The 65,104-nt window shown below is 59.5% G+C and overlaps 7 protein-coding genes across 7 annotated transcripts in view; 4 read left to right on the top strand and 3 right to left on the bottom strand.

The window, feature by feature from the left end:
* Positions 1-11,674: 11,674 nt before the first annotated feature.
* LOC128057001 (epididymal-specific lipocalin-5-like) lies at positions 11,675-13,439 on the bottom strand. The gene is made up of 6 exons (XM_052649845.1): positions 13,344-13,439; positions 12,993-13,126; positions 12,658-12,737; positions 12,089-12,193; positions 11,779-11,880; positions 11,675-11,700 (listed from the first exon to the last, which is right to left on the bottom strand). Exons 1-6 carry the CDS (start codon positions 13,437-13,439, stop codon positions 11,675-11,677), a joined length of 543 nt encoding a protein of 180 aa, XP_052505805.1.
* Positions 13,440-14,915: 1,476 nt separating this feature from the next.
* LOC128056870 (epididymal-specific lipocalin-8-like) lies at positions 14,916-17,734 on the bottom strand. The gene is made up of 7 exons (XM_052649687.1): positions 17,651-17,734; positions 16,380-16,510; positions 15,949-16,019; positions 15,501-15,605; positions 15,334-15,423; positions 15,198-15,223; positions 14,916-14,936 (listed from the first exon to the last, which is right to left on the bottom strand). The coding sequence occupies exons 1-7, from the start codon at positions 17,732-17,734 to the stop codon at positions 14,916-14,918; spliced, it is 528 nt and encodes a 175-aa protein (XP_052505647.1).
* A 2,072-nt stretch (positions 17,735-19,806) lies between these two features.
* Positions 19,807-23,880, bottom strand: LOC128055765 (lipocalin-15-like). The gene is made up of 7 exons (XM_052648298.1): positions 23,785-23,880; positions 23,261-23,400; positions 22,950-23,020; positions 22,679-22,789; positions 21,915-22,016; positions 21,501-21,553; positions 19,807-19,992 (listed from the first exon to the last, which is right to left on the bottom strand). Exons 1-7 carry the CDS (start codon positions 23,878-23,880, stop codon positions 19,807-19,809), a joined length of 759 nt encoding a protein of 252 aa, XP_052504258.1.
* A 7,746-nt stretch (positions 23,881-31,626) lies between these two features.
* Positions 31,627-36,504, top strand: LCN6 (lipocalin 6). Its single transcript, XM_052648297.1, has 5 exons — positions 31,627-31,716; positions 31,873-32,012; positions 35,479-35,549; positions 36,041-36,151; positions 36,362-36,504. Exons 1-5 carry the CDS (start codon positions 31,627-31,629, stop codon positions 36,502-36,504), a joined length of 555 nt encoding a protein of 184 aa, XP_052504257.1.
* A 1,345-nt stretch (positions 36,505-37,849) lies between these two features.
* Positions 37,850-40,189, top strand: LCN10 (lipocalin 10). Its single transcript, XM_052648296.1, has 6 exons — positions 37,850-37,972; positions 38,569-38,708; positions 39,016-39,125; positions 39,420-39,527; positions 39,757-39,855; positions 39,996-40,189. The coding sequence occupies exons 1-6, from the start codon at positions 37,850-37,852 to the stop codon at positions 40,187-40,189; spliced, it is 774 nt and encodes a 257-aa protein (XP_052504256.1).
* Positions 40,190-54,922: 14,733 nt separating this feature from the next.
* On the top strand, positions 54,923-57,491 carry LOC128056757 (lipocalin-1-like). The gene is made up of 6 exons (XM_052649564.1): positions 54,923-55,006; positions 55,312-55,442; positions 55,844-55,914; positions 56,336-56,446; positions 57,179-57,277; positions 57,466-57,491. Exons 1-6 carry the CDS (start codon positions 54,923-54,925, stop codon positions 57,489-57,491), a joined length of 522 nt encoding a protein of 173 aa, XP_052505524.1.
* A 6,606-nt stretch (positions 57,492-64,097) lies between these two features.
* LOC128056758 (vomeronasal secretory protein 1-like) overlaps positions 64,098-65,104 on the top strand; it is a 2,247-nt gene continuing 1,240 nt past the window's right edge. Inside the window, exons 1-3 of the mRNA XM_052649565.1 lie at positions 64,098-64,187; positions 64,544-64,665; positions 64,985-65,055. Of these exons, the coding sequence (XP_052505525.1) occupies positions 64,098-64,187; positions 64,544-64,665; positions 64,985-65,055 (283 nt within the window). The remainder of the gene's footprint in view (positions 64,188-64,543; positions 64,666-64,984; positions 65,056-65,104) is intronic.

Here is a 65,104-nt window from a genome sequence, read left to right as displayed (position 1 = left end):
TCTGAGTGAATTCCGGGAGATGGTGATGGACAGGGAGGCCTGGCGTGCTGCGATTCATGGGGTCGCAAAGAGTCGGACACGACTGAGCGACTGAACTGAACTGAACTGATATATATAATACATATATACACACTGTTTTTTTCAATTTAAACTTTTAATTTTCTATTGGGGTATAGCCAGTTAACAGTGTTGCAGTGGTTTCAGGTGAACAGGGGGACTCAGCCCTACACATACATGTACCATGCTCCCCCCCAAACCCCGCCCCATCCTGGTGGCTGCATGATACGGAGAAGACTTCCCTGTGCTGCACAACAGGACCTTGTTGGTTATCGACGGCAGAGGACCTTAGTTGTGGGAGTGGGTACTCAGACACTCAGACTGCAGCATAGGCTGTGGAAACAGCTAGATTACTCTGCTTACATCTGACCACCAGATGGTCAACACCGAAATCAGACTGATTATATTCTTTGCAGCCAAAGATGGAGAAGCTCTATACAGTCAGCAAAAACAAGACCGGGAGCTGACTGTGGCTCAGAACTAGAACTCCTTATTGCCAAATTCAGACTGAAATTGAAGAAACTGGAGAAAACCACTAGACCATTCAGGTGTGGCCTAAATCAAATCCCTTATGATTATACAGTGGAAGTGAGGAATAGATTTAAGGGCCTAGATCTGACAGACAGAGTGCCTGATGAACTATGGACTGAGGTTCACGACATTGTACAGGAGACAGGGAGCAAGACCATCCCCAAGAAAAAGAAATGCAAAAAAGCAAAATGGCTGTCTGAGGAGGCCTTACAAATAGCTGTGTAAAGAAGAGAAGTGAAAAGCAAAGGAGAAAAGGAAAGATATACCCATTTGAATGCAGAGTTCCAAAGAATAGCAAGAAGAGATAAGAAAGCCTTCCTCAGCGATCAATGCAAAGATATAGAGGGAAACAATAGAATGGGAAAGACTAGAGATCTCTTCAAGAAAATTAGAGATACCAAGGGAACATTTCATGCAAAGATGGGCTCAATAAAGGACAGAAATGGTATGGACCTAACAGGAGCAGAAGATATTAAGAAGAGGTGGCAAGAATACACAGAAGAACTATACAAAAAAATCTTCATGACCCAGATAATCACAATGGTGCGATCACTCACCTAGAGCCAGACATCCTGGAATGTGAAGTCAAGTGGGCCTTAGAAAGCATCACTACAAACATAGCTAGTGGATGAGCTATTTCATATTCTGGGAGATGACGCTGTGAAAGTGCTGCACTCAATATGCCAGCAAATTTGGAAAACTCAGCAGTGGCCACAGGACTGGAAAAGGTCAGTTTTCATTCCAATCCCAAAGAAAGGCAATGCCAAAGAATGCTCAAACTACTGCACAATTGCACTCATCTCACACGCTAGTAAAGTAATGGTGAAAATTCTCCAAGCAAGGCCTCAGCAATACGTGAACCATGAACTTTCAGATATTCAAGCTGGTTTTAGAAAAGGCAGAGGAACCAGAGATGAAATTGCCAACATCTGCTGGATCATCGAAAAAGCACGAGAGTTCCAGAAAACATCTATTTCTGCTTTATTGACTATGCCAAAGCCTTTGACTGTGTGTATCACAATAAACTGTGGAAAATTCTGAAAGAGATGGGCATACCAGACCACCTGACCTGCCTCTTGAAAAAGCTATATGCAGGTCAGGAAGCATCAGTTAGAACTGGACATGGAACAACAGACTGGTTCCAAATAGGAAAAGGAGTACATCAAGGCTGTATATTGTCACCCTGCTTATTTAACTTCTATGCAGAGTACATCATGACAAACGCTGGACTGGAAGAAACACAAGCTGGAATCAAGATTGCTGGGAGAAATATCAATAACCTCAGATATGCAGATGACACCACCCTTATGGCAGAAAGTGAAGAGGAACTAAAGAGCCTCTTGATGAAAGTGAAAGAGGAGAGTGAAAAAGTTGGCTTAAAGCTCAACATTCAGAAAATGAAGATCATGGCATCCAGTCCTATCACTTCATGGGAAATAGATGGGGAAACAGTTTATTTTTTTGGGCTCCAAAATCACTGCAGATGGTGACTGCAGCCATGAAATTAAAAGACGCTTACTCCTTGGAAGGAAAGTTGTGACCAACGTAGACAGCATATTAAAAAGCAGAGACGTTACTTTGTCAAAAAAGGTCCGTCTAGTCAAGGCTGTGGTTTTTCCAGTGGTCATGTATGGATGTGAGTGTTGGTCTATAAAGAAAGCTGAGCACCGAAGAATTGATGCTTTTGAACTGTGGTGTTGGAGAAGACTCTTGAGAGTCCCTTGGACTGTAAGGAGATCCAACCAGTCCATCCTAAAGGAGATCAGTCCTGTGTATTCATTGGAAGGACTGATGTTGAAGCTGAAACTCCAGTACTTTGGCCACCTGATATGAAGAGCTGACTCATTTGAAAAGACCCTGATGCTGGGAAAGACTGAGAGCAGGAGGAGAAGGGGACGACAGAGGATGAGATGGCTGGATGGCATCACCGACTCAATGGACATGAGTTTGGGTGGACTCCGGGAGTTGGTGATGGACAGGGAGGCCTGGCGTGCTGTGGTTCATGGGGTCGCAAAGAGTCGACATGACTGAGTGACTGAACTGAACTCTGCTTAACGGCGTGAGAACCATATTTGAAACTGTTTTATATTTTCACAAACATTATAAAGTCTAAAGATGAAACTATAAAAAAGGCAGTTAAAGAACATCTGTGTAACACGAGATAGTGACCATTATTAAAACTGAATCTCTGTACAGTCCTGCAAAAAAAAAAAAAAAATGCCACCACACAGATCATGAAAAATAGAAACCTCACACTTCTTGTAAGTAAAAGACCCCAACGTCTACCAAAGATCTCTCTTGAGCCTCTGTCTTCAGACTTCCTGGAGAACTAAGGACTGTGGAGAGGAGAGGAGATGGACAGGTGCCCTCAGACTGAGCTGAAATAGGCCCAGAACTCCAGCAATGGACGCAGACCAGCTGCCAGGACAGGACCACAGGGTAGCTCGGGGCTCAACAGCGACTCAGAAAGGCATCACTTTTGGGAAGGAAGAGCGTTAGAAAGGGCAAGGGTGCCTTTCCACACTGGGTAGTGGAGTAAAATAAACATCTGTAAATGTAGGCTCTTTCAAGACAAAAGAGCCAAACTTTACACACACACCAGTACCCAAATGCCACCCATTAAAGAGAATCCGTTAAGGAGACGTTCTATACATTCAGCAAAAACAAGACTGGGAGCTGACTATGGCTCAGATCATCAATGCCTAATTGCAAAATTCAGACTTAAATTGAAGAAACTAGGGAAAACCACTATACCATTCAGGTATGACCTAAGTCAAATCCCTTACAGTGGAAATGACAAATAGATTCAAGGGATTAAATCTCATAGACAGAGTGTCTGAAGAACTATGGATGAAAGTTCATGACATTGTACAAGAGGCAGTGTCAAGACCATCCCCAAGAAAAACAAATGAAAAAAGGCAAAATGGTTGTCTGTTGAGGCCTTACAAATAGCTGGGAAAAGTAGAGAAGCTAAAGGCAAAGGAGAAAAGGAAAGATATAAGCATCTGAATGCAGAGTTCCTAAGAATAGCAAGGAGAGATACGAAGCCTTCCTCAGTGATCAATGCAAAGAAATAGAAGAAAACAATAGAATGGGAAAGACTAGAGATCTCTTCAAGAAAATTAGACATACCAAAGGAACACTTCATGCAAAGATGGGCTCAATAAAGGACAGAAATGGTATGGACCTAACAGAAGCAGAAGCTGTTAAGAAGAGGTGGCAAGAATACACAGAAAAACTGTACAAAAAGGATCTTCATGACCCGGATAATCACGATGGTGTAATCACTCACCTAGAGCCAGACATCCTGGAATGTGAAGTCAAGTGGGCCTTAGGAAACATCATTACGAACAAAGCTAGTGGAGGTGATGGAATTCCAGCTGAGCTGTTTCAAATCCTGAAAGATGATGCTGTGAAAGTCCTGCACTCAATATGCCAGCAAAGTTGGAAAACTTTCAGTGGCCACAGGAATGGAAAGGTCAGTTTTCATTCCAATCCCAAAGAAAGGCAAGGCCAAAGAATGTTCAAACTACTGCACAATTGCACTCATCTCGCACACAAGCAAAGTAATGCTCAAAATTATCCAAGCTAGCCTTCAACAGTATGTGAAGTGAGACTTTCAGATGTTCAAGCTGAATTTAGAAAAGGCAGAAGAACCAGAGATCAACTTGCCAACATCCACTGGATCACAGAAAAAGCAAGAGAATTCCAGAAAAGCATCTACTTCTGCTTTATTGACTACACCAAAGCCTTTGACTGTGTGGATCACGACAAACCGTGGAAAATTCTTCAAGAGATGAGGATACCAGACTGCCTTACCTGCTTCCTGAGAAATCTGTATGCAGGTCAAGAAGCAACAGTTAGAGTCGGATATGGAGCAACAGACTGGTTCCAAATTGGGAAAGGAGTACATCAAGGCTGTATATTGTCACCCTGCTTATTTAACTTATATGCAGAGTACATCATGAGAAATGCTGGGCTCAGTGAAGCAAAAACTGGAATTATGATTGCCAAGAGAAATGTCAATAACCGCAGATATGCAGATGACACCACCCTTATGGCAGAAAGTGAAGAGGAACTAAAGAGCCTCTTGATCAAAGTGAAAGAGGAAAGTGAAAAAGCTCGCTTAAAAATCAACATTCAAAAAATGAAGATCATGGCATCCAGTCCCATCACTTCATGGCAAATAGATGGGGAAACAATGGAAACAGTGAGAGACTTTATTTTCAGTTCAGTTCAGTCGCTCAGTCGTGTCCGACTCTTTGGGACCCCATGAATCGCAGCACGCCAGGCCTCCCTGTCCATCACCATCTCCCGGAGTTCACTCAGACTCACGTCCATCGAGTCCGTGATGCCATCCAGCCATCTCATCCTCGGTCGTCCCCTTCTCCTCCTGCCCTCAATCCCTCCCAGCATCAGAGTCTTTTCCAATGAGTCAACTTTTCACATGAGGTGGCCAAAGTACTGGAGCTTCAGCTTCAGCATCATTCCTTCCAAAGAAATCCCAGGGTTGATCTCCTTCAGAATGGACTGGTTGGATCTCCTTGCAGTCCAAGGGACCCTCAAGAGTCTTCTCCAACACCACAGTTCAAAAGCATCAATTCTTCGGCTCTCAGCCTTCTTCACAGTCCAACTCTCCTCACATCCATACGTGACCACTGGAAATACCATAGCCTTGACTTCATTTTGGGGGACTCCAAAATCACTGCAGATGTTGACTGCAGCCATGAAATTAAAAGATACTTGCTCCTTGGAAGAGAAACTATGACCAACTGAGACAGCATATTAAAAGCAGAGACATTACTTTGCCAAAAAAGGTCCATCTAGTCAAGCTATGGTTTTTCCAGTGGTCATGTATGGATGTGAGAGTTGAACCATAAAGAAAGCTGAGCATCGAAGAATTGATGATTTTGAACTGTAGTGTTGGAAAAGACTCTTGAGAGTCCCTTAGACAAGGAGATCAAAACCAGTCAATCCTAATGGGAATCAGTCCTGAATTTTCATTGGAAGGACCGATGCTAAAGTTGAAGCTCCTATACTTCGGCCACCTGATGTAAACACTGACTCACTGGAAAAGACCCTGATTCTGGGAAAGATTGAAAGCAGGAGGGGAAGAGGACAACAGAGGATGAGATTGTTGGATGGCATCACCGACTCGATGGACATGAGCGTGAGCAAGCTCTGGGAGTTGGTGATGGACAGGGAGGCCTGGCGTGCTGCAGTCCATGGGGTCACAAAGAGCCAGACACAGCTGAGCAACTGAACTAACTGAACTGAACTGAGAGCAGTCCTCCGCAAATGGATGCATGTGAATTAGGAATCTTGAAAGTCACCCAAACTGCCAACCCCATTCAGGAAATAAATAGACTTAAGGAGTCTTTATACTTTGTTCTTAGAGGAAGAAACCAAGAAAAGAATGCAAACATCTCTTCTAATGGAAATCCCGCCGCGGGGAGCGGAGGGCCTGTGGTAAGCAGTAACTATGCCATGAAACTCCAAACTGAACCAAAGGTGCCGAAGCATTGAAGGACGTTAGAAGAACATCTTGAAATTTATTTTTTTTTTAATTAACTAAGAGCAGAAATGAACAAAACCAGGGAAGAATTCAGTAAGAGCTAATTGTTCTCAGGAAAGAAATTGACTCTCAGACTCTACCGATGAAGTGAAAATTCTTCAGGGTCTCCAGGGTCTCTCAAATTACTTTCAAAGGTGAGAACAAGCTGGCATCAAACTTCCAAAGGCAAAATACGAGTCAAGTCAAACGGAAATACACTCGTAGCAGGAGAGATGCACACACCCTCTCGGTAAAGGTGGGCCTAAGGGCTCACTGTGGGTGAGGGTGACGCCAAAGTGCGGATCACTCAGTCGTGTCTGACTCTTTGCCAACCCCATTGGACCTGGGTCAAAACACCACAGTTCAAAATCATCAATCATCAATTGCAGGTGAAGAATCTAAGCTACTCCATTTTGTAAGGTTCCGGGAAAAGAGCCTTTGGAAATCCAAGAGGCTTTGGAAATCCCCTGACCTCACCCCACCACCTGCGAACCAATCAGAACCCTTGGCCAGCTCGGGGGAAATTCGAATCAAGCCCGGGAAATGAGAACCAATCAGAACTCAACACCTAACCCTTCACCAGAAGGTGACCAATCAGACCCGGAGACTCCCGTTGTTTGAATTTTTCGGGCGAGAATACCCTATATAAGCAATGTAACCCAGCGCTCAGGGCTCCTCCCTATAGCTGCTGCGTCGGTATCGGTGGGAGCCCCAGCTCGAGCTTGGTAATAAAAACTCTTGATTTTGCATCGGATATCGGCTCCCTGGTGGTCATTGGGAGATTTCGCGACTTGGGCATAACACAGGCAGATTTCTTACCATCTGAGCCACGAGGGAAGCCCCTGACGTGGATAAAGAAGTCCTAAAATGTCTAAGGCAGGTCATGAGGGTTTATGCATTAATTTTACAGGCTTCACCGGGGGCAGTAGTGGTAACGAACCCAGCTGCCAATGCAGGAGATGTAAGAGACGTGGGTTCAATCCCTGAGTGGGGAAGATCTCCTGAAGGAGGGCATGGCAACCCACTCAGTATTCTTCCCTGGAGAACCCCCTGGACAGATGAGCCTGGTGGGCTGCGGTCCACAGGGTCACAAAGAGTTGGACACGACTGAAGCAAATTCCCCAGATGCACATAGAATCGTACGTCTTGATAACAGAGAGGAAAGCACGCACCAAACTGACTGTCTAGCCACAAGGATAGCATCGGTGAGCTCCACAAAGTGGAAACGTTGCAAACTTAACTGACCAAATGACAATAAAACAAGGATTTAAAAAATTCCCTATTTTTAAAAATACTCTTGGATGAAAGAAAAATGCAAAGTGAAATCACAGAATTCATTTATAATAAATATTATTAAAATATCACATGAAACAGGGTCAGAGGAGATGTCGAAACCTTAAACACAGCATTAAACTAAAAGAATGAAAGCGATGTATTTCAGATTCCCAGTTCCAACAGCTGGCCGGGCGGTTCCCTGTGCTCCAGGGGTTGAGAATCCACCTTCCAACGCGGGGGGTGTGGCTTCCGTCCCTGGTCAGAGAACTAAGATCCCACCTGCAGGGGAGCAGCTTCCCAGGGGGCTCGGTGGTAAAGAACCGCCTGCCAGTGCAGGAGATGCCAGAGACACGGGTTTGATCCCTGGGTCAGGAAGATCTCCTGGAGGAGGGCAGGGCAACCCACTCCAGTATCCTTGCCTGGAGAATCCCATGGACAGAGGAGCCTGGCGGAGTACAGTCCACGGGGTCATGAAGAGCTGGACACGCCTGAGCACACAGACAGTGGAGCAACAAGCCCGCACGCCGCAGCCACTGAGCTGCGGAGCAAGGCAGCCGGTGCACCGCGAGGAAGAGCCCCACGCAGGGGGGTCAGCAGCCAGACACACACATAAGGAAGTGTTTTCAAAAAGGACAACAGGGGCTTCCCTGGTGGCTCAGCTGGTGAAGAATCCACCTGCAATGTGGGAGACCTGGGTTTGATCCCTGGGTTGGGAAGATCTCCCGGAGCAGGGAAAGGCCACCCACTCCAGTATTCCGGCCTGGGTCGCAAAGAGTCGGACAAGACCGAGCGACAAAGTATAATCAAAAATTAAAAGAGGACAACACTAGAAACCACAGGGCTTCACGGAGAAGGAAACAGCAAATACGGACTCGAGAACAGCGTTTGTAGCTAATGGATCCAGGCCCTCACCCAGGGCCGTGGCCAGCAGGACTGGGCATGCGCAGAAGGAGCGAGCCAGCGCACAGCCCCGGCAGAGGGAAGCGCGGGCCGCCGCCGCCTCGGGGCGGGAGCGGTGCGGGCGGAGGGCCACCCAGCCCACCCTCGGGTCCGCGCAGTGTGCCCGACCCCTGGATCGGCCCTCGGGGCGGCGAGGACCCCGCGCCTGGGAGCCCGAAAATTAAAAAAAAAAAGTCCTTATCCTTGAGATGAACAGAATTTTCCCGTTAATTTACAGGATTAATAACAGAATCATTAGTATTACTTTTTTTAAATAGTAGAATTAACTAACATAAATAAGAAAAAATGGAGAGACTATAAATGCACGAAGTAAGAAATGACAAAAGGGTGGGGAAATAACCTTTGGGACAAAAGGATAAAAAAGGTTTCATCAACAGAAAGTGCTTTCCTGGCTTGTAAGAAAACTTCAAAGTCTTCAACCCGATGGATTTACAGAATTCAGTTTGCCTGAATTTACCCTATTAGAAAGAAAGATGGCTTCCTCGCTGGCTCAGCAGTAAAGAATCTGCCTGCCCATGCAGGAGATGAGGGTTGGATCCCTGGGTTGGCAAGATCCGCTGGAGGAGGGCATGGCAATCAGCTCCAGTATTCTTACCTAGAGAATCCCCATGGACAGAGGAGCCTGGCGGGCTACAGTCCACGGGGTCACAGAGAGTCAGACACGACTAAGCAACTGAGCATGCGTGCACCCAGCAAGAAATACCTGTGACAGATATGACAGGTGATAATTTACAGATGAACTGAGAATGGACAGGTTGACAAGCAGCACAAGCCACTGACTGACAGAGAGGCCGTGAAAAAGGATTAGACTGACGGATGGTGGAAACGGTGCCCACGCGGGAGCAGAGGGATAGCTCAGGGTGTGCCGCCGGCTTCAGACCTTCCTCCTCCAAACCCAACCCTGGCTCTTCTCAGCATCACTGCTAACTGTACGCGTGTCAGTCGCTCAGTCACGTCCAACTCTTTGCGACCTCGTAGACTACAGCCGGCCAGGCTCCTCTATCCATGGGATTCTCCAGGCAAGAATACTGGAGTGGGTGGCCATTCTCTTCTCTGGGAGATCTTCCTGACCCAGGGACCGAACCTGGGTCTCCTGTATTGCAGCAGATTCTTTACTGTCTGAGCCACCAGGGAAGCACTGACTTATTAACTCCTTGTTTTTGACCACAGATTGCATTTTCCCGTTTCTCTGTCTGTGCAGTAACTTCTGTGCTGAATAGCACTGTGGACACATGGTGGGGGCCCTGGTCTCCGTCACCGCCCTCTGAACTGTCCCCGCCCCCTCTTCCCGTGCTGAAGCCCTCGTGCTGAAGCCCTCGTGCTGGACATGATGTATTTGGCCAATGCCTTTGGGGCCTTCCTGGGGGTGAAAGTGAAGTGGGGTTGCAAGGGTGGGACCCCAACCCAGTAGGGCTGAGCCCCTTAGAAGAGGGAAGGGCACCAGAGACCTGTCCCCACGTGTGCAGAGAAGAGGGTGTGATGGGAAAGCTGCCGTCCACAAGCCGTCATGGGGGCCCTCGCCAGACACCAGGCTCTCAGCACCCTGACCTCAGACTTCCAGCCTCCAGAGAAGAAACCCCTGTTGCTTCTGTACCACATTCAGCGGGTTCTGTGTCACAGCAGCTCAAGCAGACGTCCTAGAACCTTCTATCGGGAGGTCCAGCTGAGGCAGACGGCCCTGCTCCCCCGAGCTCTGGCCAGACAGATCTGGGGGAAAGGCCAGGTGCTCCCCAGGCACCTCGCACGTGTCGGAGTGCAGCCTCCAAACGTCCCCCTGCGCGTCTTTCTGGACCCGTTGTCTTGGGCAGGCCCTCCCCTTGAGGGTGGTCCTTACTCCTGGAGGCTTTCTGGGGGCCCACTGGGGTCAGCAGGATCTCTCTTCTCTGGCCGGATGGGCCCCACTAGCCCCTCAGCTGTGCTCAGAAGCCCTGTGACCCTGCTCTGCACGCGGGCAGGGGGCGGACGCCCACCCACATTCTCTGCCCTGCCCCAGCCGATAGAAGGAGGGTGTGGTCACTGTGGGGGTGCCCCCAGGCACTGAGGCGGACCGGGCTGATAGGGGATGGAGCCAGCAGAGGGCCGAGGTCGGGGCAGCTGTGGCCCGAGGGCCTTGGACCCAATGCCCACGGATTTGAGCTCAGGGCAGCAGGCAGCCAGGTGAAGATAGACAGGTGGCAGCTGTGGTCACCTTCCACTTGGGAGGAGCGCGGCTTGGGCCGGGCCGGGGCTGCCGCGGGCTCTCGGGTACCAGAGGAGAGACCAGGAGGGCCGGGGGCAGCCCGGCCTGCAGGCGTTGAGCAGCACGGGCCAGCAGAAGGGATAGGGAACAGCGGGAGCCGGCCTGCCCGCAGCCGTCTCGGCCACAGCGGGAGGAGCCCACCCAGGGGCGGGTGTCCCCCATAGTCACGGTGAACCCAGACCTCCTGAGGGTCAGGTCTGCTGCAATGTGGAGGGCAGTCACGGGACACACACCCCACCAGCCCGCCCACCACCCCTTGGTCCCCAGGAAAGACGGGACCATGGGTTCGGCTGTAGAGTTTATTTGGGCGGAGCAGCTGCAGGTGGCCCCCCAGGGCTGGTAGCCCAGGTAAGCCAGGTGGGCGGGGCTGCAAGCACCGCAGTGGGGGGCAGGGGCTCCCCTAGGTCAGATCCTGAGACACGGAAGGGCAGGGCCTCAGGATGCCGCCCTCATCCGAGGGCCCCAGCCAGGAGTCGGTGTCCTAGCTGAGTGGCCTGAGCCTCAGTTTCTCTACCTGTAAAGTGGGGTCACAGTCCCGTCTCTCAGAGCTGTTGAGACAGAGGGGGCCATCCAGCTGAAGGGTTAGCACAGTGGGGGACCTGGGAGCTCGATAGGCAGGACTCTGTTGGGTGGAAACCCAGACGAGGCCAACCTGCCCCCACCTCCAGGGCCCTCTCCTGGCGTCAGCACCCTGGCGGCCCCAGGAGCTAGAGTGAGCATGGACTCCTATCAGGCTGGGACTCAGCCTGGGCAGAGACTTGCCTCCTTCAGGAGCCTGGTGCACCTCCCGTGGGCCGGGGCAGCGTGTGGGGCTGCACGGGGGACAGGCGCCCGGCCCCCTCTCAGCCCAGGCTTTGCAGCCACAGGAGGGGCTGGCCCAGGACAGGAGATGCTCACAGCATCCATGCCCGGGTAGGCCCTGACCCTTGGGAAGCCCCGGCTCCACCTGTCCAGGAGTCAGCCCCCCCATCCCTGGGACCCCAGACTCCTCTTCCAGCTGTGACGGGGAGGCCTGGGGACCCAGCCCCAGCCTCGGGGCAGGGAAAGGGACTCACCATCTAGGACAGCAGGTTCACACAGGTCACTGTGGAGAAGAGACGGTGGGGAAGTGGGGAGACAGTTCCCAGGAAGGAGGCCCCCAGACCCCCAGCCCGCCACTCACAGTCCTTGGTGAGCAGCTGCACGTCTGAGACCGACAGCCCCTGCTCCACGGCCTTCTCCACGAACTTTTCTGTGGCTTTCTCATTGTGTTCCAAGGTCCGGCCTGGGAGGAAGGGGGCACGGCTGGCTGGGGCCCCCCCCCGGGACGCCCTCCCTGCCCAGCCAGTCCCCGCTCCGCCCCGCCCACCGTAGGGCCCGCCCACCCAGGCCCCGCCCACCCAGGCCCCGCCCGTCTGCGCCCTAGGCTCCTCCTGCCCCCGCCCCGCGGGGCCGGGCCGGGCGGGGCTGGAGCGGGAGGCTGCCCCGCTCACTGTAGAGCTTCAGCACGCGGCTGGGCTTCTCGCCTCCGTGCAGGACGATGCTCATGACGGCGTAGGTCTTGTAGTCCGTGGCCACCACGATGACCTCTTTGCCTCCTTGGGACAAAACCAAACCCGGGACTCCCAGGCTGTGGGGAGGGGGAGGCGCCTCCCATGGGCCATACCCCCACCTCGAAAAGTACACACACAGGTGCTGCACACACGTGGGGCTGCAGCAGGCCTTCTGGACTCCCCGGGGGAGCTTCCTGAAAAGGGTGGGCAGGGAGTCCCACCGGCCAGCACAGAGGCCACCTGGTCAGTCTCATCAGAGTTTGCAGAGAGGAGGTGCAGGAGTTCACTTCCATGCAGGCTGGGCAGTGAGCTCAGGCTGAGGGCTCTGGGCCACCACATCCCCACGGGAAGACCCTCAGGGCCAGGGTGGCTGAGCAAGGGCCACGTGCGGTGGGACCAAGCGTCCCCACCGGCTCCCAGCCGCGCAGAGGGCGGGGCTGAGGACTCCAGGCTGAGTGGGGCGTTGGGGCAGGGAGTGAGGAAGAGGCAATTTGGGGCGCATTCCTCACCAGAGTCTAAAGGGAGCTTGAACTTCCCGGGGGCGTCCCCCTTCACTGCCTGGTTCTTCTCCTTCATGCACAGGTTCATGCTGGAGAGGGCAGACGCGTTCAGCCCATGCTCGCCCACCGCCACCGCGCCTTGCTCTGGACCACCAGGGAGCCCCCAACCAACGGGTCCCGGCCCAGCTCCACATCCAGGCACCAGCCACCTCAGGAAGCCGCCTTGGAGGACGGAAGCCCTGCGCCTCCGCCCTGGCCTGGGAGCCCGGGCACCCTCCTCCCCCAGCCCCAGCCTCATCCCGCCAGGGGGGCCGCGTGACACCCTTAAGGCCAGCGCCACTCACTGGTCAGATACGGAGGTCAGGGCAAGGTGGGGCCCGTCCTGCTCCACTATCACAGCCCCCACCTTCCGCCCTGGGGACGAGCTCTGGTTCTCCAGGTTGGAGGCCAAGGCAATCTCGTACCACATACCTGAAAACTGCGGGGACAGCAAGCTGGAGGGGGATTGCCTTGGGGGGGGTGCCCGCCACTGGGATCAGGGCCTCCCCCAGCCCAGCAGGACAGTGGTCTGGGGAATTCCCGGGCCCCGCATGCCTGGAGCTGACAGAGGCTCTAGAGGGAGCGTCCCCAGGGGCCTCCAGGCTCCCTCCGGCTGGCCCGGCCAGCCACCATGGCGGGCGCCCTGACGCAGCCACCTGGGTCAAGTTGAAGTTCTGGAGGCCCAAGTCCTCCTTGCCAGCTGCCAGCATCACGAGGAGCCCCAGCAGGGCCGCAAGCAAGCTGCCCCTCATGTCTGGCCGGCAGGGGCTGGGGCCAGTTCCCCAAAGCCACAGGACACACTCCTCGGGCCCAGCCTGGGCTTATATCCTCCCCGTGGGTGTCAGCAAAGGCACAGGCTGGCTTCATTAAGCAGACTGCCTGCCCATCGGCCGGACCAGGCCTGAGGGCCCTCCGCCCCCGGACCTTGATGTTGCTCCGGCCACTCGGCTGGCCAGTCAGCTGCCCTGTAGGCTGGGCCGCAGGCCCCGGGGGGACAGTGCCCAGAGCCCCCATACCACCCGCGGGAGGCTGGAGGGCAGTGCGGGGCTCCAAGGCGAGGGGGCAGGGCAGGAGGCGGCACGTCCTGCACTTCGGGGACATGTGTGCGGGGGGCGGATGGCGGTCAGGGCCCCTCACGGCACCAGGACCCAACCGCTGCCCACAAGGCTCCAGCAGGAGCCCTCAGCAGCACCCAGGGCGGCCCGAGGCCCTGGCACCTGGCCCGCCTGGGAGCCCCAGGCGACCTCCGGATGTGGGTGCATGCCCTCGAGGGCCCGCCAGCTGTGTAGGCAGGGGCCCGGGTCAACGGGGCGAGACCAAGGACACGGGCACCCAGGCGATGCTGACTCTGTAGCCCACCGGCCGTGGGCAGCAAGGCGTGAGCTGGGATGTCCCGACCCCGCCAGCCCTGCAGGCCAATCAGCAGCCCCCGAGGCGGCTCCCCTGGCCTTTCACCCACGGAACCATTTCCTGTGGCGGGGACAGCGTCTCTCTGTCCCATGGAACTGTTCCCCGAGGAGGGACAGCGTCTCTCCACCTCACGGGTGAAGAGCTTCACGAGCAGGGGTGGAGGGCACCTGTCCAGGTCCACCCAGCAGGTGGGCAGCTGCCCCGTAACCCCAGCTGCCCTCACGGCCCTTGACTGCTGCACCCCACCTCCAAGTGTCAACCGTCTTCCCGCTGGTGGTGGCTGGCAGCAGCCAAGCCGGAGGGCTGGGGGAGTGGCAGGGGCAAAGACAGGGAAAAGGAGGCAGAAGACGAGGGCAGGGAGAGGGCAGGGGGGAGAGATGCCCGCGGAGTGCCAAAGGGACGCGGGGGTCCCAGCTCCCTGGGGAGCAGAGTGCCTGGGCCCTGCAGACAGAGCAGGGCCTCACAGTCTCAGCCCAGCCTGCCGTGCGGCAGAGGCTCCAGGGCAGCTGCTGAACGTTTGTTGACCCCACCAGTCCCGCCTGCCACCCCTGGCCCCCCAGGAAAGACGGGACCATGGGTTTGGCTGTAGAGTTTATTCCGGCAGAGCAGCTGCAGGTGGCCCCCACGGCTGGCGGCCCAGGGAGGCTGGGTGGGCGGGGCTCCAAGCATCCCCATGGGGGCGGGGGCTCCCCTAGGTCAGCTGCTGCGACAGAGAAGGGCAAGGCCTCAGGGCGCCGTCCGAACCCGAGGGCCCCAGCCAGGAGTGGGTGTCCTAGCTGAGTGGCCTGGGCCTCAGCTTCTCTGCCTGCAAAGTGAGGTCACAGTCCCGTCTCTCGGAGCTGTTGAGACAGAGGGGGGCGTGCAGCTGAAGGGTTAGCACAGTGGGGCACCCGGGAACCTGAGACAGGGTCCACAGGGCCTGTGGCCGCCCGCAGATGGAAACGGACAAGGCCATCCTCCCCTGCCCTGCCCCCGCCCCGCCCGCCCCAGCCTGCAGGGCCCCCTCTGGGCAGCCTGGTGTCAGCACCCTGGAGGCCCTGGGGTCTAGAGTGAGCTGGGACTCCCATCAGGCCGGGACTCAGCCAGGGGCGAAGACTCACCCCCTTCAGGAGCCTGGCGCACCTCCCTGCGGGACAGGAGAGCATGAGGGGCTGCACGTGGGATGCATGCCCAGCCCCCATCCCCCGCCATCGCGGGCCCCCTCGCCCAGAGCCCACCCCAAGGCCTGGAGCTCACCGTGCCGGCCCACCAGGTACAGCCCCATGTCTGTGGTCAGCTCCCGGAACTTCAGGAACCCAGGCTCACACTCGCCGCCCAGGCTCCGAGCTGTGGGGGCACCAGGGCCTGAGCCAGGGGGTCCCCGGGGGCCGCGGCGGTCCAGCCCCCACCCCAGGACGGCTTACTGAAATACTTGAACACGTAAAACTCATTGTTCTGCCACTGGAGGGACACGCGCAGGATGGCGTACTGCTCATAGTCCGTGTCCATCACGTGGATCTCCCGGCGGCCTGAGTGGACAAGCGGGAGGGGCAGGCCTGGGTGGACAGGCACCCCTCAGGGCGGGTCGGCCTGGGAGGTCAGGGTCGACAGGGCCTGACTCCATTCTCCCCCACCTAGCCGGGACCCTCTCGGGATGCCAGGACCCTCTCGGGATGCCGGGACCCTCTCGGGATGCCGGGACCCTCTCGGGATGCCGGGACCCTCTCACAGGGTCTAGAGCAGCCCTGGTAGGGTGACCGGTCCACTGGGGGGATACAGAGCCTGGGGCGTGAGGAGCAGCGCGGGGAAGAGCGTGAGGAACAGCCAGGCCAAGAGGAACTGGCGGGTGGGGCCCAAGGAAGCAGCTCTTACCAGGAAACACAAATTTCCCCAAAACATTCATTTCTGAGCTCACTATTTCTTCAGTCTGACAACTTCCTGAGCTGAAAGGCAACAGAGCGGTCACTAAGAAAATGCCCCCTGCGTGCCTTCCCAGGGCCCACTCCCAGCAAGGGGCAGGCATGCTGTCCCCAGGAGCGCCTGGGGCAGGGGGCCCGTGCCCTTCCGAGAGCCACCCACCGGCAAGTCCTCCTCCCGTCCTGCTAAACCCACGAGGCCTCATCAGGACGCCCTGCTTCATCCGGGAGAGGACGCAGCTTTGGGGCCTGGGGTCTGGTTGCAGGGGAGGACCCCGGGAGGACTGGTACACCCAGGGGACAGTGGCGTCCACGCCCCACGCCCACGGCTGCAGCCCCCCGACACACACACCTGACCCCCACGCTCCCGGGGGCTGGGCTGCTTACTTGTTGTAGGCGACCGTCACAGTCAGCGTCTCCCCACTCAAGGTCAGGAACAAGGCCTCCAGCCTCCTCGGGGTCTTCAGTGCCAAGTTTTCTCTGGAGGCCACACCAGCTTCCCACCAGAATCCTACCATCTAGAGAAAGGACCGGAGCCAAGCCCATTCGGGCAGCCGAACCGGACCCGGGGAGGCCGACCCCTCGCCCTAGACCTCCCAGGCAGGGAGCCGGCAGACTGCGAAAGGTCAGCGAAGCAGCAGGCAGCGGGCCTTCTGCGGGGTCCCCGTGGGGGCCCTGGGTCCCCACAAGGGCCTGTTTGCAGCTGCCACAGGGCTGGTGCCCTGTCTCCAAGGAGACCTGGCCTTGTGATGCCTGCCCCTGAGCAGAGGCAGCGGTGGTCAGAGCCCGAGAGACGGGGCAGGGAGCAGGCCAGCTGGACTTGAAGGCCCCCCGAGGAGGGTGGCCAGCAGCCCTGCCCCGTGGGGGAGGCCTGGCTCTGCACGGCCATGCTGGAGGACCGAGCAGCCGCCTCGGAAACCAGCCCTGGGGCCCGGACCTTCCCTCTGAAGCTCTTATTTTTTACTTTTTTCAGTTCTACCAGCTTATTGCTGCCAACCCATCACCCTCCACCCTCATGCACACATGCTCAGTGATGTGACCCCATGGACTGCAGCCCGCCAGGCTCCTGTCCCTGGCCTTTTCCAGGCAAGAACACTGGAGTGGGTTGCCATTTCCTTCTCCACCCTCTGAAGCTTTTAAAAACTGATCATTTTTTGCAAGGGAAGCAAACCTGTGTCCAACACCGGCTATTTCTGAGCCTGCTGGCTCAGGCCGGGCAAAAAGGAGTTCAGACAAAGAAGCCTCCAGATGGAGCCCAAACGACCCCGCCAAGGTCCCTGCCCCGGGAAGGCCTCCTCCTCTGCTCCCACTGCCTGCAGGGTCAGAGGTCAGAGCAGGAAGCCAGCCAACCTGGGAGCAGGAGACGGCCACCCTGAGGCCCACACCCCGGAGACGCCTCAGGGGAGCGGCCAGCCAGGCTGAGGACATGGTCACCCAGAGGAGGCCCCGGGGGAGGGGGCCGCCCCCGCCAGCCCTGCGTACTTGCTGTATCCCCACCGGCCAGGAGCGGGGACCCCAGGCCCGGCTGAGCTCACACCCAGGGGGTCCTGGGGCCCCCGTGAGCCAGCCCCAGCTCAGCTGTGGGAGAGGAGAGCTGGAGGAGCTGGCCCCTCAGGGCCCTCCCAGCCCAGGACCACCGCCCTGAGGAAGACCAGCACCTTCTGCAGGTCCAGGCCCTGCGGAGTCATCTGCACCTGGGCCAGCGCGAGGCCCAGGAGGGCGCTCAGCAGCCCGGCCCCCATTGAGCATCTGCTCCGCGCCCTGAGCCCTGGGCAGGGTTATAGCAGGATGGACGGTGGGTGGGGGTGCAACCTCCCTGAGAGGACCATGGTGAACTTGGCCTCCAGCCACTCAGGGGCGTGCATCCGGGCCTCAGGACACCCACAGCCCTGGAGCGGGGTGACCTGGACCAGAGCAGCCTGTGCCACCCCCCTCCCGGTCTAGGGCTTGCCTGGGGGCCTGAGAGCAGGATAGACCCTCCCTCCCACCCCCAAGCAGGGCTGCCAGAACCACATCTCCCCCTGAGGACGGGATGGTAGGATGGATTCGCCAAGCCCAGGCCCGCACACACAGCCAGACTCCCCTCCCAGGGCTCACAGCAGTCTTCAAGCTCTTTCTGATGGGTCTCGGGACAAGTGGGTGCACGCTCCACAGGCCTGGACCACAGAGGCAGGTGAGGGCTGCTTCTGGGTAGGAGGAGTGTTGGAGGGGCTGTGAGGCGTGGGTGGGAGAGGTTGTTGCCTGCAGAGGGGGCCACGGGAGAGAGACAGATGCTCCATGGGAGGCAGCGCTGGGGTTGCCTGGGCCCCTGCCTCTTCACGGACACCAGGCAGCGGCCGGCAACCCACCCGCTTCCTGTGCGCACAGCTTCTCCACCGGATGAGACCTTTCCCTCCCTGACACCTGCCCTGACACCCACTCTGCACGGCCAGGCGGGGCCAGCCTCGGGAACCCCTGTCCTGCTTACACTCCATGAGCTGTGGGCTGCCGGTGTCCACCCCTTCCCACCGTGCCCAGGCCCCTAAGCCCGGGACCAGGTCAGGGTAAAGCAGAGCCGGTAAAGCAGGTCAGGGAAAAGGCAGAGCTGGCCTACCTGGGCACCAGGGCCTCCAGCCGCATCGCCCGATGGAGCCACCTTCCTGTCTCCCCACCCGTCAGGACGGCGAGCAGAGCCCAGGAGGGTCCCAGGGCACCAAGGCAGCCGCAACCCAGGTCGCAGCCCTGGCCTCTGGCCGATGCGGGCGGCCTCTCCACCTCCAAGGCCACAAAGGCTCACACAGGCCTGGCCAGCTAAAGGGGAGGCCCGCTCACCCGAGGCAGGAGGACTGCCACCTTGACCCTGCAGCAAAGCTGTGGGTCACACAAGGACCGGGCAGCCCCGAGACCCAGGAGGCCCGTCCAAAGGGAAGGAGTGGGGTGGGGTGCACAGGGAGGCTGACCCGGGTCCGGGCTGAACCCGGAGCTGGGCTCACAAGCCAGGCCCCCAGGGGCTTGAGTGGGCAAAGGAGAGAGGACAGAAAGCCCAGGGCTGCCCCCTGTCTTGGGGTGACCAGCCTGAGGTGAGGACAGGCGCTCAGAGCTAACAGCTTCCTGCCCCACCCTGCCAGGGCTGCAGGACACCCGAGAGCAGTGAAGCAGGACGTCCAGCGCCTTCCTGCCTCGCCGCAGGCCCGGCCCTTTGAAGTGTGAGCGTCGGGCAGAGCCAGATGCTGTGAGCTCCGCAGGGGCGCTCTGGCCACCCACCCCCCCGCCCATAGAGGCTCAGCAGGGAGCTCAGGCCTTGGAGCCCGGCCGCAGGACCCCAGCCGGGCCACTGGCTGTGCAAGCTGCCGACCTCTCTGTGCCTCAGTTTCCTTGTGAGCAGACAAAGACACCCAGCAGGCTCTCCGCTTGGGCCCGAGGGTCCATCCAGGGGCACTCAGGCTGGGCCGCAGGGAGGAGCTCAGGGTGCTCTGGCCATGACCGTGACTCGTTCCCAAGCCTCATGGAGGCTGACCAACGAGCCCAAGGTCAAGGTCACAGCAACAGCAGGAAGGAAACACTGACAAGCTGCACCCCAAAGCTCCCCTGCGGCTGCTCTGCCTCTGTGGGTTCTGCCCCTGACAGAGGCCCAGCCGCAGGGCCGGGCTGCCCAGGGCGCCTCGGCATCCCCACAGGGCCCATGAGCCCACAGGGGCCGGCCGGGGGACCCAGATGCTGCTTGTGGGTGCAGCCCTTACAGGGGGCCACCCTTGGCCGGCGCCTCCTCCCTCTGGACCAGAGTGCCCATCCTCAGCCCCGAGCCACCCGGCCTCAGTGGCTCCAGGAGCCCGGATCACGGCGGGGACCCAGGGTCCTCCCTGACGACCTCTCCAAAGAATCCAGGGGCCTCAAAACTGCAGAATCTGTTTATTGAGCAGAAGGGGGAGGCCCCAGGAGATGCCCGCAGAGGGTGGGGGACGGGGAGATGCAGGGCCGGAGGGCTGTGGGTCAGGACGGCTCGGCGCTGCTCCAGCTCGAACTGCACAGACAGCAAAGGTCCGGTCACTCCTGGGACCCCTGAGTGGCGCTTCACACAGCAGGGTGCCCTGTCTACTCATCCCTCGAAAGGGCAGGGTGAGCGGATTCTGCCACCGAAGCTTCTGCAACCATGGAAACGGTCCCCCAAGGCGGCCCCCTCCCCCCATGGCCACAGCCCCAGTGTTGCCCCTTACTGGGCTCCCCAGGGACCCAGTCACTGTCCCCAGGGCCTCACCACCTCCCTGGCTGGCAGAACAGCCACTTAACCCCAAGGAACCTACAGACGCAGCCCTGGAGAGGGGGTCCATGTAGGTGTGCACTTTACCCTAAAATATGCTTTCTCTAACATAATCCTGGGGGTGGGGCACAGAGCAGGCAGACGGGCTCAGGCTCTCTGCAGCTAGACCTTCCTGACGGCACGTGACCCGATCCCTAATGTGGCTGAAACAGGGACGGAGCCAGGACCCTGGGCCGCGTCGTTGAGACCCACTGAAAGCTGCAGCAGCCCGATGCGCCCAGCGCAGCCCTGGGCAAACTCGGCCCGGCCAGGGGAGCAGAGTGATGGGAAGGCCAGAGGGCCGCTGCCCGCAGGCCACTCTGGAAGCCCCCACCTAACCTAACCGTGCCAGGAGAGGCCGCAGGGGGGCCTCCCGACGCCGGCGACTGTCACATCATGTCTGAGGCTTACTGCTCGTGTAGGTTCCCAAGTTCTTCACGGGGAAGGGGGGTGAGGGGCCTGATGGTCCCCTGTCCACTTTGGGAGAAGGCGTCCCCAGGAGCCCACCTGCATCCATGTCCCAAGGGGTCCCAGGGACTCAGCCCTGTGGCGGCAGCAAACCAGGAGGTTGGGGTTCCCACCTCGTGGGGCCCTTGGGAGAGGATGAGGACTCGGGAATCTCAAGGCAGTGCCTTGTGCTCTGGGCAAGCCAGGGGCTACGGGGACACAGGACGCACTGGGCTGGATTATGTCCCTCCAAATCCACGTCCACTTGGAACTCTGAAAATGCCCTTATGTGGAAATAAGGTCTCTGCAGATGTAATTGTTAAAGATCTTGAGAGGGGATCACCCTTCATTTAGGGCATCCTTATATGAAGGCAATCTGGCCTCTTAACAAGCGCGGCAGAGATGGGAGTGGCGGCCCGACAGGCCAAGCAAGGATCGCCAGCACCAACAGCCGCTGGGAGAGGCAGGGGTTCTCCCAGAGCCTCCGGGAGGAACAGCCCTGCCCCGGCCTTGACTCCGCGCCTCTGGCCTCTAGGCTGAGAGTGACTTCCTGTTGTTTTAAGCTGCCCAGGTTGTGGCAGTTTGTTACCGCAGCCCTAGGTAATCAGGAGGGGCTCCCCTGGGAGAGGCGATGTGTAAGCGGAGCTGCAGGCACAGGAGTGCGTATCCCGGGAGAACCAGGGATGCTGGGGGGTCTGCACGTGCAGACCTCAGCAGGGGAGAGGGCAGAGGTGCAGGCACACGGGCCCTGGAGAGCGGGAGGGAGGTGCTACCCTGGCCCCTACCTGGGAAGGGCCAAACTGGGTCTCCGGAGCCCTCAGGGTGCGTGCCTGTCCCCCTGGGAGCACACATCTGTAAAAAGACAGAGGGTCCCGAGAGGCTGGGCTGGCTGGGACTGTCCCCTGCCTCCTGCAGCCCCTCCCCGTGCCAAGGGACCCGCGGGGGGCGGCTCCACCCCCCGCCACCCCCCCCACCCCCGGCTGGGCCAACACTCTTGGAAGACAGGGCTACCTCCTGCCGGCACCTCCCAGGACTCCGGAAGGGGCGGAGCGGGGCTTTGGCAGGGGCGGGGCTTTGGCAGGGCGGGGCTCTGTTGGGGCGGGGCTTTTGCGGGGCGGGGCTCTTACAGGGGCGGGGTTTTGGCAGGGCGGGGCTTTGGCGGGGGCTGGGCTTTAGCAGGGCGGAGCTCGCAGGGGTACCTGACTTGGGGAGCATGGCCACCATGTCCGCTGGCAGCCCCACCGTTGGGTAGAAGTCCTGGAAGGCCTCCAGGGCCTGGGGACTCGCTTCTCGGGTTCGGCCTGGGGCAGAGCAGGGGCCCCTGTCAACCCCTGTGAACCGCTGTGGGTCACAGAGGTGAGAGAGATGGGAAGATGGGGGCCCCTGGCCTCACTGCCCTTTCCTGAAGGGTGACGGTAGGTCTGCCACCCGAGGTTGGGCAGGTTGTGCACCGATGAAAGGCCTGCCTGGCTGAGGGGCCAGTGGGGACTGGACGCTGCCCAGAGGGGCGGCCTTTCCCAATTCACACAGGGCACCAGGGGGCTTGGGATGCCAGACCCTGCGTCCCGGAGCCCCACCCCTTCAGACTCCTTTACCTGCAGCTTCCAAAGCCAGCTTCCCGCCCTCACCCCGGCCTCTCCCCTTGGGGAACTCTCCTGGTTCACTCTGCCAAGCCCACGAGAAATTAAAGCAGAATAGTACCGCAGCCCCTGCTCAGGGTGTCAGGCCGCAGGCCAAGCAGGGGAGGCGGGGTCTCCAGCCAGAGACAGGCCTGAGCTTTAGCCTGAGTGCCCAGCCTTCAGAGGCCCTTCAGTTCAGCCGTACCCACTGGCAGCGCTGGGGGGTTCTGCCAGCCCCCACCTGGACCTGGTCCAGACTTGGGAGTGTGTGAATGGGTGGGCAGGGCCTGAAGAGGTGCCCCAGCGGGTGGGGGCGGGGTCGGGGGGGGTGCGGGGACCCTCACTGTAGAGCTGCACCATGGTGCTGAGCGCGCCCTCCAGCTCCTTGTAGATGTAGACCACGGCGAAGGAGCTGTAGTCCGTGTCCACCACGCGCACGTCCAGGTAGCCCAAGGCTGCAGAGGAGACCGCCGGCTCTGGACAACGGCAGGGCCAAGCATCCACCCACACGGGAAAGGGGGCGGGGCCCAGGCAGAGGCAGGGGCGGGCCCCGAGAGGGGAGGGGAGGGCCATGGGAGAGGGTCACCCATAAAGAAGGGGGTGGGGGTCACCTACCTGGGACTCGGAAGTGCCCCTGGGCACCAACTCTCAGGTACTCCGCATCCGCTTGGTTACAGCCGTCAGCCCTGGGGGTGCACGGCGGCTCACTCTCGGCCCCGCCCACCCAGCCCCGCGCGCTCACCCCGCGCGCGCTGCGCTCACCCCGCGCGCGCTGCGCTCACCCCGCGCGCGCTCACCCCTCACCCCGCGCGCGCGCTCACCCCGCGCGCGCTCACCCCGCGCGCGCTCACCCCGCGCGCGCTCACCCCGCGCGCGCTCACCCCGCGCGCGCTCACCCCGCGCGCGCTCACCCCGCGCGCGCTCACCTGGGGAACTCCATGTGGACGCTGAGGTTGCCCCCCGCCGAGGCCTTGATGTCCCTGGTGGACATCAGCAGGTGGTCCTTCTTGCCCAAGAAGACCGTGCAGTCAGACACCATGGAGACCACGTACCAGAGGCCTGAGAACTGCAAGACGGCTCAGTGGCCAGGGCGGACCCTCCTGGCACCTGGGCCTCGGCCCCAAGGCCTGTAGCTCTGAAGCCACTCGGCCGGGGGTCTCCGGAGTGTCCGAGCCCCTGTGCTGCCACTCACCTGGGGCAGGGCTCCTGGCCACTGGGAGCCTCTGTTCTCCCGAGTTGTGAAGTGGGTCAGTAACTACCCGCAAACAGGGTTGTTTCAGGGTTAAACAGAAGGGACTTTAAAGGGTGTGCACGCCCAGGACACCAAGCAAGTGTCCCACGGAGGCGGCAGGCTCCACTAGGACACGGTCACTCCTGTTTCCAGGGGCAGCTCAGCCCGGACCCGCCCCCCCCGCCCTTCGACGTGGCACAGCACGGGGGCCTGCCGTACCTTGTTGGCATCAAAATCTGGCTGCACCAGGACGTCAGCCCGAGCCGAGGGTGGCCAGAGCAGCAGCAGGACGCAGCTCAGCAGCGTGGCCCCCATTCCCGTCCGTGCCCCCTGGCCCCGGCACTGGTCCACCGCCCCCTTTTGTGGGCAGCTTTATAGCCCGGCCCGCAGTGGGGCAGGGCCAGTGAGCCGCCTGGACAGGGGACGGCGTCTCGGCTCCTGAAACGCCAGCCCCTCTTTGTTCATTGTTTGGCACAATCGCCCGAGTGTCCCCACTGGCTCCAGGGGTCATTTCCGGGAGGGCTCCAGAGGGCTCTCACTTGACTTGGGCCTTGCCCACCTGTGGGCACCGCGGCTGGAGCCCGGGGCCCATGGGGGTGCCACTGGGAAGCACCCACGGTCAGGGTGCTCCAGCCAGGAGGTTCCTCCTTGGGGCCCAGGTCCCCCGAAGTCCTCACCCCCTCACCTCCCTGCACAGGAGCGGAGTCACATCAGCGGGACCTCGTCTCAGGGGGACAGAGGTGATGTCAGAGGCCCGAGCAGCCCTGCCTCCAGACCCCTGGCTGGGCCTCCAGCAAGCCTGTGTGGAGGGCGGGGCTGGGCCATCACCTGGGGTGGATTATGGGGTCACGGCCACCTTATCACTGGTTGCATAAGCGTGCGGACCGCAGTGTCGCCGGGGAGGTGCCGCAGGCTGGCCAGGCCTCTCTCCAGGTGGCCTCTTCTGTCCTCTCAGGGGACCCCAGGGGCGCCATTTGAGGAGCAGCACGTGGCCTGGGGCATCCGGAGTCCTTCAGAGGCAGGCGTCCCCAGGGAAGGCCAGCACTGCACTCCCAGTGGAAGTGCGTTTAGGGTCGGAGAAGGACCCTCATCGGCCAGTGGGGTGGGAGGAGCGGGGGGTCAGGGCCGAGGGCTCTGGCTCACCGCCTCCTCTGGGTTCAGGAGGGGCCAGCTCTCAACCAGATCCCAGAGACGTGGGACGAAGGCAGTGAAAGCCTTCCTGTGCAAATATTTACAAAACATCTATCTGATAAAGGACTTAAATCCTGAATCTATAGAGAATTGTCAAGACTCAAAAGAAAAACAGTAAGAAAACCCGGCAAAATATTTGAAAAGATTCCAAATCAGCAAGTAAAGCCACGCAGAGAGGCTCATGGGCATTCGTTCACTGCAAGGAGACGCCACTGCAGACCGGCAGGCTGGCCGCTCTGCTTCCAGACCGGAGACACTGGGTGGTCACTGCCAGGGTGGGGAACCGAGAGCGCAACACCCTGGGGACGGCTCGGCAGATCCTATGAAGGGAGACAGGCAAATACCACGCAGTGCGACAGTCACAAGGCTAGATACTCACCCAAGAAAAATGAGACACACTGTAGCCAAAACCTGCTGGTGGCTGGTCACGAGATCTTACTGACAAGCCCTAAAAAATGGGAACGACCAAATGTTGTTCAGGGGGCAGGACGCACAACGCTCTGGGCATGAGGCCTCTCCAGGCACACTGACCCAGGGCAAACCCCAGATGCCCCATGCTGAGTGACAGAAGCCGGTCTGGAGGGGTACAGACTGTGGCTGCAGAACGCGGGAATCCTCAGGGACGGACGGGCCTGGCTGACGATGAAGGGGCTGGCGGAGACGCTTGGGTGACGGGCTGTGGTGCGTTGGTCTACACTTACAGAACCAAAAAGGGTGAATTCCATAGCGTGTAAACTATACCTCAACTTTTAAAAAGTGTCAACTAGAGACTTCCCTGGGGGTCGAGTGGCTAAGACTCCGTGTTCCCAACCCAGGGGTCCAGGTTCAATCCCTGGTCAGGGAACCAGCTCCCATGTGCCGCAACTGAAGGTGCTGTACGCCACAAGGAAGACCCGGTGCAGCCAAGTAAATAAACTTCTAACCATAGACCACAGCATGTATTCACACTCACACAGTGTAGACGGCAGCATGTATTCATAGTCAGCCAGTGTAGACCACAGCATGTATTCATAGTCAGCCAGTGTAGACCATAGCATGTATTCCTAGTCAGCCAGTGTAGATCACAGCATGGATTCATACTCAGCCAGCGTAGATCACAGCATGGATTCATACTCACACAGTGTAGACCACAGCATGTATTCATACTCAGCCAGTGGAGACCGCAGCATATATTCACACTCACACAGTGTAGATGGCAGCATGTATTCATAGTCAGCCAGTGTAGACCACAGCATGGATTCATACTCACACAGTGTAGACAGCAGCATGGATTCATACTCAGCCAGTGTAGACAGCAGCATGGATTCATACTCACACAGTGTAGACCACAGCATGGATTCACACTCACACAGTGTAGACTGCAGCATGGATTCACACTCACACAGTGTAGACGGCAGCATGTATTCATACTCAGCCAGTGTAGACCGCAGCATGGATTCATACTCACACAGTGTAGACCGCAGCACGTATTCATACTCACACAGTGTAGACGGTAGCATGGATTCATACTCAGCCAGTGTAGACCGCAGCATGGATTCACACTCACACAGTGTAGATGGCAGCGTGTATTCATAATCAGCCAGTGTAGACCACAGCATGGATTCATACTCACACAGTGTAGACCACAGCATGGATTCATACTCAGCCAGTGTAGACTGCAGCATATATTCACACTCACACAGTGTAGACCACAGCATGGATTCATACTCACACAGTGTAGATGGCAGCATGTATTCATAATCAGCCAGTGTAGCCCACAGCATGTATTCATACTCAGCCAGTGTAGATGATAGCATGTATTCATACTCAGCCAGTGTAGACCGCCGCATGTATTCACACTCACACAGTGTAGACTGCAGCATATATTCACACTCACACAGTGTAGACGGCAGCATGTATTCATACTCACACAGTGTAGATGATAGCATACATTCATACTCACACAGTGTAGACCACAGCATGTATTTATACTCACACAGTGTAGACCACAGCATGGATTCATACTCACACAGTATAGACCGCAGCACGTATTCATACTCAGCCAGTGTAGACCGCAGCATGGATTCATACTCACACAGTCAGCCACTGTTTCCAATATGCAGAGTACATCATGAGAAACGCTGGACTGGAAGAAACACAAGCTGGAATCAAGATTGCTGGGAGAAATATCAATAACCTCAGATATGCAGATGACACCACCCTTATGGCAGAAAGTGAAGCGGAACTAAAAAGCCCCTTGATGAAAGTGAAAGTGGAGAGTGAAAAAGTTGGTTTAAAGCTCAACATTCAGAAAACGGTGATCACGGCATCTGGTCCCATCACTTCATGGGAAATAGACTGGGAAACAGTGGAAACAGTGTCAGACTTTATTTTTGGGGGCTCCAAAATCACTGAAGACGGTGACTGCAGCCATGAAATTAAAAGACGCTTACTCCTTGGAAGAAAAGTTATGACCAACCTAGACAGCATATTAAAAAACAGAGACATTACTTTGCCAACTAAGGTCCGTCTAGTCAAGGCTATGGTTTTTCCTGTGGTCATGTATGGATGTGAGAGTTGGACTGTGAAGAAAGCTGAGCGCCGAACAATTGAACTGTGGTGTTGAAGAAGACTCTGTAGAGTCCCTTGGACTGCAAGGAGATCCAACCAGTCCATTCTGAAGGAGATCAGCCCTGGGTGTTCTTTGGAAGGACTGATGCTAAAGCTGAAGCTCCAGTACTTTGGCCACCTCATGTGAAGAGTTGACTCATTGGAAAAGACTCTGATGCTGGGAGGGATTAGGGGGCAGGAGGAGAAGGGGACGACCGAGGATGAGATGGCTGGATGGCATCACGGACTCGATGGACGTGAGTCTGAGTGAACTCCAGGAGATGGTGATGGACAGGGAGGCCTGGCGTGCTGTGATTCATGGGGTCGCAAAGAGTCGGACACGACTGAGCGACTGAACTGAACTGAGCTGAGTGCCTGGAATGAGCCGAGTGTAGATAGGCAGGCAGGTAGGCTGTGTGAACTCTGCTCCCAGATGCCAGCTCTGGGGCTGAGGGGCAGGGAGACAATGTGTCCGAAGCCCCCAGGTAAGATCCGAGTGTGGCAGCAGAGGTCCAAACTCTCACCACAGAACTGTGGGGTGAGAGCAAGCAGGGATCAAGGGACAGGTCACTGCGGCCTGCAGACCACCCATGGACCCCCTTGAGCCTCAGGTGTGGGGCAGCTTCCAAGGCCACAGGGAACGCTCCCGCCACCAGCATGTTCCCTGCCGGGGTCTGGAGACTCTGTCACGAGTTCTCGATGCCCGCTCACCTCCTGCCTCCCCAGCCCCCTCATCTCCGAAGTCCACTCTCCACACAGCGGCCTGAGCAACCCTTGTAGAGCATCAATCTGATGCGTCCCTGCTTGAGACGCTCCTGAGTCACTGTGGTGCAGAGCACAAACCTGCCCTGAGTGCAGGCTCCCAAGCGCAAAGCGGCGCCCAGCCCAGCCCAGTGCCACCCAGTTCCGCAGCAGTCAGCCCAGCCCGCCTCAGCCCTGCCCGGGGCCTCTTGCTCACACCCTCTGGCCCAGGGGCCCTCTGTTCCTGTCCAGCCCCTCACCAGAGTCCCCGCTACTCGGGTTAATTCTCACCCTCTGCCTAGTAAGCAGCCTTCCTCAAACCCAGCCCGTCTGTGTCCTGGGGGCTTGGTGCCATCCCAGTTCTCTCCTGTGTTTATTTGTTCTGTGCTCTCCTGTGAACCCCGAGACGACAGGAACTACACCAGCCTGCAGGCCGCCCATCGGCCTCTGTTTCCCAAGCCTGGAGCGCGGGGCCTGGCAGTGGACGCTGCCCACTGACCCTTGTGAGTGAACGAGGGTCAGGCCCAAGTCGCTGTGACCCCTAGGTCTGCCAGCTGGAAACCTCACAGCATGCATTTGCCTGTGGGCAGGGTCTGTGTGGCCACATCCAGCCTGAGGTGGCCCTGAGTGCCTGCCACCGCAGGCCCAGACAGCAGCAGCTCAGTGGGGGCCAGGGCCTCCATCGCGTCCTGCAGGCCTCAGCACCCTGGAGGAGGCTAGCGCAGGCTCTGCTGTGTGCAGAGGGGGTTTGTGGTGGCTCAGGATGAGGACGGGGGCACCGGCAGGAGAGGTGCCTTGGTGGATGGCGGGCAGACCAGAGCTGGCGAGGCCCTGGACCCAAGAAAGTGCAGTCCCAGAAGTGGCCACAGAGCGGTAGCAAAGAGATGCTGCTCGCAGGGCTGGAGGAAGAGCTTAGATGGGGCCTGCGGTTCACTGAGCTGGGGAGGGGTCCCCTAGAAGGAAAGCTGCCTTCCACTGAGGTGAGGTCTGCTAAAGGGCTGGGCTTCCCAGGTGGCCCCAGCGGTAAAAAAGACGCCTGCCGGTGAGGAGACGTAAAAGACACAGGTTTGATCCCTGCGTCTGGAAGATCCCCGGGAGGAGGGCACTGCAATCCACTCCAGTATTCCTGCCTGGAGAATCCCCATGGACAGAGGAGCCTGGTGGGCTACAGTCTGTGGGGTCGCACAGAGTCGGGCATGACTGAAGTGAGTCAGCACTTGTGGATTCTGCTGAAGGGTTGCCAAGCTTCAAAACTGCCACCAATGAATGGATAAACATATGTGGTCTATCCACACATCGGAAGATTGTCCTTATAAGGACAGGATGAGCCTTGAGGACAGGGTGCTGGGTGAGAGGCCAGACCCCGAAGGCCGCGTCATGTAGGAGCCCCCTGTGGGACGTGCGTAACAGCAAGTCCACAGAGACGGAAAGATTAGTGGTTACCAGGTGCTGAGCTGGGGGGGACTGCTGGATGCGCATGGGGTCTCCCTTTGGGGAGAAATGCCCAGGGGGGCAGCGAGTCGTGCCAGGAAGCCGACATCCGGCCATGGGCTGGCACACGGAAGTGGACACAGCCCAGCCAGGGCGGGTGACAGCTGCCCGGGCAAAGAGAGCTGGGGGGGGCCAGAGGGAGGGTTTCAGGGCTCCCAGAGGCTGCTGAGCAGGAGCCAGCAGGAAGGTCCAGGGCAGCGCTGGGTCGGAGGCCTTGCGGGAGGCACTGAGCTCTGAGTGGCCACCATCCCCATCCGCTTCCTCCAGGCTCAGCGCCCAGGATTGCCCCCTGGTGTCCACCAGCCTGCACAGCAGGCTGCCTGCTCCTGGGGAGCGGAGTCGGGGGTCGGGGGTCGGGGGTGGAGCGGGGGAGGGGGTTGGCAGAGAGGCACAGGGCGGCCAGGGAAATCCCAGCTGGGCCCCGCTGCCAACGGCTGCCTGTGGCCAGCGCCCTACGTGCCACTCCTGCCCTGAGGGCCCCTCCTGGGCTGGCGTCCACCCCATCCATCCAGCCTCCTGGTAAAGAGCGCTGGGAGGAGCTCTGGCTCGGCTTCCTGGGCTGGGGTCCTTCAGCCCCTGCCCGCTTCCCCATCCAGTGCCCCCAGGCCTCCTCTGTGGAGCCATGGGGAGCCACCTCTGCCCGTGCTGGGCTGTTTGTGCCAGAGACCCCGGCCCCGGGGTCCTCCAGGCCTGGGGGCAGGGTGACGCTTCGCTGCAGGTCTGTGTGTGATGGGCTCTCTTTGGCCCCCTTTCCTGCAGGGTGCATCCTGTCTCCAGGCAGGGGTGGCTGCTGCTGCTAAGTCACTTCAGTCGTGTCCGACTCTGTGTGACCCCATAGATGGCAGCCCAAGAGGCTCCCCTGTCCCTGGGATTCTCTAAGCAAGAACACTGGAGTTGGGTTGCCATTTCCTTCTCCAATACATGAAAGTGAAACGTGAAAGTGAAGTCGCTCAGTTGTGTCCAACTCTTCGCAACCCCATGGACTGCAGCCTACCAGGCTCCTCCGTCCATGGGATTTTCCAGGCAAGAGTACTGGAGTGGGGTGCCATTGCCTTCTCCGAGGCAGGGGTGGGGCACCGGCTTATCTGAGGTCCTTCCTGCGAAGGCCCGCAGGACAGACAGCCTTATCTTTCATCACTTTCCAAGCTGCCTGTCCTGTGTCCACAGCACCCTGGAAGCCGACAGCAGAGGAGGCTGGGAGCTGTGGTTTGCAGGGCCCCCTTCCCTCGGAGGGCATCCTCCCAGGTACTTCCGCTTGGGTTTTGGGGCCTCAGACAGATCCTGCCAAACCCTCTGACCTCTGCTCCCAGGCAGGGTTGGTTTCCAGTGACCCAGAGTGGGCAGCCCCGGTCCAGAGAAAGCTCTCATGTGGCCTTGGGGGCCTGGCCAGGCTCATGGTGAGCAGAGGTGGGAGGCACCACAGTGAGGCTGCCCAGAGAGTGGGCAGGCCCGGATGGCGGGTGGGCGGCGGATGGCACAGGGCGTTCCAGTTGGGTGCTGGCCGTGGTGGGGCAGGAGACAAGGGCCAGTCGGGCAGGAAGGGGGGTGGGCCAGGAGCATGTGGGAGCTTTCAAAAAATGGCGAGGGGGGGATCTTTCTGCATTTTTAATGCCTAAAACAAAAGATGCCCCAAACCGCAGCTTCTGGAGGAACTGTTTGTTCTTGCCTCTCTTCTCAGAAGTGACCTTGGCCTGGGTTCAAGAGCGGGGCCTCGGACCCTCCTAGACCGAGCGACAGAGCGCCGGCTCCCTGGAAGGGAGGGGATGGTGCAGCTGAGGGCAGGGATGCTCATTCTGGAAGCTTCCAGGTGGAGGGCGCTGGAGAAGCCGGGCTGGCACGAAGGTGTCCATGTGGAAGGGGCCCCGCACATGGTCCAGCCCCTCTTTGCTCCCTGGCGCGGCTGGAGGATGAGGAGAGGGGCAGGAGGGAGCCTGGCCGTGAGCAGCCGCCCACAGCACTGTGTTCAGAGCCATATAAATGGGCATCCAGAGGAGGAAGGGCTGCTCAGCCTGGGCCCGGGCAGGTTGCTGGCGTGTGGACCTCGCGAGGATGCGCGCAGCGCTGCTGGCCGCCCTGCTGGCTGTGGTCTCAGCGCCCAGCACCCAGGCCGTGTGGCTGGGGAGGCTGGATCCTCAGCAGGTGGCGGCTCCCCCGCGCTGGCGCGGGCCTGGGGCCACATGAGTCCTCGGGCCTTTGTGGCCTCCGGGCTCCCCTGGGGCCCCCCGGACCACAGGGGCTGCAGGAGGCTGGGCTGGGGCTGGAGGGATAGCCCCTCACCTGCGTCCCCTCCCTCAGCTCATGGGGTCCTGGTACGTCCTCGCCGTGGCCTCGGGGGAGAAGGACTTTGCGCTGGAGAAGGCCACGAAGAGTGTCGAGGGGGTCGAGGTGATGCTGACGTCCCAGAACACCCTGAAGATGCGGGCTTCCCGGCACAGGTGGGTGGGGCCGGGGGGCACGGCTGGGTGGCTGGCCCGCCCTCCCCTTCCTCTGCACCAGGCTCTGCTGTGAGCTCCACCCTCTGCCGGGTCTCCGAGGTCTGTGTCCTGGGCTCTGGCCGGGGGGCACCCTGGGTGGGACTCATGCCTGCTCCAGCGAGGCTGGCACAGCCTCTGACCGCCCCCTCTGCCCCGGCCCTTTGGCAGCTTGGCAGCAGCTCCGGTCAGCAGGAGAGGCCGCTTCTTTGCTCAAGGCCCTCCTGCGCGGCTGCTCAAGGTGGGTCTGTACATTTGAGCCCACATGGTCCGGGGGGCCCTGGGGGAACCCAGAGACCACGAAGCCCGGAGGACCTGCGTCACCGAATTGTCCAAGTCCCCGCCTGTTGCTCAAGATGGCTGGTGGGCACCACCCCGGCCCTGGCGTCATCACGCAGCCTGAGCGGCCAGCAGCCTGGTCCCGAGAGGAGGCCGTCTGCCCTGCTCCTTCCCGCAGCCGAGCCTTCTGCAGCTGCCTCCCAGCGGGGGTGGCCTGGCTGTGGACAAGCCAGGACAGAGGGCATGGGGCTTGGGGCGGGGGCCCCGCTGTGCTGGGTGAACACAGGCTCACACGCGTCGTGGGCTGTAGCCCCAAAGCCACGTGTCTCAGAGAGTCCTAACAAGGCTGGCAAAAAGCCATCCAAACATGGAAGCTTGGCATCTGGAAGGCCAGGCCCCGTGGGATGGCCGTGGATGGTGAGGGGACGAGGGAGCTTGCAGGGGCAGGGACCTCCCAGCCCTTTCTGGCGTCCGCTTGTGGGTGCCGTCGGTCAGCGGCCTTGATGCCTGCTGCGTGGAGGCGTGTGTGTCTGAGGACCTGGGCCACACCGGGCAGAAGGGGTGGGGCCCAGGCCCGGCTGCAGGGCGCACCCTGACAGCTGGGCCCAAGGACGGGCAAGAGGGTGCTTCGTTTTGTGATTTAAGGTGAGTTTCATGTATTGGTCTTCGAATAGGAAACACACTTACCTGGTTCGAAGGTCAGAGTCCCCTGGCAGTTCCCTGGGGGTCCAAGGGTGAGGACGCTGCGCTCTCACTGCCAAGGGCCCCAGTGTGATCCCTGGCCAGGGAACTAAGAGCCCTCAAACTGTGCCATGCAGCCAAAAAAAAAAAAAAGAAACGGGGAGGTGGACAGCAGGGGTCTTTCCTCCCCTCCTCAGGCAGCGGCCCCCTCCCAACAGGCAGCCCCCGGTTTTGATCTGTGATGGCCCCTCGGAGATGTTCAGGAACGTGCAAGTCTCTTAAGTACTCAGGCAGGCCACAATTTGGTGTCAGCCCCCGGGGTTCTCTGCCCGCTTTCGAAACATTTAAGATTTTATTCTCTTTTGCCTTTCTTAAAGTTTTAAAAGCTGTGGAAAGATAACCCTAACAGAAAATTCACCATCGTAACCGTTTTAAGTGCAGAGTTCAAGGGCATCAAACACGTCCCCCTTGTGCAAGCCTCACCACCATCTCCGGAACTTTCTCACCTTCTCAAACTGACCCCCTGTCCCCACCAGACACCCACTCCCCGTCCGCTCCCGCAGCCCCTGGCTGCACCGTCTGCTTCCGTCTCTGTGGGTTTGATTCCTCTAGGGCCTCACATGAGTGGATCCTGCATCAGTCTTTTTTCAAAGGAAAAATGTTGTTGGTGTCCTTATGCTCACTCTGGCCCTGCCGGGTCTCCGGTGCTGTGCCGGCTTTCTCTGGGGGTGTGGGGCGGCAGCCACTCTCAGTTGCACAGGCCTCTCTCCTGTGCTGGAACACGGGCTCTGCAGCACGTGGGATCCCCCAGGCCAGGGACCGAGCCCTGGTCTCCAGCTTTGGCAGGCAGACTCTTTACCACTGAGGTAGGACGGGGTGGGCAGGTCCCTACGTCTGTCTTGTGTCTGGTTTATCTCACGGAACACGGCATTCTCCAGGTTCACCCATGTTTCGGCCTGTGTTGGGATTTCCTTCTTGAAGGCTGAGTAATATTCCACCGCAGGGGTGGACCACATCCAGCTCCCTTTCATCCGTTGATGGATGTCTGGATTGCTTCCAGCTTTTGGGCCTTATAGACACGGGTGTGCAAATATCTTTTTGAGACCCTGTTTTCTTTTGGAGACACACCCAGATTGTGGGATTATTGGGTCATCTGCTGACTCTATGTGACTTTTTCTGAGAAACTTTTTTCACAGCCGAGTAGTACTCCCCTGGGCTGCCTTCTAGGGCTCTGCTGACAGGCAGACAGCTGTCTAGTCTGGGGCACCTGGAAACACACCTAGGGGTGCGGACATTGGTGCCCTGGCCTGGGAGGGACAAACCCCTGGAGCTGAAGTGCGTCTGCCCTTTTCCCGAGTCACACGAGGCGGGTGCCCCGAGCTGCTGTGAGACTGGGTGGCCGTCTGACGGGTGACCGATGGCCCCACGGTTGTTTTTACTGCCTCCTCTGATCGCAAGGGAGGGGGCATCTCAGGGCCTGTCCTTCTGGGGCTCCTCCGCAGCCCAGGGTCTGTTCATATCTTTTGCATCTTTTTCCCGGGGTAGGTTTTTATTGACATGCAAGAACGCTTAGGTATTGGTGATTTTGGCTACTGTCTGTGATAAGGTTCGTTGCAAATTTATTTCCCAGTCTGTTATTCTCACACCTTCGAGCAGTTTTTGGTAGGAAGAGTTCTTTCTGTGTTTGTGTAGATGTGACTCCGGCTTCTTTTTAAGGCCTCTGGGTCTTGTGATGTAGTTGTGAGGAGGTCTTTCCACCTCCCTGGGGCTGAGAGGCCTCTGATCTCTGAGCTGCTCGGGGCTACGCCCGGGGGACCTGCGAGGTGTGGCCGCTGATGGACGCCCCGCTGCCCTGTATGGTCGCCCAGGGTCCCTCTTCCTCCACTGGCCGGAGATGCTCGCTTCGTGACGCGCTAACCTCCTGGGCACTGTGCTTCATTTCTGGACTCTCTGCTCTGCTCCTTCGATCAGGCTGCCTCTGCGCCAGTGAGTCTGGCCGCTTTCCCTCTCGTGGCTCCGTGGTACGTATTGTTAGGGATTGGCCGGTTCTTGCTGGTGATGCTCCTTTCGGGCTTTTCCTCGTGACTCCTGGGTCTTGCAGGGAACTTGGCTGTGAGCTCGTCTTGCTGCTCATTTTGCGGGTTGACGGCTGAGGGACACTGGCCTCTTCAGACATGGAGCCGCTTTGCCCCAAACTGCAGACCCCCGTCTGTCTCAGGATCCTCTCACGCCCTCAGCAGTGCTCCCGAGTTTTCTCCACGTGGACCTGACAGAGCAGGTCCCTCGGGAGGGAGCAGCCGATTCTGCAGGTCCCCATCCAGCCGGCTGCCCCGACGGGCCACCTGCGGCTGACAGCAGGGCTTCTGGGTAACTGAGGCCCCCGAGGGGCGGCCCCCCTGCAGCCATGCTGGCCGGGTCCGGGCGGTTCTGCCCCTGGGCCTGGGTGACGACGGATCCTTCTGTGCTCCAGGCTGGAGAGATGCCACCTGCAGGCTGTGGAGCTGCGGAGACAAAATTCCGGATGGGTCTTCGGGAATCCCTGTGAGGATGATGGCCACCGCAGTCCTTCCGGGCAGCGTGGGGACTCCTCCAGTCCCCTGACCGCCGTCCGGCTGCCTTCTGCCCCCAGTGGCCTTGGGCCTTCCACCCCAGCTGTGTCCCCAGGCCCCTGTGTGAGGGGTCAGCCCCTTGCGACAGGGAGGGGCAGCTCCACCCCAGCTCTAGGGGCGCTTCTCTGGGAACTGGGAGGTGCTCGGGGCCAGTCCTCGGCCAGCAGCTCAGCGGGACCCCGACCTTCCAGCTATGGTGTCTGGGGAGGTGGGCGCGGATGGGGGTGTCCTCTGCCCCCATGGGGACCGGATCTGAGGAGGGTGACCCGGGAAGAGCTGGGGCTCACCTGCCATCCCCCGACCTCCTGGAGAGCCTGTGTGCTGGGGCTGGGTGGGGGCGGGGGGCCGAGCGGACCGAGCCTGGGGGCTCTCGGTCCCCTGGGGCCTGACGCACCCCCATCCCCCGGGTGCACCTTTCTCCAGCCCTGGGCGTGCTGGAGTACCGGGTGCTGGGCACCAACTTCAGGGACTACGCCATAGTGTTCACGCAGCTGGAGGCCCAGGAGGAGGCCTTCAGCACCGTGGAGCTGTACAGTGAGTGCACGGGGCTCCGCCCCCTCCCACCAGCCTCATCCCCGGCCCTGGCCCTGCGCCTGCCTCCCGGGCGCCCCCTCCCCACGCACAGCCCCTCCCTGCTCCGGACCCACCCGGGCTCAGAGGGCAGGGAGTCCTGGGCCTGCCGGGTTCTGGGGGTGGGCCCCTCCGCGCCCCCACCTCCGCCCGGCTCTCCCGCCTGCCCCGCAGGCCGGACGGCCCTGGCCAGTCAGGAGGCCCTGGGCCGCTTCGCCAAGTGGAGCCGGAGCCTGGGCTTCCTGTCGCAGCAGCAGGCCGAGCTCCAGAGGGACTGTGAGTGTCGCCAGATGCTGGGGGGCTGTTTGCCGGCCTGAGGACCTTCCTGGCCTTGGGGAGTCAGGTTGAGCTCAGAGGGGCTTCAAGGGGTCGCCTGCTCCATGCCCAGCGTCAGACCTGCGGGTGGACGGGGCAGGCGGTGTGTGGAGCCCCGGGTGCCAGTGGGCGAGGGGCCAGCCATCCTCACTGTGGCCCCTTTCCTCCCCAGTCACCTGTGCACGCAAGGTCTTCCCGGTAAGCAGCCTCCCCGAGCACCCCTCCCCTCTGTGTGGCAGGAGGCGCCTGGGTGTCCCGGGCCCCTCTCGTCCAGAGGCTCTACCGTGGGCAGGGCTGGGGGCCCCGGGGAGCCGATGCCTCTGCAGGCGAGTCCAGGGTACCCGTGTTCCTCTTGGTTTCCAGTGAACGTTGCAGCCCCCCGGGGCCCGGAGGAGGCTGGCCAGATGCTGCCCTCGTCGCCCAGCCGCCCAGGGGCTGGGTGGGGGGCCGCCTGCTCCCAGGGGCTCTTGCTGCGGGCTCAAATAAAGCAGCTCCACAGGCTCTCCTGGGGTCTCTTGTGTGTCCAAGGAGGCCCCTGGGCCAACAGGAGGCCCGCCCGCCAGAGCCGGAGCTAGACCCTGTGGCCTGGGGGGTGTGTGGGCAGGGCGCTGGGCTGGGGCGCCCAGGGCACGAGAGCTTGGCTTTTCCTGGGGCCCTGGGGCAGGGCGCGGGGTGGGGGCAGGGTCACCAGAGAACCTGAGTCTGTCTTCCTTCGTCCTGAAGTCCTGGCAGGGGCAGGGGCCGCCGGGGGGGGCGGGGGTCACCTCTCACTCTGCTGGTATTGGGTGTACACACACACAGACATATGTGAGCACACACAAACACGCGCACACACGCACACATGCGTGTACACACAAACACGCACACATGCGTGTACACGCACACACACACGTGCACACATGTCAAGACCTGCCAAAGGCATCACGCCGGCGGCCCCAGTGTCAGCACCAGCATGGTCCGAGCCCCGTCCTCAGAGACCCCACTTCCTGTGTGCACGCCCCGTGGAGTGACTCTGCCCCGTCCAGCCTTTGTCCCCCTGGGGGTGGGGGTGGGGTTAGGACAAGAACACCAACAACCTCCCTGCCAGGTACCATGGCTCCAGGGGACATTCGGAGATCCGAGGCCCAGGAGGTGACCTCGGGATCGAGGCCTCTGTCTTCTGGGGTGTCCCAGGCTGGCTCCGAGGGCCAAGGGCGGGGCTGGCCCTGCCTGCGGGGGGAGGGCCCAAGACCCCTCCCCGTTGGCCCCCGAGGCTGGCTCATGGCTGCGGTTGGCTGACGCCCACGGCAGGATTGGCAGGTTGGGCATTTAAGCGCACCGTCCAGGCAGGCAGCTGAGGTGGTGAGGATGGGGCTGGGCTGGCGGCCGGCCCTGCTGGCCCTGCTGCTGGGGCTGGGTGGGGCCCCGGGTGGGGGCCCCCGGGCACAGGAGCAGCTCCCCCAAGAGTCCCACAACCTCAACTGGCGCAAGGTGAGCCTCGTGGAGCCCTCACCAGGCGCCGGGGCCGGAGTGGGTGAGGGCAGCAGGCAGAGAGCCCCTGAAGCCCGGGACAGGCTGGTGGGGGGCTTGGGCACTGGTCTGCTGGTCCTGAGGACCTCTTCTAGGGACAGGCTGTGGCTTCAAAACTCAACTGCTGACCGTGGGCCACAAGCCCAGAGCTCTGAGATGGGTACTGCCGAGTCACCTGCAGGTGCCCGTGGGTGGAGGGGAGGTGGGGTGAGCAGGCGAGCCCTGGAATAATGAGACCGTAACAGGCGGAAGGTCCTGGTGGGGGCGGCCCCGGGCACAGGCCGAGCAGACGCGGGGGAGCTGGTGGGATGGGAGCCAGCTGGAGGAGAAGGCCCCGAGGTCCCTGTGGGCCGGACGCTCTGACCCTGCGCCCTGGCCCCTGCACTGTGCCGCCTCAGGTCCCAGACCAGCTGGGCATCCGCCTCCACGGCCTGGGAGGCAGCGGGGCACCCAGGCTGGTCCTGGACACGGGCTGGGCTGCGGGCAGGGCTCACCGGCCCTGGGGCCCTTGGAGGCCCGGGCTGGGTGGGACCAGCGTGGCCCTGCGCCCTCTCCAGTTCTCAGGCTTCTGGTACGTGCTTGCCATCGCCTCCGACGCCCAGGGGATGCTGCCGCACCGAGGCCAGAGGAAGCTGGGCGCGTCCGTAGTGCAGGTTCAGGAGGTGGGCCAGCTGAAGGTGGTGCTCGCCTTGAACCGGTGCGTGGGCCGGGGTGGGGGCCCTGAGCCCAGGGGAGGGGAGGGGGCCAGTGGGGGGACCAGACCCAGGGTCAGTCTGGAAATCCCACAAGGACTGTCCCCAAACCCCCATCACTTCCTGCTGTTAAACTCAAGTGGCTGCTTTTTTGAGAAGGCCCCACAGCCCATGAGGGGCTGGGGGCAGGGGTGTTGGAGCATTTCCCCTGAGTGGTGGGACCGGCCCGGGTCCCAGCTGGAATGTCCCAGGATGGCAGAGCCTTGAGAGTTCTCCCAGGTCCCCAGCTCACAGCCCGCTCCCCCCACCCAGGTCCCAGGGGTGCCAGACACACTCGCTAATCCTGCGGAGAGACAGGAAGAAGCCGGTGTTCAGGAACACCTGTGCGTACCCACTGGGCCATGGCGGGCTGAGGGAGGGCCGTCTAGGGCTGCCTGAGCCCCCAGGACCCTGGACCGGACCCCTGACCACACAGCCCCCAGCAGTCCTCCCCAGAGAGCATGTGCCGGTGGGGACAGACGCCAGGATGTGCGGTCAGCCCACAGTTGCCCAGAGTTGGCTCGGCCGGCATGTGTCCAGGAGCCCGGGCCTGGGGGTGGGGGGCTTTGCTGCCCTTCCGGACGGCCCCTCGGTGCGGGTGGTAGGGGCCCGGGGGCCTCTGGAAGGACCGCAGTGTTCAGGGGCGAGCGGGGGACTCTGCCCTTCCTCCCTTCCAGTGAGGGGCGTGGAGGGCTTCCGCGTGATGGTCCCCGACTACAGCGCCAGCGTGGTCTACCTGCGCCTGGGCCGGGCCGGCCGGACCACCAGGACCCTGCTGCTGTTCAGTGAGTTAGGGGCCGCAGCCCCCGGGCCCTGCAGGGTGGCCCCCCTCCCGAGCCTGTCTGGGGACCCCCACTCCCGGCTGACGCTTCCCGTCACCCACCAGCGGCTGCGGTTCCCTGACCTGGAGCCCGGGGGCGTTCTGGTGAGGGGTGGTGCGGGGGGCCGGGGCACCCCTCGACCGGGGGCTCTGACGCTGCAACTCTGGTCCACACCCACCCCCACCCACCGCAGGCAGACAGCCCATGTGCAGCTTCCTGAGCATGAAAAAGTTCATCAACGCGTGTGAGGCCCTGGGGCTCGCCAGCCGTGTGGCTGTGCTCCCGAAAGACGGTGAGGTGTGGGCGGCACTGCCCCGGGGCCACCCTGAGCCGCCGGGGAGCCGGCCCTGTGCAGGACGGAGGGACAGAGGGCGACAGGGGCACCTTTAAAGAAAGTCACGGCCGCGTGCACGTGCCCTCCTGTCTCCCCAGGGCCCCCCGAGAAGACCAGTGGCCGGGGCCGGGTCCCTGCGGGGCGGCTGGGGGCCAGGGCCCGAGGCCCCAGGGGAACTGCCATGCGTGCCCGGCAGACATGGGCTCTCCTTCCCCTGCAGCCTCCTGCGCGCACACCATCCTGCCATGAGCCGGCCACCCACCTGCTCCTCCCCATGAGGCTCGGCTTGTGATCCTCCCAGACCCTGGGAGCGAGTTCCAGATTGCAGGCTTCACACCCCGCTGCTTGTTGAGACGGGTCTGGAGACCCCAGGCCACTGATGGTGTGGAGCTTGGGTGGGCGTGGGCCCAGCAGGGTCCTTTAGGGTCCCCCGGGTGGGGGTGGGGTGCATGCTGACTGGGGGGGGGGGCCGGGGCTGGGTCCTTTGGATGGCGCGGCAGGCAGCTGCTGCCCGCCCTCATCTGCAGGAAATAGACGGGGCCAGCGCAGTGTGACAGCCGTGTGCTTCCCCCGCCACCGCCCTCCACGTTCCTCGACATCCAACACTTCCCAGGAAGCTGGGGAGAGGGCCCGAGGCAAAGAGGCAGACTCCAACACGGTCGCCCGGGTTCAGTCGTGGACCCTGAGGACTGTGTCCAGAGGTGCCAAGTGCAAACCGTGGCAGGTCGGGGAGGAGGGGTCACGGAGAGTTTCTTGGAGGATGTGACGTTTGAGCTGGGAAGGTTATGGTGGCGCTGGATCAGGGAGGGCTGTCCCGGAAAAGGAAACAGCCTGAAAACCCCCAGAGCAGCGGAGATGGCAGGGAGGGCGGGTGCAGGGCCACTCGGAAGGGGAGGAGGTGGACGGGGCTGCCGGTGTCCTGGGAGAGATGGGATCCAGGGCAGAGGTCAGGGTGGGGGACGGCCGTTAGAGTGACAGGGCTTTTTAGGGGTGGGGTTGCTGGCGTGGACGAGTCAGGCCGCCTACAGAGAGAAGCAGGACTGAATCGGTCAGCTACTGCTGTGTAACAACCACACACGTGCATTTCTCTTTATCATTATTAGGCTGCTCCTCAGCTTGCAGGATCTTAGTTCCCTGACCAGGGATTGGACCCAAGGCCAGGGCAGTGAAAGCACCCGAGTCCTACCCGCTGGACCGCTAGGGAACTCCCCCCCACAGATGTGTTTAGTGACTGCGCCTAAGGCTCAGCTCGAGACTGGGGGGCGCAGGCAGGCCGAGCGGTGGAACTCGGCTGGGTGTGCTCTGCCGGCTCCGGGGAGTGGGAGATGGGCTCGGGGGCCCTTGCCCTCCAGCCGCTGGGCTAACCACAGGGTGCCTGTCTCGCGGCTGCCACGAGGGCACACGGGGTGGGGAGCAAACAGGAGCCCTCTGAAGGCACAGGCCCGCCCGGAGTTGCTCGCCTCTGCCCTCTGAGTCGCCACCTGGCCCCACTCTCCACTGCAGCAACTCATGTCGGGGGGCTTCCCTCCACCTGCCTCTCCGCCCCGGGGCTCCCGTCGCGCCCGCGTGGCTTGAGCCCTGCAGGCCTCCTCTACTCCACGCACCTCCCGGCCCAGCACTTGGCCTCCCTGGGGGACAGAGAGAGGGGGCCGCCTGGGTGCGCCCGTCCTGGAAGGAGGAAGGGTGGCCCCTCTGGGGGTGGGGGTCCCTGGAGCATTGGTTCTGAGGCTCCACGCCTTGTCCTCGAAGACGATTCTTTTTCACGTGCTCGGCCACCTCTGAAGGAGGCGTGGGGACATGCGCCAGGTGGGCACAGCCCTCAACCCATCTCCAGCCTGAAGGGTCGGCCCAAGGCTGCCCTGCGCCAGGCTCAGCCGCGAGGCGCTTGCAAGGCTTGGAGGGTTTTCCATGCGTTTGCCTCCAGCGTACCCCAGGTGCCCAGGGCCCCACCCATGGTTCCTCAGAAAACCTGTCTTTCTCCAGGTTTGATGGTTAGAATCTGGGAGCGCTCGGTCGGCAATGGCACCCACTCCAGTACTGTTGCCTGGAAAATCCCATGGACGGAGGAGCCTGGTGGGCTGCAGTCCATGTGGTCCCTGAGTCAGACACAACTAAGCAACTTCACTTTCACTTACACTTTCATGCACTGGAGAAGGAAACGGCAACCCACTTCAGTGTTCTTGCCTGGAGACTCCCAGGGATGGGGGAGCCTGGTGGGCTGCCGTCTCTGGGGTCGCACAGAGTCGGACATGACTGAAGCGACTTAGCAGCAGCCTCAAACATCCGAGGGGCCCTTATGTGAACCTTGAAGGCCTCCCTGGAGCCTTAGTGCTTCCCGGACCAACAACAGCGTTGCAGGATCTTGGTCTGCTCTGCACCCTGAGGCTGGGTCTCACCATGGTGCCAGGATTGGGTTCTGTTCCTTGCATTTTAACAGCCTCCTCCTAGATTTGATCCCCAGCCGGCCTCACCCCTCCCCCAGCTGGCCTCACCCCTCCCCGCAGGTTTCCTCTGGGATGAGAGCTCCTCAGGTCCTGGAGGACCCTTGCCCACAAGGGGGCCAATTCCTCTCGGTGTACCCAGGAGGGCGCAGGTGCATGCTTGCACACACATGCTCACACTCACTGACTGTCCTGCTGGGGGTCAGAGGGGTGTGCACACGGGGGGAGGGGAGAGGGGTGAGGAGGAGAAGGTTGGGGACAGAGATAGTGACCCCCAGCAACATGCCCGGCCCATAGCATGGGAAGGAGGTCGCCAGGGTGCCCCCTGGGCCATCCCTAGAGAGGCCTGGGGAAGACAGGGTCTGGGGTCCTGTGTCCACCACTCTGGGCCCAGGGAACTAGGATGAGGCTCCTCCCCAGCATGGAGGGGCTACAGGAGAGGAGGCCCCAGCTTACTCCCGTGTAGAGGGGGTGCTTAGACGGGGTGGTCCCTGGGGCCCCATAAGACTGCAGGAGAGTCTGTTGGCCTTGCTCCCCCATCCGTGACCCACTGTGCTCCGAGTCCTTGGAAAAAGCTTTCTGCTCCCTGAGGTCCTTCTGAGCAGGGGGCAGCCTGGGGGCGTGGGGGACTGGGGACCTGGGCGGGGCAGAAGGGGGCAGGGACTGGACCACCCATCAGGGACTAGTGACAAGACCCTCCTTGCTGGCCTCTGGCCGTCCTCATTTGGACCCCTGGTTGGGGTGAGGAGGCCTCCGGAGTGACCTGGGCACGGGGACAGTGGAGGGGGGAGGCGGCGAGGGAGGCGCTGGGGTCCCTCTCGCCCACTGCCTTGCTGAGTTGCTGTCATGCCCCGCCAGCCTCCTCTGTCCATGGGGCTTTTCGGGTAAGAGTATTGAGGGGCGGCCTTTTCCCTTCTCTAGGGGATCTTCCCAGTGTGTGTCCTGCATCGCAGGTGGATTCTTTACCCGCTGAGCGGTCGGGGAACCTGGACCGCAAACAAGGGATTTGGTCTCTGCTTTTCCTACCTGGGGCTGCAGTGCTGGAGATGACCACGAGGGGGCGGGCAGTGCCCACTCTGCTCCGTGGAGGATAGCCCAGGGTCATTCTGGGTGTCCCCCTGCCTCTGACTCAACAGGCACCTTTTATTGTTAGCCTCCAGGCCCACAGTGTCAGCTGCTCAGAGGCGGGAGGGGGCTCTGAGACCCTCTGTTGATGGTTCAGCTACTGCCTCCCCAGCACGAAGAACAGAGGCCATGTCAGGCCTGGGGGTGGTGCTGACATGACAGATGGTTCCTGCCCTGCAGGAGCTCGCGGCCTGGAGGGGCAGGTGGACGAGAGCAGGTGAGCAAGTCCACGTGAGAGAAGAGCACGCGCTCCAGGGAACTGAGTCAGGGTCCTGGGGGTGGGCCGGGAGCCCTGGGGGTCTACAAGGCTCCACGGGACACCGACCGGTGCCATGACCAGAAAGACAGGGGCGGCCAGCCCTGCACGCTCGGAGCAGCGAGCTGGGGTCAGAGGTGCGGCCAGCCCTGCACGCTCGGAGCAGCGAGCTGGGGTCAGAGGTGCGGCCAGCCCTGCACGCTCGGAGCAGTGAGCTGGGGTCAGAGGTGTGGCCAGCTCTGCGCCCTTGGAGCAGTGAGCTGGGGGCAGAGGTGCGGCCAGCCCTGCACGCTCGGAGCAGTGAGTAGGGATGGGGGGATGTCAGAGAATTGGAGGAGGAAGAGATTTTGGCCAGAGGGCAGGTGAGGCGGAAGCCGGGGTGGCCGGAGAGAGCTGGGGAGGATAGCATCTGGGAGGAGGGGGAGGGCAGCCCCGGGTCTGGATGGACGGTCGGAGTTTTGGGGTCTGAGTGGCTGGGACGAGCCACCCCCACAGGGAGAACCACCCTCAGTGCTGGCCCCTCATGGGCTCTGGAACCACCCTCAGTGGTGGCCCCACCCACACCGTCTACCTGCTCCCTGGCCCCAGAACTTTCCTTCCCTTCCCCCACTTTAGAAAAAAATTTTATTCCCTCACATTAATAGTGGTTTATATTTTAGGCTCTAAATTAAAACTAATAAAATATCGCCTTGCATCACTTAAACTGAGCCGCGGATGAGCGTCAAGTCCATTCCCGATTATATGCAGCCTTCAGTCCGCAGAGGAGACCCCAACCCAGAGCGCCTGGTTCCCGGCCGCTCCCCCAGCCCCTGACAACCTCTGGTGCTTTCTGCCCGTCTTTACTGTTCTGGATGCTTCCTATGAATGGACTCATACAAGGTCGCTTTTTGTGTTGGCCACATTTTTAAGAGGGGAGTAGTTGATTTTTGTTTTCTTTTTTAAATTTGAAATAGCATTCCTGTTATTTGAAAAGGAAATCCCAGATGGATTAACGATGAGATGTACAAAATGAAGTCCTTCTAGTCAATGTGTGCGTGGCCTCTGGGCTGACCCTCTTGTCCTCAGCGTCACACCAGGGACAGAAGCACTGGGGTTTGCCTTGGCCAAAATGAAAATTGGGAAAATGTAGCAAGCAGGAAAGAGGCCGTAAACTGGAACCCCGTCCTTCACATCCCAGGGCCAGAGAAAGCTGTGACATCCCTGAGGTGGTGGGTTCGATCCTGGGTCGGGAAGATCCCCTGGAGGAGGGCATGGCAGCCCACCCCAGTGTTCTCACCTGGAGAATCCCGTGGACAGACGAGCCTGGCGGGCTGCCGTCTGTGGGGTCGCAGAGCCAGACACGACTGAGCGAGCGCGTCTCTGTCATCCTCAGGCTCTGCAAAGACACTATTTTGGAAAGAAACAAAGAACACACAGTTCCCAGAGGCAACCCCCGTGGGCTGCCCCCAAGGGGCTGCGTGTCGTGCCAGGCCCTCTCTCTGAAGTGTCCACAATAAGAATCCTTGGCACTGGAGAGCCAATGGCTGGTTCCCGGGACTGGCGTGGGACCCAGACGGACATTTGGTGCTTGGTGGGCAAGTGGAACCTTTTTGGGACAAGGGGAATGTCCTAAAAGTAGATTTTGCTGAAGGCTGCACAGCTCCAGATGGGCGACCCTGAAATCAGATTGATTCTCTTCTTCACAGCCAAAGATGGAGAAGCTCTATACAGTCAGCAAAAACAAGACCAGGAGCTGACTGTGGCTCAGATCATGAACTCCTTATTGCCAAATTCAGACTTAAATTGAAGAAAGTAGGGAAAACCGCTAGACCACTCAGGTATGACCTAAATCAAATCCCTTATGATTATACAATGGAAGTGAGAAATAGATTTAAGGGTCTAGATCTGATAGATAGAGTGCCTGATGAACTATGGACAGAGATTCATGACATTGTACAGGAGACAGGGAGCAAGACCATCCCCATGGAAAAGACATGTGAAAAAGCAAAATGGCTGTCTGAGGAGGCCTTATAAATAGCTGTGAAAAGACAAGAAGCAAAAAGCAAAGGAGAAAAGGAAAGATATACTCATTTGAATGCAGAGTTCCAAAGAATAGCAAGGAGAGATAAAAAAGTCTTCCTTAGCGATCAATGCAAAGAAATAGGGGAAAGACTAGAGATCTCTTCAAGAAAATTAGAGATACCAAGGGAACATTTCATGCAAAGATGGGCTCAGTAAAGGGCAGAAATGGTAGGGACCTAGCAGAAGCAGAATATATTAAGAAGAGGTGGCAAGAATTCACAGAAGAACTGTACAAAAAAGATCTTCATGACCCAGATAATCACAGTGGTGTGATCACTCATCTAGAGCCAGACATCCTGGAATGAGAAATCAAGTGGGCCTTAGAAAGCATCACTACGAACAAAGCTAGTGGAGGTGATGGAATTCCAGTTGAGCTGTTTCAAATCCTGGAAGATGATGCTGTGAAAGTGCTGCACTCAATATGCCAGCAAATATGGAAAACTCAGCAGTGGCCACAGGATTGGAAAAGGGCAGTTTTTGCTGGGAGCCAGCGTGAGGAGCTCCGCCCGTGGCAAAGGTCATGAGGAAGGAGGCTCGGCATATGCAAAGGCGGGGTCGAGCCTCAGGAGACCCCCTGTTCCCGAGCATCTGCCCCCAAAACCAGAGTCTGCCTGCTTCGCTGCTTTACCCTCTCACCTACGCCTCGGACTTTACGGGGGCCGCCCCCCACCTCTCTCGGAGAAGGAGTTAACTTAGGGCTCCAGCTAATAAAATTCCTGGGCGTGACAAGAGTGTTTCAGTTCACAGACTCCTCTGAAGGTTCTCTAGCCTGCCTGCCAGGCTGGTCCGGCCACATGTGATTGTTCACAGCCTCCCAACTGTGAGAGGCACGAGATGCTTTAAACTTTCTAAATACAGATTCTTTTGAGAAGTTAGAAAATTATTAGTATAGTACAGTGGGTTGATTAGGAATTATATGGGTGAAGCGGTTTTCATTTGTTGGGCCAATATTTGCTGCTAAGTCTCCATATCCCCTGCCCTTATACACATTAATCAATACAACTAGCGTATAGGAGAAATAAGTATTAACCTTTAAGATTAATCACGTTAAACCTCAGGCTAAGTAAATTCCTTTCTCGATTGTAACCTCCTGCACCTTCGCCCTATAGGAATGCAACTTTATCTGGTGCCTTCGGAGGGTGGAGCCTGGTTTAAGAAAAAAATCACCCCTGGAAAGAATAGGTTTTCTGGTTGACTGACCGTTATCAGAAAGAAAGGGCCATAAAATGTCAGCAGGCCTCATGGCCAGAAGATGATGTAAAGCCCCTAAGACCTTTGCATACATTTATATGAAGCACCTGATTTTGATAAAGGTCAGGTCTGCTGACCCCGTGTGAGTTTGTATTCTATCTCTATGTATAACAAAAAGTATATAAGCAAACCTGAAAATAAAGAAAACGGACCAGTTCCTGGAAAGACTGGTTTCCCCTGAGTGGTCTTTTCTCCTTCTCTTCTTTTCTGGCTGAATTCCCATCTGGAGCGTGGAGGCTCGCCATGTCTACTTACTTGCCCTGGCTTCTAAGACCCTCGCGAGAGGGAGCCCAAGGCGGGGCACCCTCTGCTATTCAAGCGGGCTCCGGTGGCCTACGTAGATGGTGCAAACTCCTTGTCTTGGAGTTTTATTGGTTTTCCATGTAAACCAAGTTACTCAACATCTTTTTCTCCACTTATTTTCCTACTACACTATTCTTTTCTAATCTCTCTTTATATTTCTAATTAAATAGCTTTTTCCTAGGACGCCAACTCCATCTCCCCTTTGAATTACCCTGGATCCACCAGAGTTGGACCCCGGCAAGAATATGCCAACAAATATGGAAAACTCAGCAGTGGCCACAGGATTGGAAAAGGTCAGTTTTCATTCCAATCCCAAAGAAAGGCAATGCCAAAGAATGCTCAAACTATTGCACAATTGCACTCATCTCACACGCTAGTAAAGTAATGCTCAAAATTCTCCAAGCCAGGCTTCAGCAATACGTGATCCATGAACTTCCAGATGTTCAAGCTGGTTTTAGAAAAGGCAGAGGAACCAGAGATCAAATTGCCAACATCTGCTGGATCATCGAAAAACCAGGAGAGTTCCAGAAAAACATCTATTTCTGCTTTATTGACTATGCCAAAGCCTTTGATTGTGTGGATCACAATAAACTGTGGAAAATTCTGAAAGAGATGGGAATACCAGACCACCTGACCTGCCTTTTGAGAAACCTATATGCAGGTCAAGAAGCAACAGTTAGAACTGGACATGGAACAATAGACTGGTTCCAAATAGGAAAAGGAGTACGTCAAGGCTGTATATTGTCACCCTGCTTATTTAACTTCTATGCAGAGTACATCATGAGAAACGCTGGACTGGAAGAAATACAAGCTGGAATCAAGATTGCCGGAAGAAATATCAATAACCTCAGATATGCAGATGACACCACCCTTATGGCAGAAAGTGAAGAGGAGCTAAAGAGCCTCTTGATGAAAGTGAAAGAGGAGAGTGAAAAAGTTGGCTTAAAGCTCAACATTCAGAAAACGAAGATCATGGCATCTGGTCCCATCACTTCATGGGAAATAGATGGGGAAAGAGTGGAAACAGTGTCAGACTTTATTTTTTGGGCTCCAAAATCACTGCAGATGATGACTGCAGCCATGAAATTAAAAGATGCTTACTCCTTGGAAGGAAAGTTATGACCAACCTAGATAACATATTAAAAAGCAGAGACATTACTTTGCCAACAAAGGTCCATCTAGTCAAGGCTATGGTTTTTCCAGTAGTCATGTATGGATGTGAGAGTTGTACTGTGAAGAAGGCTGAGTGCCAAAGAATTGATGCTTTTGAACTGTGGTGTTGGAGAAGACTCTTGAGAGTCCTCTGGACTGCAAGGAGATCCAACCAGTCTATCCTAAGGGAGATCAGTCCTGGGTATTCATTGGAAGAACTGATGTTGAACCTGAAACTCCAGTACTTTGGCCACCTGATGAGAGGAGCTGACTCATTTGAAAAGACCCTGATGCTGGGAGGGATTAGGGGCAGGAGGAGAAGGGGATGACAGAGGATGAGATGGCTGGATGGCATCACCAATTCGATGGATATGGGTTTGGGTGGACTCCAGGAGTTGCTGATGGACAGGGAGGCCTGGCGAGCTGCAGTGCATGGGGTCGCAAAGAGTCGGACATGACTGAACAACTGAACTGAACTGAACTGCACAGCGCCTGAAATGTACTAAAAATCACTGACTTGTCCATGTGGATGAACAATATCATGGCGTGAATAAACATCGTGGCATCTAAAGTGTATGTAGAAAGCTGTTGTTAAAGTACATGTAACAAAGGAGTCAGACTTGACCGCAGAGTGGTTCTAGCCCTTGTCGGAGGCAAAGGAAGGAGAGAAGACTTACTCTTATCTCCAGAACCGAACCAGCCGTTTTTACAAGCATGCTCCCACTGCTGGCGGCTGGAGCAGGGTTCACGGTGAGGTGCGTCACCAGACTGCACCCGTCTCACTCTGTCTGGGGTGGTTTCGACCACAACCTACAACATCCCCTGTTCCCCCAAGCAGAGGAGACGGAACCCTGAAACTTGGGCTGCAGAGAGAGCTCTGGCTTTCTTAGGATGGAAAGATGGTGGTCGCTGAACTGGCCCTGTAAGCCAGTGGTCCACCTGGCCCACTCTGGGGGTCAGCGTGGGGCTGCAGGTCAGCCCCCCCTCCAGCCTGCCCAGGACGGCCGCCGGCTGGCGCTGCACACGGGTGCGGTGAGCTGCAGCTGGAGGGAAGGCGGCGACGCTGGGAGAGAAGGCGTGGCTCCTCTGCAGCTGCAAAGGTCACTTGCTGCAGAGGTGCTTCCTGTTGCCTTGTTCTCGGGCCGCTTCCTTGTGGCTGGAAGCCAACAGCAGCATTGCCCTGGCTGACCTGTGGGGAGCCCTGCCCGCCCGACCTTGGCTGCCTGGCGGCCCCGTCACCCTTGGTGCCCACCCTGTGTCACCCCCACACCACCCTCAGCCCATGGTGTTGGATGCCCCAAATGCTCAGTGTCTGAGCCATCATCACGCCTCGTCTCACCCCGCTGACTCCACCGGGAGCATGCCAGCTTGCGTGGCTGGACCCTAAGCCCTGGGCAGCTTTCCGTGATGCCCCTAGGCACCTGGGTGCTCTCCCCAGGGTCCCGAACGATGACACAGCCCAGGGATGGGTTACTGTAGACCCATCAGGCTCACCCTGGAGATGAGGGTGGGGGTGGTCAGCACCCTGGGGTGGGGGGGTGGGCCTGAGTTTGCTACCAGCACCCCAGCAGGGCCCTGACTCCTGGTACCAACACGGTCCCCAGCCCCACGCCACATGCGGTGGCCCGAGGACACTGTCTCACTCACCACTCCGGTGCCCAGGGAAACCCCGAAGAGCCGTGTTCATCACCAACAGGAAACGCCCAGCCGCCCCGGGGATTTGATCAGCCCAGATTGAACGTGCGCCTGATGACAGCCCCATGACACTCCTGGGGAACACGTCGGGGGAGAGATTCTAGGCAATTTCCACCTTTTCCTTAAACAACGCACAACTGCAGTGCAAACAGTCTGCCTCTTACTTAATGTGAGCAGCCTTTTTAAAAAAAATTCTGATGACACGAAAATCAGAAAATGCGGAAAACTCAAAAGTAGGAGTTAAAAAAAAATCCTCTTTTTGTCCAGAGGGCAGCTTTTCTGTTGGTACTTGGTATGTGGTGGGACCATCCCATGGGCAGTTCCTACCAAGGGCTTGCCAAACCGAAGGGAAGAAATGAGACCGAATTGCTGGGCATCTGGGTGAGTCCCCGGTGAGCTAGGGACGAGGGCCATGCTGTGGGCGGCGTGGGGGTGGGGGTGGCTGACAGGGCACCAATGAAGGGACAGCTCCTCACAGAGCTGAGACCCCCAAGCTGACCGCACCAGGGGGTCCAATGTGACCCCTGGGTGCCAACAACCCAGAGAGGCCCGCCTCCAGAAGCTCCCCTTTCCTGGATCTGCTCTGGGACGTGGGTGTGAGGAGCCGAGAAGGCTCCCCCGGGCTTGGGGCGCGGAGGGGAGGCTCGCAAACCTCCCAGGAACCACATCCGCTGGCTTGGACCTGGCAGAGGAGACGGGAGGACATGGGTCCAAGAGGCCTCCAGGCACTTCTGTCTGTTCACCCTGACACGCGGCTCATCGGTGGACAAAGCCGCCTGCTGTTCAGACCCGCCGGGGGCCTCAGCGGAGCCCGAGGAGGAGAAGCAGCCAGAACGCAAACATGCGTGACCTTTTCTGGAGGCTGCCCGCGGCCAAGTGTGCAGACCAGCCCAGCCACCAGCTGGACCTGCTCAGCCGGGGCGGGCTGTGGGCACGGGGCCTGTGGGAGTCCAGCCCTGGGGGAGCCAGGGACCCCGGGATGGGGAGGCGGCCGCCTGAACCTCCGGATCCCTCCCCTGCAGGCCAGCAGCAGGGCAAGGACAGGCCCAAGCTCAGGCAGGCGGGGGTGGCGTCAAGCCTGGAGCTGTCGGGGAGGCTGCCAGCAGGCACAGATGGATGCGATGGACAGAGGGCAAAAATAATAAGAATTATGAGTCCAGGTTGGACAGGAGGATAAACATTCATTGGAGGGAGAAGTAACCCACAAAACTTACACATTAAAAAAGCTGGTAAGTGCCAACTTCAAGAAAAGCCTTTTTGAGGAGTTACCCCGTGGCACACTTTCGTCAAACTTCTCTTGCCCGTTTAGCTGCAGCTCCGACGGCCGCTTCCAGACTCGTTGCGCGTTGTGGTTCTGCTTTAAGACACGGATTCTGATCGACCATGTGGTCACCATCAAAACAGCATGAAGCTGGCGTGTATCTGGAGAAAACTAAAATTCAAAAGGATGCATGGGCCCCAGTGTTCAATGCAGCACTATTTACAGCAGCCAAGACAAGGAAGCCACCTGTGCCCGTCGACAGATGAGTGGATGAGGAAGAGGGCCGCGCACACACAAAGCGTTGCACGGCCACAGAGAGCACGGAGTGATGCTGTCTGCAGCAACAGGGACGGACGGAGAGATGACCACGCTAAGTGGACTCGGTCAGACGGGAAAACACAACATGTGGTGTCACAAGTGCAGCATCCAAGATGAATGGCACAAATGAACTTATTTACGAAACACGCACAGACTCCGAGACATAGAAAGGAAACTCCTGGCTGCCACGCTGACAGTGGGCTAGGGTGAACCAGGGGTTTGGGATTAGAGCATACACACTGCTACACACACAATAAGCAGCAGGTCCTACCGCCCAGCACAAGGAACTGTGTTCAGGATGTTGCAACAGCCTACAGGGGAGAAGAGTCTGAACGGAGTGTATACATGCAGCAACCCCTCGGCTCTACACCAGAAACTCACACAGCGTTGCAGATCAACCACATTTCAATTTGAAAAACGTCTCTAATTTTAAAAAAAGCGTAAAACTGCGTGGTGAGTTTGCACAGGTCCCACTATGAAGAAACTTTGGACAGTGGGGGGATGGCATTTAGACTGGACCTCAACTCTTCATGTTAGGGATGTGTACCGCCTGGCCCCAGACTCACTTCCGGCCTCAGGCAGAACAAAACTCACCTGCCCTCCATGCCGCCCTGCTCACCTTCACATGCTGTGCCCTTGGCCGGGGTCATGGGAGTAGGCAGCCGGTGCTCCCGTCCAGAGGGTGGGAGGAGTCAGCTGAGCTCAGCCCCACAGTGAAGCGACTGTGACCTAACATGCCCCACGATCCCCACACTGCCCATGCCCCCCAGCACGTGGAGGGACAGCTTCTGCTAACTCACAGAGCCCTGAGACCCTGGAGCCCTGCTGGGGCGAGGAGGGGCCCTGTGGGGTCAGTGCGGGTCCGAGGTGGCGCCGGCACAGGGAGCACCGTCACCCGGCTGCCTTGGCTGAGGGCCCGGGTCATCCACCCTGGCAGCCCCCGATGCCCAGGGGAGACGCCCGGAACCCGGGCTCCTTGCTGTCTCCATCTTTTCACACCCTGGCCGTCATCTGTCTAGATCTTTGCTCCGTATGTCTGGCTGGCTGTCTTTTTCTAGCTTCTTTGCAGGGCTCTCTGTGGACTCCGTGGGGGGTACTTTGCGGTAAGCTTCTGGGGGCTGCCCTTCCTCCGTCTGTGTCCGCACGCCTGTGGGACCCTCCTCTGCGGCACCGAGGCCTTGCCATTCCTTTCTTTCGTAGGTTTCTACAAGTCCACGTTTCATCTTTACGCCTTTTAAGCTACCAGGACTTAACTGCATGTGGTGTGAGGTAGGGAGCTACATTCGTACAAGCTCCATTTACTCAATGTTCTCTTGACAAACGTCGTCACCACCTGTACTCTACCTGTTCAGTTGCAAAATTGTGTCTGACTCTCTGTGACCTCAAGGACTGCAGCCCATCAGGCTTCCCTGTCCTTCATTATCTCCCGGAGTTTGCTCAAATTCATGTCTGCTGAGTCAGTGATACCTTCCAACCATCTCTTCCTCTGTCGTCCCCTTCTCCTCCTGCCCTCAATCTTCCCCAGCATCAGGGTCTTTTCCAATGAGTCGACTCTTCACACCAAGTGGCCAAAGTATTGGAGCTTCAGCTTCAGCACCTGTCCTTTCAAAGAATAGTCAGTGTTGATTTCCTTTAAGTCTGATTGGTTTGATCTCCTTGCAGTCCAAGGGACTCTCAAAGAGTCTTCTCCAACACCACAGATTGAAAGCATCAATTCTTCGGCATTCAGCCTTCTTTTTGGTCCAGCTCTCACATCCAGGCATGACCACTGGAAAAACCATGGCTTTGATGGTATGCACTTTTGTCGGCAAAGTGAGGTCTCTGCTTTCTAAACCACTGTCTAGGTTTACGTAGCTGTTCTTCCAAGGGGCATCTTCTAATTTCCTGGCTGCAGTCACGCTGTCCACTGAGTGTGTGTATCTATGCCTGGGGCTTCCCAGGTGGCTGAGACGGTGAAGAACCCGCCTGCAATGTGGGAGACCTGGGTTTGGTCCCTGGGTCAGGAAGATCCCCTGGAGGAAGGCTTAGCAACCCACTCCAGTATTCTTGCCTGGAGAATCCCATGGACAGAAGAGCCTGGCGGGCTGCAGTCCACAGGGTTGCAAAGAGTCGGACACGACTGAGCGATAACGCTTTCACTTTTATCTTTGTCTGAGTGCGTGTATGTCTGAGTGCGTGTGTCTGCGTGAGGGAGTCTGCGTGTGTATGTGTGTCTGAGAGTGTGTGTGTCAGGATGTGTGTCTGAATGTGTGCATCTGACTGAATGTGACTGCGTCTCCATGTCTGCCTGTGTGTGAATCGGCGTGTGCCCCTGTGCTGTATAAGTGTGTGTCTGAGTGACCGTGTCTGTGTGTGGGTCTGTGTGTCTCAGTGAGTGTATGTATGTGTGCGTGTGTCTGAGTGTGTCTATATGTGTGCAGATGAGTGTGTGCCTGTGTGGTGTGTGTCTGAGCGACTGTGTGTGTGTGTGGCTCAGTGAGTTTCTGAGTGAGGTCTTCATCTGAGTGACTTGTGTGTTTGTGTGTGTGTCTGAATCGGTTCCGTGTGTCTGAATGTGTCTGAATGAGTTGTGTGAGTACACACACGTGTGTACATGTGTCCATGCGTGTGTCTGTCTTGGTCTCCCCACTCACGTCTGATCCACCGCTGATCTGTGTGGAGCAGAAAAGGGGCGTCGAAGTGCCCGCTTACAGCGCGTCTTGTCAAGAGCACATGCACCCCCTTAGCTGCATGCTTGTAGTCACGCAGTGGTTGGTGCTGAATCTGAGGTTAAGAAGCCGCTCAGGGACATTCTCTGACGCGAGCCATGTCCTCCCTGGCAGCGAGCGTGTCACCCTGGCGCTGGCATCGCGAGGTTCCCTCACCTAGCCCCCCTCCCCGTGGATGGACCTGCAAAGCCCAGCCTCCAGCCTGGGCAGCCCAGTGATGGCTCGAGGGGCTGAGCGAGGGTTGTTCAGCAACATCAACAATAGTGACCTTTATCTGCTCCACCGCAGAATTGGCCACAGGTTATGGCCAGGAAGGGATTGGTTGACAGTCTCTGCCAAGTTCCGCGGGGACCCTGGGCCGTGGGACATAAAAGGCCGCTGCCTGAGTGGCTGGCACAGCCTCTCTGCACCCAGTGAGTGACCTGTCGGTGGCTGTGCATCCAGACCCCAGGAGATGAGGGCCCTGCTCTTGGCCCTTGGCCTTGTCGCCTCCCTGCAGGCCCAGGATGCTCTGGTCTTAGACAGCTGGACTGAGGATGTGAGGCTTGGATGGAGCTGGGGCAGCTGGAGGGGCCCCTGGGAGAGACACCAACCCTTGCCCCCGAGGCTGTGGTTAAACTGAGCGACGGGGGTCTGAGACAAGGGCCTGGGTGCCCACGGTCCCGGGGGCCCTGTGGGGCTGGAGCCCACCTGGGGTGGGTCCGGCGAGGGTGCCGGGCATCTGCTGAGGGTGGGAGGTGGGAGACGCACGGTGCTCCAGCCCGGGGGTGAGGCAGAGTCCGGGGCTACTGAGCAGGGCAGGGGTGCTCAGCCTGAGCCCTGACAGCAGGCAGCTCTCTCCAGGTGTCAGGAAAGTGGTATCTGAAGGCCGTGACCACAGACCAGGACGTTCCCGGGAAGAATCAGGAGTCGGTGACGGCCATGACCTTCAGCGTCCTGGAGGGGGGCAACCTGGAGGCCAAAGTCACGTTGCGGTGAGAGCCGCCTCCCGCCTCCCTGCGGACCCCTCCCCACAGCAGGAGAGCGGCATCGGGGGATGGGCAGCCTACACTGGGGTCCGTCCCTACCCCTCAAATGACGCTCAGCCCTGGACAGCTTTGAGGGGCCACTGCCTTACTGGGGACCCCGTGCAGGAACAGGTCCCAGATGGGTGAGTGGCGGGGCAGGGCTGGGAGGCCTGAGCAGCTGCCGCGTGAGATGCTGAAGGCCCCGCGGTGCCTGGATTCGGCAGGAGAAGTGCCACGTTCCCGGGGCTGCCTCGGGCCCAGGCCTGCCGGCAGCTGTGGTGGAGCAGGGCACGCGGTGCCCGGGCTGGGCTGGGCTTCCAAGGTGGCCACACCCCGGGCATCAGCAGAGCACGGCTTCTGTGTCCTAGGGTTGACGGTCAGTGCCAGGAGACGGGCCTGGTCCTGGAGCAAACCAACGATCCCGGTAGATACACGGCCTGTGAGTCCTGGAGCCCCAGGATGGGGCGGGGGGAAGTGGGTCCCAGCACGTTTCTGGGGGTGAGCGTTCAGCCAGAGAAGCCCCCCTCCTTTCTGACCCCCTTAAGTGCCCGGGGACTCCTCCCACCGGTCAGTCTGCCTGAGAGGTGAGAACAGCTGACGCCGTGTCCAGGTGTGATGGACTCATCCAGAGGGGCTGGCCAGTCCGAGCTCCTGCTGGAGCAGAGCTGAAGCTCCCCCGGCTCTAGCCTCTTTGGACCCCCTGAAGCCCCTGGGATCCGCCCACTGGGTGACCACCTCCCGGGCAGGGCCTCTCCTGGGAGCTGGGGACCCAGGGTATGGGGGTCTGGCCGGGGTGGAGACCCTGGGCAGGCAGTCCTGGAGGGGCCTGGTTGCTCAGGACCGTGTGCCGCCCTCCACAGATGGGGGCAAACATGAGGTGTTCATCTTGCCGTTGCGGGCGCAAGACCACTTCATCCTGTACTGCGAAGGCAAGCTGGGCGGACGGCAGATCCGCGTGGCGAGGCTTCTGGGTGAGGGTCCCGCGTCCCAGCCCTGCAAAGCCCCTCCTGCCCCCTTTCCCTGTGCCTTCTGCTCAGGAGAAGCCCCTGAGGAAGCAGCAGGTCCCACATTGCGGCTCGGTGTCCGTGGGGGACGCGGCGGGCGCAGGATGCCAGCATCAGTGTCGGCGCAGGATGCCAGCGTCAGTGTCGGGGCGGGCCTGGCCGCTCACTAGGCAACTCCCTGCGGCATCACCCTCGGCTCCGCTCCTCGGGGGTGCCTTCGGTGGGAGAGCGGTGTCTGCATGGAGCCCGAGTGGGAAGGAAATTCCAGCTCCTGGGGCTTTATTACGGGGATGAGGCTCAGGCAGGCATTGGAGCGTCAGGACCTTCCTGCCCGCGGACAGGAGGTCCCACTGGTCACGGAGGGTCCCTGTGGCCAGGAGCAGAGTGGGCGTCAGCTCAGGGGCTGGTGTGGACTCCCTCCCGGGCAGACCTTCCATCCTCGGGGCGTTTGCCGAGGGCACTTCCTACCCCGCTGAGGCCGGCTGCGTGGGTGCCCCATGCCCCCGAGACTCCTGGGCGGACCTGTTTCTCCAGCCTGGCTCTCCGCCCGGCCCAGGGCCTGTGGGTCCAGCCCTCTGGCCAAGGCGGCCGCTCACTCTCTGGCCCGAGGCGGCCACTTGCCCCCCCAGGCCGGGACCGAGGTGGCCACTCTTGGTTGTACCCTTCACCCCCCTGTCCATCTTCTGGTTTCACCGACAGGAAGAAACCCGGAGAACAGCCCAGAGGCCTGGGAGGAATTCACGGAGTTCGCAAAAGCCAAAAAGTTGAACCTGGAGATCTTCAGGCCCTTGCAGAGCGGTGAGAAGCCCACAGGCGCCGGCTGTTGGCTGGTGCCCGCGGCGGGGCCGTCGGCAGAGCTGATGAGCACGGGCTGCAGAGAATGGGGCTCCGTCCTCGCTGGGGTCACGTGACATGCTGGCTGATGGAGGGGCCCTGGGCTAAGGGATTCCCTGGGGTCTTCTGAAATGTGCTTCCTTTTTCTACAGAAACTTGCTCTCCCAGAGGAAACTAGGGTGAGTGAAGAGCTGTAGAACACACTTGGGGTCTTGGGGTCCCTGGGGCTTTGAGCAACCATATGGTCGACCCCCCAGGCCTGCTCCCGCCTGGCAGGAGACCCAACCTGGGCCAGGCAGGTGGGGCGTCTGCTCCTGGGCTCACCCGGCCCCTGGCAGCACCTTCAGACGGGCTCGGAGTATCAGTCCTGGCCAGTGGGGAAACCCCTTTGCAGGGGGGAGGCCATCTGCTTCTTGGTGCCCCTGGCCCCCGTGTGCATGCCAGCAGGTGTGAAGTTCCCCCTCATCCCCATGGGTCACTGTGACTGTTTCCCAATGAGCTGCTTAGAAGGCCTGGAGCTGGGGCGCCCCACGCAGAAAGCCCCGACCCCCGTGTCCCTCACCGGCGGCGGGTCCCTTGGGAGGGTGGTTTCGGCCAGCAGCATGCCCAAGGTTGCCTGCCCACGTGTGAGCAGAGCCCGAGCCCAGAATGCTGTCATGGTCCTCCTCGGCCCTCGCTGGCTCGAAGTCGCTTTCTCACACTTCCACACATGGGCTTGGAGCCTGAAGGCACCCTAATGGAAGGTCCCTCTTCGCTTGCCCAGAGCTCCCTGAAGGCCCCATGCCCCCCGCCGCAGCACTCAGAGCACGCTCCCCCTCCCCGGTCCTGGCATCATGACCCGCCCCCTCCTCTGCAGGGCAGGGGGCACCGAGGTGCCACGGCTGCCCCCGGGCAGCGCCTCCAGGAGTGTCCGCCCTGCAGGACGAGGAAGGAGCCCTGTTCCTGGGACACGGGCAGCTGCACCCCCTCCCTCCCAGCTCCCCACCCCTCTCCTGGCTTCAAATAAAGACTTTCAGCGTCCCCGGTGGTTCTGCTTGTCTCTGGGGTCCCTCGGAGGGGGCTGAGGCAGGGAGGGATGTGGGGGCCGGGGTGGGACCCCCAGCCTGTCGGGAGAAGGACCCCAGGTCCGTGCCTGGGCAGGTCTGGGAAGGTGAGTTACAGCCCCAGAGGCGAATCACCACACGTCAACTTGTTCAGACAGCTTTGGGGGGATTTTTGGTGTTTTCTATAAGATTTAGAGACTCTGATGGCACCCACGAGGCAGTGAGCTTCGGAGATGAGAGGCAGGGCTCTGACAGCCCTGAGCACAGAGGCTGCTGGGCAGGGCGCGTCGGGGCTGCGCTGGGGACAGGGTGGCCAGGGGCTGGAGTTGTGGGGCCCTGAACGGGAGAGCCCGATGGGCAGGTGTGAAGTGCGGGCGTGACCGGCCGCTCGGGAAGGGGAATTGCCTGTGCCCGGCCACGGCTCCCAGTGGCCAGGACGCCACTGAGCCGACCCACCACACCTGGGCCTGGCTGCCCGGTCTCAGAAGGGAGCCGGGGTCTTACCCAGCGTCTGAGGGTCTCCACATGGCAGGCCCTCCGGACGCCCAGCTGGGGACGCAGCGCCCGCCCCGAGGTCATCTGTGGTGGGTGTGGGTGCGCCTCTGGCACGGTCACTCGGCTTGGCCACACTCAGGGCTCACAGGGGCCTGCTCAGCTCCAAAGGGCAGTCTGCGGGCATGGGGTTCCCAGACGGTTCATCTGGGGAGGGGCCCAGAGGGGTCGGACTGCAGCCCCTTCCCCTGGGGGTCTGCCGGCACCTCTTGTCCGTGGCTCGCGGCATCAGCCCAGGGTGGAGCCCAGGAGCTCAGCAGCAAGTTCTTCAAGCCATCCCCCTCTCCTCTTCGCATGAGGTGGCATGATAGGGCACAGGTTTCCTATCAGAGCTCTGCCTGCTCCGGGCGGCAGACACAGGGCTGACCTCAGGTGAGCAGCAGGGAGCCCAGCTATCAGGTCCAAGGCCCTTGGTTCCCTTCCTCTGGGGGCTGGCTGATCTGCAGCACTGGCCCACTGGTCTGCCTCTGGTGGCTCTCCAACACCTCAAATTGGTGTTTTCCCGTTTTGTCCAGAGTTAGTAATTGCTCCTTGGGGGAGGTGTGGAGCCCTGGGAGGTCCCTTGGCCAGGCTGGAAGCGGCTCAGTTCAGTTCAGTTCAGTCGCTCAGTCGTGTCCGACTCTGTGACCCATGGGCTGCGGCAATCCAGGCCTCCCTGTCCATCACCAACTCCCAGAGTTCACTCAAACTCACGTCCATCGAGTCGGTGATGCCATCCAGCCATCTCATCCTCTGTCGTCCCCTTCTCCTTCTGCCCCCAATCCCTCCCAGCATCAGAGTCTTTTCCAATGAGTCAACTCTTTGCATGAGGTGGCCAAAGTACTGGAGCTTCAGCTTTAGCATCATTCCTTCCAAAGAACACCCAGGGCTGATCTCCTTTAGGATGGGCTGGTTGGATCTCCTTGCAGTTCAAGGGACTCTCAAGAGTCTTCTCCAACACCACAGTTCAAAAGCATCAATTCTTCGGCGCTCAGCCTTCTTCACAGTCCAACTCTCACATCCATACATGACCACGGGAAAAACCATAGCCTTGACTAGACGGACCTTAGTCGGCAAAGTAATGTCTCTGCTTTTGAATATGCTGTCTAGGTTGGTCATAACTTTCCTTCCAAGGAGTAAGCGTCTTTTCTTAGGTGGAGGTAAAAACGACAGAATGATCTGTGTTCGTTTCTAGGGTAAACCATCAATATCACAGTGACCCAAGTCTATGCCCGGCCACTAACGCTGAAGAAGCTGAAGTTGAATGCTTCTATGAAGGCCTACAAGACCTTCTGGAACTAACACCCCCCAAAAATGTCCTTATCATCCTAGGGGAAAGGAAAAGGAAAGTGAAGTCGCTGTCGTGTCCAATTCTTTGCAACCCCATGGACTATAGCCTACCAGGCTCCTCTGTCCATGGGATTCTCCAGGCAAGAGTACTGGAGTGGGTTGCCATTTCTTTGTCCAGGGGATCTTCCCGAACCAGGGATCGAACCCTGGCCTCCACATTGCAGGCAGACTCTTTACTGTCTGAGCCACCAGGGAGATGGTTCATCACAGGGGACTGGAATGCAAAAGTAGGAAGTCAAGAGATACCTGGAGTTACAGGCAAATTTGGCCTTGGAGTACAGAATGAAGCAGGACAAAGGCTAACAGAGTTTTGCCAAGAGAATGCACTGGTCACAGCAAACACCTCTTCCAGCAACACAAGAGAAGACTCCACACGGACATCACCAGATGGTCAACACTGAAATCAGATTGATTATATTCTTTGCAGCCAAAGATGGAGAAAAAAAGACTGGGAGTTGACTGTGGCTCAGATCATGAACTCCTTATTGCCAAATTCAGACTTAAATTAAGGAAAGCTCTGCCTGCTCCAGGCGGCGCACACGGGGCTTGTGGGGCGGCACCCCTTCTGCACAGAGCCTGGGGGTCTCTGGGAGTCGTGCTCCCTCCGAGAAGGTGCAACGGACCTCCTGCCTGGTCCTGCATTGCTCTGGGCTCCAGGTCTCACCCACCAGTGGTCCCAGCAGCCACCCACCTAAAAGCTGCATCACGGGGTGGGGGCAGGAGGCCGCCCGCGGGGACCCCAGGCCTCAGTTCTTCGGATTCTCTGCTGTCTGGATCTGAAGGGTTACCTTCGGCTTTGCCTCTGCTCACAGGAGCCTCTCGGGGCTCCCTCTTCCTTGATCTCATCCATCAGTCCTCCTGGAGAACCAGCGTTGGCCTTGTTTACCTATTGTTTTTACCGTCTGTTTACTTGCTCACTTATTTTTGGGCTGCCCCGGGTCTTTGTTGCTGCGTGAAGGCAGTCCCTGGTTGCACGGAGTGGGGGCTAGTCTCCAGTTGCGGTGGGCGGGCTTCTCATCACGGAGCATGGGGGGCTGCGTGGCCCCTGGGCATGTGGGCTTTTCCTGGATTGGGGACGCAGCGGTGCCTGCGCACCGGCAGCCGTATTCTCACCCACTGGGCACCGGGGAAGCCCAGCTTGGCTTTAGACGGTGCTGTCTCACATCTCCTTTGCAGGACTGTGGCTTCTTCGTGTTAGATCCCTCTTCTCTCTGTTCTGGGTTTGCTCTGTGATGGTTTAAGCACTGATCTGAACACTCAGTTTGAAACCGAGTCCCTTCGTCAAGCTTCTAATTAAGCTCTATCAGAAACTTTCTTCCCTGTCTTTTCCTGAACCAGTCCCCCTCAAGATGGTCGAGTACAAAAGAAAGGGGGGATTGAGACCCCAAACCAGCTCCCGTGTCCCTGGCTTTTGCCTCCTGGGTCTCCTCTGGTTCTCGAAGGGTTGGCTCGGGACGTGGTGATTAGGAAGTGAGGAGCCAGGGGACTGGGGACAGTTTAGGCCTGACACACACGTTAAAGGTGTTTTTAGAGGAAGCGGACCCCCCACCAGATGGAAACTGCTGACCACAAGCACGGAGACCCCAGACCCCTGAAACCATCTGGAGCGCCGAGCACAAGCTGTTCACACCTTTGCGGCCCCCTCCCCACATGGCCTTTGAAGCCTGTCTCCTAACCAGCAGCTCGGGACGGGCTGGGCACCTGCCCGCCGTCTCCCCAGGCTGCCGGCCTCCTGAGTGAAGCAGCTTTCCCGCCCCCCCAGCTCTCGGTGCTTGAGTACCGGCCTTTCGAGCAGCCGGGCGTGGGTTTGGTGCCGGCCTCGTCAATTACAGGTTCATTTCTTGACTTCATTGTCTGTTTGCTTCCAGTGCAGATTAGGCTGCGGTCAAGGCAGAGATAATTCGGAAAGCGAGGCTGAGGGGCGGCGGGCCCGGAACTGCTCCACGTGCAGGCGGGCGTCAGCGGCTCCGTGGCTCCCGCACAGCCCGTCGAGAAGGTCATCCTTTCTTCTAGAACTGCCGTTACACCTTTGTCCAAAAACCCGTGGGCCTCCTGCTGACGTATGTGCCTGCCTGTCCATCACTCACATGGACCTGCGTCTATAAACATGGGCTGAATGGCTTCTTATCTACCTCGGGGTGGTGGCTCAGAGCCTGCTTGGCCTGCCAGCCTCTGTCCATTTCCCAGCGAACCTCAGCTGGGCTGTGGACCAACCCTGCCTCTTGGGTGCCCGGTGCCCGGCTGTCCAGGCGTCTTATGACAGTGGGCCAGGCTGAGAGGCCTCTGCAGAAGCCAGGGTATCCCAGGTCCAGGGACACCTTGTCTCTCCAGGACGTGGCAGGGGGCACCGTCCTGCCAGGCCCCGGGAGAGGGTCACACAGGCCCGACCTGCCTCCTTGTCTCCTGAAAGGGCACTGGGCCTGCCCCCTGACCACCTGGGGAGGGCAGGCCTCTGCTCAGTGGCACCTTGGATGGCAGTTGTGGTAATTAGTGGGCCCAGCTGAACATTCAGTTCCGCCCCCAGAGGGTAGGGTCATGAGAGTGTGTGGTGGCGGGAGGGGGCAAGCCCTGCCCTGTGCGGCACAGACGCGCCTTTGTGGGGGCCCAGGATCCACCTGTGGCCCTGGCTGCCTTCTCGGTCAGCCCCAAGTCCCAGGAAGGCATGCCAAGACCAGAACCTCCTCCGTCCCCGGGGAGAGAAGGGGGCCCCGCCCTGGCCCAGTGCCGTGTCCCTGAGCTGGCTGCTGTGAAATGCACACAGCTGGACACCGCAGAGAGCGGTCGCACATGGCGAGGGGCTGCCACGAGGGAGCAGGCCGGACGGCCCCTCTGAGGGTGGGGTCCCCCGTGCCCCTGTGCAGTTGCGGACAAGCGGGCAGGCTCCCCACCCAGGGCTGAGACAGGCGGACAGACACCGGTGGGGTCATTCAGGCAGGAGCTCCAGGGCAGGGGGTGGGTGGCCCCCAAACACCCCATCCGGGCCTGGGAACTGACGGAAGTGGGCCTGTGAGGTGGGACTGGGTTACCGATGGTGAGGCGAGATCGCCCTGCAGCTCAGGGCTGGTGTCTAGACAGACACGGAGGAGGCGTGAGGGGACAGAGTGGAGGGTTGGGGGTTGTGGCCACAAGCCAGGGGCCGCCAGGAGCTGCAGGAGGCAGGAGGGACCCCCGCGCCCCAGAGGCTGCAGAAGGCCGGCCCTACCGGCACCTGGATCTCAGACTTGGGGCCTCAGCACTGGGAGGGAATATGCTTCCACCATTCTCAGCCTCTTTCATGTCAGGGGCCCAGAACATGAAAACTGTTCTCCACAAACAATCCACAGGGGATGTGACACAGTTGGGGTGTACCTTGGAGGACTCCCCGAGGAGGCCATGTGGAAGCTGAGCCCTGAATCCTCAAATGGTGCAGAAGGTCACAGGCCGGGGGGCCACAGGGATGACCAGCTGCCAGGGCAGCAAGGCCAGGACTGAGCTGGACGCCTGCCTCCCATTCCTTATCTGCCCTGTTCCCCTGCGGGTCAGACCTCGGGCTCACGGAAGACCCTGCAGGAGGGGGGAGGTGCGCTCGGAGAGGGGAGCAGGCTGAGGGTGAGGCCAGAGGCCCCCTCCCGTCGCCCCAGCTGCAGGACGGCCCTCCGCCCCACACAGACCGCGTGGGGCCCTGCAGCTTAATGAGCCGTGGGTGGAAATGACAGATTCCCTTGCCAGCTGGCCGCAGAGTGCAGGGGTGGGGGAGCTCTGTGCCAAGCTCCCTGGGACCCTGGGCTGGGGGTACAAAGGGCGGCTGAGGGAGGGCCCACAGAGCCTCTCGGAGCCTCAGTGGGAGGACCTGCCTGCAGCGTGAGCCCAGAGCCCCAGAGATGAGGACCCTGGCCCTGACTCTGACCGTCGCCCTCGGCCTGACCTCGGCCCTGCAGGCCCGGGACAACCTGTCCTTCCAGGGGCCGGATGTGAGGCTCCGGGGGAGGGTGGGGGTCAGGGGTCCTGGGCTGAGCCCTCCCTATCCACGGAGGCCAGTGTTTCGGGGTCAGGAGGGAGACGTGGTGTAGGGCTCGGCCCCGGCCCTCCCCACAGACAGTGACCACCAGGGCTGGGAGACTGGGGGCCAAGGGGGCCTCCGCCCCGTGTGCTCAGCCCCACGCAGCACCCCAGGAAGGTGCTGGAAGGAGGGGACCTCAGATGTGCTGGGGGAGCAGCCTGCGGGTGTCCGAGGGGCTCCAGGGGGTGTCGGGTCGAGGGAGTTGGCCGTGGGCGGGTGGCTGGTGAGGAGGAGTGGAGGCAGCTGCCAGGCTCACGTGCATTCTAGGTTTTGGGGAAGTGGTTCATCACGGCCATCGTGGAGACCGAGGGCCTCACAGGGGACAGGGTGTTCCCCATCACGTTCTCCGTCCTGAGCGACACCCACGTGTGGGCCTCCACGACACTCAGGTCAGTGTTTGGGCTGCTCCTGGCCGCCCGCTGGCCCTGCTTTCCCGGGCCCGAGGCCCTTCATCAGGCTGGGCTGGGCAGCGGCTGCGAGCCCACCCCCTTCAGGGTCCTCCCGCCATCCTGTAGGCGTGGGGAGAGGCTGAAAGCCCACTGAACTCTGAAGAAGGGGCCGGGGCTCTGCCGGGACGGGGGTGGAGGAGCAGAAGGCTCCACCCGGAGTCGGGGTCCCCTGCGCTGCTCCAGGGGCGGGGTGCGGGCCCCGAGCATCCCCAGGACGGAGGGGACCTCAGGCCCCTGTGCACGGGGCTGTGTCCTCCAGGACCCGGGGCTTCTGCTACGACGTGGACGTCGTCCTGGAGAAGACCAGCGGGTCCGGCACTTACACCGCCTGTGAGTCCGGGACGGCGGGGTGGGGCCTCAGAGCGGGAGCCCCAGGCCG

Source organism: Budorcas taxicolor, chromosome 11 (genome assembly GCF_023091745.1).
Source record: "Budorcas taxicolor isolate Tak-1 chromosome 11, Takin1.1, whole genome shotgun sequence".
NCBI lineage: Eukaryota > Metazoa > Chordata > Mammalia > Artiodactyla > Bovidae > Budorcas > Budorcas taxicolor.
The sequence above is the reverse complement of the archived record's forward strand: the minus strand, read 5'-3'. Positions and strand labels throughout refer to the sequence as shown.

Excerpts from the sequence above, each read along its gene's own strand:
- LCN6 (XM_052648297.1), top strand. The coding sequence starts at position 31,627 with ATGCGCGCAGCGCTGCTGGCCGCCCTGCTGGCTGTGGTCTCAGCGCCC. Across the intron at positions 32,013-35,478 it reads ATGCGGGCTTCCCGGCACAG|GCTGGAGAGATGCCACCTGC; the intron begins GTGGGTGGGGCC and ends TCTGTGCTCCAG. Across the intron at positions 36,152-36,361 it reads CAGCACCGTGGAGCTGTACA|GCCGGACGGCCCTGGCCAGT; the intron begins GTGAGTGCACGG and ends CCTGCCCCGCAG.
- LOC128056870 (XM_052649687.1), bottom strand. The coding sequence starts at position 17,734 with ATGGGGGCCGGGCTGCTGAGCGCCCTCCTGGGCCTCGCGCTGGCCCAG. Across the intron at positions 16,020-16,379 it reads GTGACGGTCGCCTACAACAA|CTCAGGAAGTTGTCAGACTG; the intron begins GTAAGCAGCCCA and ends GTTGCCTTTCAG. Across the intron at positions 15,224-15,333 it reads GTACCTGGTGGGCCGGCACG|GGAGGTGCGCCAGGCTCCTG; the intron begins GTGAGCTCCAGG and ends CCTGTCCCGCAG.
- LOC128055765 (XM_052648298.1), bottom strand. The coding sequence starts at position 23,880 with ATGGGGGCCACGCTGCTGAGCTGCGTCCTGCTGCTGCTCTGGCCACCC. Across the intron at positions 21,554-21,914 it reads GGCCATGCTCCCCAAGTCAG|GGGGACAGGCACGCACCCTG; the intron begins GTACCCCTGCGA and ends GTGTGCTCCCAG. Across the intron at positions 19,993-21,500 it reads CCCAGTTTGGCCCTTCCCAG|TTCGAGCTGGAGCAGCGCCG; the intron begins GTAGGGGCCAGG and ends CTGTCTGTGCAG.
- LOC128056757 (XM_052649564.1), top strand. The coding sequence starts at position 54,923 with ATGAGGGCCCTGCTCTTGGCCCTTGGCCTTGTCGCCTCCCTGCAGGCC. Across the intron at positions 55,007-55,311 it reads TAGACAGCTGGACTGAGGAT|GTGTCAGGAAAGTGGTATCT; the intron begins GTGAGGCTTGGA and ends AGCTCTCTCCAG. Across the intron at positions 55,915-56,335 it reads TCCCGGTAGATACACGGCCT|ATGGGGGCAAACATGAGGTG; the intron begins GTGAGTCCTGGA and ends CGCCCTCCACAG.
- LCN10 (XM_052648296.1), top strand. The coding sequence starts at position 37,850 with ATGGGGCTGGGCTGGCGGCCGGCCCTGCTGGCCCTGCTGCTGGGGCTG. Across the intron at positions 38,709-39,015 it reads GTGGTGCTCGCCTTGAACCG|GTCCCAGGGGTGCCAGACAC; the intron begins GTGCGTGGGCCG and ends CCCCCCACCCAG. Across the intron at positions 39,126-39,419 it reads TGGCGGGCTGAGGGAGGGCC|TGAGGGGCGTGGAGGGCTTC; the intron begins GTCTAGGGCTGC and ends CCTCCCTTCCAG.
- LOC128057001 (XM_052649845.1), bottom strand. The coding sequence starts at position 13,439 with ATGAGGGGCAGCTTGCTTGCGGCCCTGCTGGGGCTCCTCGTGATGCTG. Across the intron at positions 12,738-12,992 it reads CTGACCTCCGTATCTGACCA|CATGAACCTGTGCATGAAGG; the intron begins GTGAGTGGCGCT and ends TGCCCTCTCCAG. Across the intron at positions 12,194-12,657 it reads CAAGCTCCCTTTAGACTCTG|GAGGCAAAGAGGTCATCGTG; the intron begins GTGAGGAATGCG and ends TTTTGTCCCAAG.